The 72089-nt window shown below is 30.6% G+C and overlaps 3 protein-coding genes and 1 long non-coding RNA gene across 4 annotated transcripts; all 4 read right to left on the reverse strand.

Moving 5' to 3' along the window:
* Nucleotides 1-35227: 35227 nt before the first annotated feature.
* LOC126835638 (doublesex- and mab-3-related transcription factor A2-like) lies at nucleotides 35228-42362 on the reverse strand. The gene is made up of 5 exons (XM_050568346.1): nucleotides 42195-42362; nucleotides 40235-40430; nucleotides 37701-37885; nucleotides 37278-37589; nucleotides 35228-36234 (listed from the first exon to the last, which is right to left on the reverse strand). The coding sequence occupies exons 1-5, from the start codon at nucleotides 42360-42362 to the stop codon at nucleotides 35923-35925; spliced, it is 1173 nt and encodes a 390-aa protein (XP_050424303.1). The 3' UTR covers nucleotides 35228-35922.
* Nucleotides 42363-46618: 4256 nt separating this feature from the next.
* On the reverse strand, nucleotides 46619-55081 carry LOC126835921 (uncharacterized). The gene is made up of 8 exons (XM_050568801.1): nucleotides 54459-55081; nucleotides 53094-53192; nucleotides 49648-50019; nucleotides 49337-49578; nucleotides 49104-49203; nucleotides 48870-48974; nucleotides 48312-48451; nucleotides 46619-46634 (listed from the first exon to the last, which is right to left on the reverse strand). Exons 3-8 carry the CDS (start codon nucleotides 50017-50019, stop codon nucleotides 46619-46621), a joined length of 975 nt encoding a protein of 324 aa, XP_050424758.1. The 5' UTR covers nucleotides 53094-53192; nucleotides 54459-55081.
* Nucleotides 55082-57009: 1928 nt separating this feature from the next.
* Nucleotides 57010-57443, reverse strand: LOC126836141 (uncharacterized). The gene is made up of 3 exons (XR_007685291.1): nucleotides 57344-57443; nucleotides 57176-57281; nucleotides 57010-57110 (listed from the first exon to the last, which is right to left on the reverse strand). It is a non-coding gene; the product is annotated as an uncharacterized LOC126836141 (long non-coding RNA).
* A 2993-nt stretch (nucleotides 57444-60436) lies between these two features.
* Nucleotides 60437-61833, reverse strand: LOC126835922 (uncharacterized). Its single transcript, XM_050568802.1, has 5 exons — nucleotides 61717-61833; nucleotides 61406-61647; nucleotides 61182-61281; nucleotides 61035-61097; nucleotides 60437-60646 (listed from the first exon to the last, which is right to left on the reverse strand). The coding sequence occupies exons 1-5, from the start codon at nucleotides 61831-61833 to the stop codon at nucleotides 60437-60439; spliced, it is 732 nt and encodes a 243-aa protein (XP_050424759.1).
* Nucleotides 61834-72089: the final 10256 nt, after the last annotated feature.

The following is a 72089-nucleotide window of genomic DNA, read 5'->3' on the forward strand; positions in this document are numbered from 1 at the left end:
TGATTTATTATGGGACAGCAATACTGATGTGGCAAAAATAGAAGAGGCGCATGATGCTCTTGCAAAATCATTAAACGTTTCACCTATAGAGCTTACAGAATTACACGATAAAATTACACCAATATACGCAATTCATTTTGTTGAAGCTGTTGTAGATACAATGGATCCTCCGATTGCTTGTAAATTTAAATATTTTTTGATGTAAAGATGTATATACGGAACGTTTTGACATATTTTTAGGAGACAGATCCTCAAATCCTCAGAAGAGTACGTTGACCTTAATTTTTTAATATTAACTTTTCATTGGATCATTATCTGTACTTATATTATCGTGTAAAATTTATATTAGTTTAATCGTTAGCACAATTAACTTAAAACATGTTTTTCACAAATTATTGGTTAAATTCTTTCATTCAGGTTTAATGACAAAATATATTTCTTATATGCTTAGGCAAAAATTAACTACATGTAAAATTATAATAAAATTAAAGTTCTTATAAATATAATCATTACCTACATATTATATTGTTTATTTTTTTCTTTCTCGTTATTTTACCCAGGTGTTAATAACTAGAAATAACAGAAACACAGCAGAGACGGTTATAAAATACCTACTACATAATATACTAGAGACGGGGAAGCCATCGACTTTCAGGAATTATTGTAACTGAAAGTGATAAAATCACTTTTAAGTAAACTCTTCAATGCAATATAGACGCGATAAAAACATTAAATATAAGTATAAATTACTTTTAGTTATTATTATAATTATTTTTATTTAAATAAATTTTATACTTTACATAGTGTATGATAATTATTGAAGTGTATTTTTTTGGCTTGATATAATTAGTTTTGCTGTTGACTAACGATTCATTAATAATAACTACTATATATTATATCACAGTCTGTAGTTGAAATTACGATTAGTCGTTTGTAATGGTAATGAAAATATTTTTATGCCTATACAATATAATTGTTTAAAAGTCTTAATGTTAAAAAAAAATGCGAGAAATATTAGTATCGTTTCGTTGCCTTATTTTTTTTTTTTTTTTGAGCGCATGATATAATTTTCTAAAGTTTTAGTAATATATTATACTGACAAAGTTATTTTATAGTCGAAGTTGTTGTTGTTTCAACCGAATTTCTAACCGGAAAATTGATATTGTGCCAAGAAATAATCGTTGTAAAAGTTTTTTTTGTCGATCTTGAAACACGATTTGCCATGCAAGGAATAATATTTACCGTGGTATTTGATTCAATATCGCCAAGAGTGTTTTTTATTGCCCGCAGACCATTACCATTGCAGTGTTACTGTCTGGCGAACCCTTTAAATATTGCGGCACATCCCTCTGGTTTTTATAACCCACCATAGAAGAAGAAAAAAAAAATAGAAAAGAAATAACCTAACCGCGTTTGAAACATACTCTATAATATTTCGTGCAAATATATATGCAAATCTACACATTATCTTGAAATTCATTCTATTACTTTATGCAACTCGTTATTACTTCCACAGCAGATAGCGATAAAAGGCCATATTAATATTTTGTATTCACTCGCCGTTCATATTATTTTTCTGTCGCTGCTAAACCTTGAACTATAGTTATAAAACCAAAAAGAGTAAAATATATATATATATATATAAATATAGATAAATAGAGCTATTGTTAATAGTACCATATTTTTAAACTGTTAATATTATCATTGTGTTTTTATTTAAAACGTTATTAAGGCAGTCCGAAATACTTTGTGTTAATTCAGTAAAGTGTATCCTAATGTTTACTTGATAAAAATACTGTTCCTAGCTGGTCAATCAGTTATTAATATATTTTTATCATAAAATGTATACTATACATCCAAGGTAATTATTATTTAAGACTCCCTCATCTAACTATTCATGGCTAAAGACTTTTCCTAACTTACCAGTTATAAGTCATAAGTATTTTGTTAAATTTTTAAGAAGAGAATAATCCACTTCAAGTGTTGATTGTTTGATTATAAAAGAAACAAAATATACTTATATTTCCGAAAAATCATGCATCATACTCTAAGTATACACTACAACTCAAAATTCGTATTTTGCCGAAAATTGCCCGTGTCAATCTTTAAGATTAGACAGGTGCCATGCCGTCCTCTTATTGTACATATAATTGAATGGAAATTGACAAAAACAGTAATAATATTTCAACGGCTAGTATCTCGGATATCGGGTGTACGAGGTGTGTTACAAGATATGCTCACGTCGTTGGGCGAAAAAAATGTCAGAGTGTACCTATTGTTTTGGACTGTTCCTTTTTTTGGCGGTGTGCGGAAAAATAGTACAGAAAGAAATTAAGAAAGCGAGTGACGGAGGATGGAAACGGCGGACTTGACGGGGTTATAAGGGCGGGAAATAAGGACGTTTAAGGGTGAGCGGGTGGACGAGCGAAAGGAATAGAATTCGTTTTGTATGTTGGCGAGGGTGCGGCAAAGTTATTCGAGAGCCCGTCGGCGGGGGCACGGCTATTGTTATTTAAATGTCTCAATAGAGATCAGAATCGTCGCCGCGGCAGGGAAGAATTTTCAATTAATTTATATACACCCGTTTTATATAATATAAAGGAGACATTTGCCCTTGCCGGTACCGCCGCCGACTCCTCGGCCGCTACCACCACCTCTCTTTCTCCTTCTCGGAAGTCTTATTGTCGTTGTTTTCCGCCACCGACGTCGCCGAGAGAATTAATTTCGCAGCAGATATTATTATAAATTTTGTTAAAAGCTTTTATATAAAGTTTGCGCTGTGAAATAGAGCGGCACTGTATTATATTATATTACACGTAGGTATATTAAAGGTATAGGGATAACGCTATATTCTTATTGCTATATAGACCGGGCGGGGTGAGCTTTTGTCAAAAATGGTCAAAGTAGATGTGTGTGTGTGTAGTGTTCCTTTCATTGTCTCCACGCAGTCCTGCTGTGATGGCAGTGTCCGTTCAAACTATTATTTTTATTATTAATAATAACAATAATAGTGTACACCCTGAGAGATATTTACGCTTTATCACCCTCGACCAATAAAAGTCGGTTGGAGCCACTGCGTCTCCGTTGATCCTCTATTATAACTAATTTCGATTTAACGAACACGCGCTCACCTATATAATAATATCATATGATATACACACCAGAACGCGTTATTATCCAACCGTGACAATAATAATATATACCTACCCTCGTGACGACAAGAGGGTCGAAACTCGAGAAGAGAAATATAATTGTGTTTTATACTTTATTAGTTTGCCGTCGATCTGGAATTTTCAAAACGCATTGTTTTCTAGAATTGAGTAATTCATTTTTATTATTATACAACATCTATAATATAAAGCCTAGTCTATTCTGGACGTTTAATGAAATTGTGTGTGTGCGAAAATCAAATGTCTTTTGAACGATATTATCGTACACATAATATACAAACTGACATGCGGAAGGCAATTATTATCAAAATATGTTTATCTAATGTGCACTGTAAAAATAAAGAACAATATGGCAATTAAATGTATTGACGGAACGGCTCATCTATGTATTACTCTGTGCCATAAGGTATAGAATGTATGGCATTCATAAATAAGGTTTTTTTACTTAACTCCGCGACACTATCGTGTACAGTTTTTAATTTCAAATAGAGAACCTAAACAATTGTCCAACACAATGATTTATAATCAATGCCTAAACCAACATCGGTACTCCTTAATAAGAATTTTGGCGTTGTCTTAAATAAACATTGAAGTCCTAACAAATCACGGTGTGTGTGTTTTTTATAAGACATTTAATCTGTTTTGTAGCTAAGGGCGACGATGCAGTTCATTCATGTTAAAATATATTTGTGTAGTAACAACAAAATAAATCTGTTCATTTTCTCACCGGTATTAATGAAATAATGTAGGTCATTGTTGTTTGTTAATCTAATATATAAAATAATATCGAGTTTCGTTTTTAAACCGTTATAAAAAAAATATATATAATATGCTAAAAGCTATTGTATTTTTTTTTATATTTATATAACTGCGGTTTTTTGTAAAAAAAAAAAAATGTTTTCAATAAAGATTAAATCGTTTAAATCAAACCCTTATTGTTGCTATTCGATCATCTGTAAAAACGATCCATGTTCGTGTAATGAAAGAAAAAAAGGCGGCGAAAAGTTAATGTTCCGTGGCAGTAAATTGATTGACAGCGGTTAAGAAACCAGATTATATGATTTACGATTTTGTAAAAAATGTTGTTTAAACGTCTTATTTCCTTATAATTATCCTGTTTATTTTAATCAAAATTGACTTTATTTAATGTGCTTCAATATAGCTAAGCATTCAATGTATAATTTATTTGCACATTTTTTTTTGTAGACTAAAATATGTTGCGCATTAAATAAAACCCTACACGGTATTGTTGTCTGTTCTCGTCGGGATATTTGAGATACATTATGTTATTATATTTTGTTGGCTATTGAAAGGTGCGGAGTATAAATGAGATTATATTATGTAAATGAAGAGAGTATTATAATTTGTCACGATCTAGTTGATAAATTACAGATTATATTATTATTATTATCATCACGACATCGAGTTGTTATGACTGTTTAACACTTACCCGGCCGTCACCGCCGAAAGGGTGGCCGTGATTAATTTTCATCCCATTGATCGACCCCCAGGAAGACTTTTTCGCCCTACAACACATAAAAGTGTGTGGATGATGATAATGTACAGAATAAATGCTGGAGTTGAATACTATAAATACCTATATATATATATATATATGTGTGTTTACATTATTAAAGGTGGTCGGCAATTTATAATTGGTTCTTTTGTTAGCTCTCAATTGGATGAATCGTAACATAAATACTTTACACAGACTTTCCTCCCCCTCACTATTCTTTCTTTCCGCAGTTCTCCTCTTATACAAGTTGTCCGTTATTTGAAAACGGTTTCCAGTGGCAATTCTGCCAGTGACATATTTTGTTTACTCTTTCGAGTTCACCAGGGCGGTAATCAAATTCAATTTGCTAACTTTATTTGTTTTTGACCTTTTTTGCACAGTACTTAAAGACCTGTAAAACTGTGTGCGTACAAAACATCTGCAGTTTCTAATAATTTTTTTTTATTCATTTTAAGGTTGAGTTATTCGCACGACACGGAATAATAATAATAATATATATTAAGCTAAAGCTCTATCCAATCAGTTTGACATACCTACACAACGTTTAACATTTTATAAAATTCAAAATATAGAAAACAGAACGAAAAAGAGTCGTGTCTTAGTTCAAAATTGACACAATAAAATGCACCAAGCAAAAAAATATACTGTTTCTCAAAATGACAATATTTTTATTGAAATAGTATGATAAGCGTTTTAAAATCATGTTATTGCAGGAGATTAAATTTAAAAAAAAAAGGTTTACAGCATAGTATTGTTTAAATATTTTTTAATATAAGTAAATCATTGGATATATTTTCATAATACTTGAACAACACTTTTTAAAAATTATTTTTAAAACATTTTAATCTCCTACCAAAACATGATTTTAAACTATTTTTTAATAACTTACACATTTTTTAATGGATATTTTTTTTGCCATATTTATGTTTTCATTTTTCAATTTTTATATTGTATTGCCACAAAAGTATTTATAAAACCTTTAAAAAAATTAAAAGCTAATAAATAAAAGATTACGACTCAAAACAATTATCCGCATTCGGAAAATAATAAATAAGCTATCCAGGATCAAGCAGTGACGGACACAGCTCAACCTCAGGTGTCCACATTGAATAAATATTAATTTTTAAATGAATAATGAAAAACTAATACAATTGTGATAAATAACTGTAGCATATTATTTCGATTGAACAAGTTCATCGCTAATAATTGCTAATAATTTTGTTGCGAAGTTTTTTATTCAAATAGTTATCTCGTACATTTAACAATAATAATATAATGCTGCATTAATTATGAGCTACATTGTAGAATATGTTGGAATCGTATTATCTCGAGGACGGTAGTGATCCACGTACGTCACTATTGTTTGTTGAATGATAAAATCTATTTATTTCCCTAGAAATAAAATAATATACTGAATGGGATGAGAGTCAAAAAGGTTTCGACCTCGACGTGTATTATACTTTTCTGGGCACGACGGTGGAATCGATATGATTTTTTGAACGCCATGTACGCCCTCATCTCGTGTAACCCATCACGTCGATCAACTCGAAGGATTTGGGTAGGTATATAATATTGTCACCGAGGATATTTGTCATATTATATTGTCATCGGGAACACAATTGCAATCTGCCGGGCGAATATGGTTCGATGGTGGTGGAGACAAAAATACACCAAACCGCTAATCGTCGTAGAAAATCTGGGTTCAAATGTAAAAGAAAAAAAACCAAAAAAAAAACTACCCACCCCATTCATACCGGACGTATCGATTAAAACAGAACTGTTTCGCGAGGGTTTGTAAGACGATACACGTTCGTAAATCGGATATTTTATTTTACTGGAAAAAAAGAGCAAACAAACAATGAAGGTGTACTTTTTTTTGTTGTTCTATTTCGTAATCTCTATTCAGAAAAAAAAACTATACTCCGCGGTCTGTGACGGTACAATAATAATAATTTTTATTATTATTCGGTAGGCGTTTCCGGCAGCTCTTTTTTTTCTCTCTCAATTTAAACAATATAACTGCCAACTCGGTAAACCACGGTAGCAACAGCAGCAGCGGCAAACATATCAATTATCCCATTGTATCCGCGAGAGCGCACAACGAATCGGACACAAAGATACCCCATAGGGATTTCACATATTATACATATACATATTAATATAATATAATAATAATATACAACATAATACATTAAAATAGGTATGTGCTTAAGTATTATTATTATTTAAAACCCAGTAATGATTCAATAATAGTGGTCGACGAACCAGATTTTGTTATTTTAATTCGGGGACCAAAATAGGGCGGACCTCGTAAACACGCCCTTCTATTCGGTAATAAAAACGTCTAATCAAGATATTATCCGCATCCTGCGCACACTTATTATACTTACATAATTATACTTACCCACTATATCGAGATGAAAATGTTATCGATTTTTCTTTGTTATCTGCAATAAATGTAGATGGGTATTTGTGATTTTGCGGTACACGCAAATTGAGTATTATTTAAGTATACGAAAAACATAAATTCATAAAATATGAAGTAATATGAAGAATCAAAGGGACACAAGTGATCTTTCTAAACATGCACACGTGAGAAATATAAAAATAGTTATTCCAATGTGTGGAATGGATGAAGTTTTTTAGTATTTTTCAATATGTATATAAACAAAATATGTTAAACCTAAGGTAGAAAAGTGTGATATTAAAAAATTATATTTTCACAAACTTGTTTTTGAAACAATTTTCCCATGTACATTGTACCCTTTTAGGTAATTATCACTAAAAACATCTTAGATGAAATACATAAAATATAATATGTTTTGTGACGTCATATAGAACTTTTATAGGGGAAATACTTCAATTAATTTACATAATAATTATGTTTAAGCAGGTAGATACATTCATTCCATTTGGCATAACTATGACACTCGTGTAATTTTTATTATTGTAACATTGAAAAAAAAGATGATACAATTATGATTTTTTTTATTAATATTATTGCTATTATATTTGCTATTTCTTCTGTACTAGACGTCGTTATTTTATATAATAGTGATACCCACACTTGAAATACCACATATTCGTTTATTGAAATCAGCTGTTGCAAACCTCATGATTCTATTAACATTCTTGCGATTAACAGAGAAAATCTGTCGAAGCTAATATAGTTGTGTTTTTTGTGAATTACAATGGAAATTTATCAAAAATAATCATAATAATAAATCAATAAAAATATGCGCTCTCGTCTGTCGACCGTAAAATTTGCGGAATGTCAGTATATTATTGTACATTCCAAACTGACAGGGCTTTTTTTTAAAATAATTTTTTGGGAATCTTATATTATTTGTAGGTATATTATAATAGTAATAATTATGATTTAAAAATGTATGTACCTATGACATTATAAGTGGGCAGACATGTTCAATAATGATTGAGAGCGAGCTGAGTGAAAACCGCCCACTCCAAACAAACACGAGTTTTGTAATTATATTTAACTTGAGCACAGTATTGTATACAGCGTGATATACAGCTGTAGCCGTGGTGCACAATGACTCCGACACACACCATAACATTATTTTCCAACGTCACTTGTGGCATATAAGTGCATCTGTACAGTTAGATTGTCCGACAAGTTTTTATTGACTATTGCTTAATATGATTACTATACTACATGTATTCATATTGTTATAGCACGGCTATTAACAGCTATAACGCTTTATTCACTGTCGAAGGTGTTTCCAGACGATTGGTCACCCTTGATTGCTTATTACAATGTGTAAATTGGCTCATGGCTGACAAGCCACAAGGTCAACTAATTGATCAATTATTATTAGCCTCAAAATACATTTTAACGGTGAAATAGAAAATTGATTCTAATGGCAGGGTTGGACAAATATTGTAATCAGTAATCACGACTTTAGACCCGTAATATCACAGTGAAGTTGGGAAGGTTAAGCTCCCAATATTATCCCGACAATAAATAGGTAGAGAGTCATAGTCTGTCCCGCACAAACAATGTCATTAGTTGGGAAGTACCCGAGTATGGACATTCGGATGTGCGGGGGAGTCCTACTGACTTACCTGGTAGGTAGTCCTATTTAATGCTGAGAAGGTAACAGGAATTCCCTGTTAAGATAATGGTCTTCCCAACTTCTTGGTGCTATTAGAGGTTTCACCACAAGTACGTTATACTTCAGGAACTGTTTTTGTCATGAGGTGGCGATAAATCTTGATCCGTTTAAAAGTCAAGAAGTTTTCAAGTTGGAACTCATCATAAGTTAATTAGTTAGTTAAAAGTTAGTTTTGACTCTCCTGAACAATTTTCTCCGGGAAGATAAGGTCCCTTTTCCCATGGACGGTCACTTAGTATATGTCATTCTAGATTGTTCGTGTATGGGCATCTTAGCGCATATATTTTATAATATACGTTTAACGCTTTTACATCGTTCAACTTTTGTTAGTATTCCTATAGTACCCAAGTGTACTATAATAGTTATATGTATATAATAGTTTGTTGAAAAACTTCTACGAGAGTATACGAGGGACGGGCCCTATTGCACCCGCAGAACAATTATAAAAGGTACAGGTTAAGTTCTATGTAGGGTAGGTGAAGTGGCTCACGTGTTCGTCATGATCTGCTTTCGCTATTAGACTCGGATGCGGTTGTTGTTGGGGAAAAAAAATTGTTAAACTTCGTATAATATGTGTATTGTACTTATATATATAATATATAAAGAGAGAGAAAGAGAAATGAATCATTAAAACACACGTTTTAAGAGGTTTCCGCAAAAATAATGGTAATGGCGGTTTTCTTCTAATGACAACCGGGGAATGCGATCAAAAATGAGAATATATATAACGGTTGGAATGATTATTGCAATCTATTTCCAATTAATATAGTCGAGTCTCATTCCAGTCTTACGAAGCAGGTTAGCCAGTATTTAATGAACAAAAACCTGTCACTATCCCCCCAGGGGCGCTTTAATTAAAATTATTATAATTCAGTGTCGTATCCGCTAAGACGCCAGCCTTGCGTGCTTTAACATTATTATTTAAAAACGAAATTCTCATAAACATTATTGAATTAATATTAATAACGCGAAATCCTTCGACTTAAACCAGATACGTGCACGGTGCAATACACTAAAATATCTGGGCACTAACACCTACCTACAAACATAATTATTATGAATATTAATTTTACCAAAAAAATTTCATAAATTATAAGTAGAAAGTAATAAATTATACTGAATATTAGACGTTTACTATTTATTATTTTCTCAAATGTAAGTAATTTTATTTTTTGTATTATTATAAAAAAAAACAGTACGGTGAGGTTGGTGTAGCAAAGGGAAGATCACAGGCTAACCAAGAATTATTATAACTGAAAGTGATAAAATCACTTTCAAATAAACGATTCGAAACGAATCTGTGGATAGTAGGCATAAAGCAGTACAGTCCAAACTAGCACAGTAAAAAAGCATTATACGTGAGTTGTAGTAGTAGTAAGTAGTAGTAAATAAGGCAGGTCCAGTGTTCACAGATAAAAAGCCTTGTACCTAATTACAATTATGTGCTTTAAATTCAAACTTCAAACTATAAGGGTTTAATTTAATTATTAGTATTAGGGAGGATACGATTAGGGTTGATCGTCTGCCTATAAAAATGAATTGCCATAGTTATCCATACATCGTAATTAACAATATAATAATACAAAAAAATCATTTTTATTAACAACTGGAGCAATCTGCTTAAGCAACCTGGAAATTGATTTTACGGGCAAAGTGTAATTCCCCTTTTTTTGGGTTTGTTCTTAAAAAAAAAAAAAGATTGACTAATGATTTTTGAGAAAATTGTTTATGGTATAAAAATTATATGTGTTCCATTCTAGATCTATCTGCGGTCTAATTTTCAGACCAAAACCTTATTATTTATACAATATAATTATTGCACCACATAAAAATAATTTTTTTGATCAAAAGTAATATTATATTGTTTCGGTACCAGACTTAAGGGGACGTCGCCTCTCAAAATAATAGCACCAAAATAGTACTTTTGTATTCCCAATGGTATGAAGTCTACAATGCACGCAGGGATATAAATTATAAAATGTTTGAAAGATGAGAACTTTAACTATGCTTTGTTGGAATTAGACTTTAAAAATTAGATTTGAATTTTAAGATATATACTTTTGAATAATTAAAAATATGCCCTTTCTTTGTGCCATATTGTTCCATATCCAAACCAACTATTAAAAATTGGGTTTCCAACAAAACATAGAAAAATATCTCGCCTACAACATATTTTATAATTGGGTAAGCCGTGTTTTTGGAATTAGAAAACTAAGTTTAGATGAAAAAAATATTTAAAATCAATGACAAAGCTGCTGCGATAGTCCGAAAAATAAATTAACTGCCAAAAAATAATTCTTATTACTAATCTAATAATTAAAAATTACAATTTAAGATTTAAATTGAGATTTTGCAATAATTTGCCTATACCCAACTCCTTAATAAATAGCGGTACGACGTCCCATTAAATTATACTTATACTTATACTTGACGTTTTAAAAAATTGACTTTATACCAAAAATACTCTGATAATGTGAAACGAATGAAAGTTTAGCTCTAACAGTCTTGCATAGAAATCTTCTGTATAGTTTACAAAACAGCGTGAGATATTCCATAGACCGTCAAGTACAGAGACCTTGTATCTAAAAGAATATTATTTTAGAATTTTTCAAGCAATACGACAGCAATAGTGAATGTCCCGAAGTGTACACAAAATGTATTACTTAAAACCGGATAATGACAGTGCGTGTCATGTCCGAATAAAGGGTGTCAAAATTAGGCGTTACTTTTACAAACAACGTACTAGACTCCCTTTCACTTCATTCTTCATCACTATTATTTATACTGTAACACATTCGATACAATGTTTTTACATACACACCTATATGAATACATCCGTCATACGAGGAAATGTGGTAACAGAATAATATTTATCTCAATAAGATGGTAAAATTCTGTGCGTTTCATCATTTTTTTGCACAAAGACATTACCTATTACAATATAGGATGCCAAAAAAAACAAATGACAAAATCTAAACAATTGTGTAAAGCATATACTGTATAACACACCGTATTTTCAGAATAACAAATATCAATTGCCAGTACAGTAGAGTCTGTTATAAAATACTCACTATATAGTGAGGACAGAGCATTTTAGAGATGGGGAAGCAATATCATGAATTATTGTTACTAAAAATGATAAAATCACTTTCAAATAACAACACTTCGATGAACATCTTATGATTATAGGTTTATTTTATCATTGCATTTTAATTTAATGTATAATTGAATTAGATATTTATAAAATCATATGATAAAAATGCAGTTTAGTGTTCTAGCAATTTAATTGTTTTATCTGAAATACATGTATATAGATGTGTGTTATATTGTTTTGATTTAACAGTACTTTTCAGGTACGATTTCTAATTTATTCGTAAACTACATGAAAATATAGGTTCACCGGTTTAAGAGATAAAGCGGGTCAAATACAAAATAGAAAAAATATTAGAACACACCATTGTAAAACAATATTTTTTTAGATTTGCATCGAAGCTAAACCCGGTTAGGTTGCCAAAATAACAAAAACAAAATCTAAGCTACTGTGTAAAGAATATACTGCTTACACCATATTTTCAGCATAAAAAATGTGAATCATGTAGTGTTAGAAGATACAACGGGCCTAAACACAAAAGAAAAACACATCATTATAAAACAATATGTTCTCAGCTCCAAATAGTAGTTAGACTGGATTAAGTTGCTAAAATAACAAAGAACAAAATCTAAACAACTATGTAAAGAATATGGTATACACTGCATACGCCATACACCATATTTTCAGCATAGCAAATATGAATCGTGTTTTTCTACTAGTTTTCAATAAACTGTTAAAAAAGTACACACTTCAACAGTATTCTTTTTTGCGTTTAGTTAATGTTTGAAATACATTATTAAGTTCAAGTTGATCATTTTGCGAAACTATATTATTCAAAAATGGTTATAAAACAACGTTGTGTGGCATTTTTACTTTTGATACTCCAAGCACGGAGTATTTGTTCCGAAGAAGTTTATATTAAAATATTAAAAAATGAGTTATCTAAAGATCTACAAATGTACACTGGTGATGTTTATGCAGATAACGGAAAAACGATCGATATAAACAGTTTGTCTTATGGAGAGCTAAAGGAACTTCAAATTAAAAAATCCATTGAACTTAAATGCAGTTGTCTATTCTTTGCACATTTTCATTTTTCAATAGCCAAAGAATTATATCGAGTGTCAACGCCTGAGTCAATAGTAAGACCTACGGTCGATGCGGTAAGTTTCGTTGAAGCAGCCGACAAGATGGTTCGTATTTTTTACAGTATATTCGAAATTAGAAATATGTATGAGATATGGCTTGTCTACGATTTGGCTTGGCAAATGCAAAACACTTATCACCCAAACGTCGACATTTTTAAAGGTACTTTAGGAATGCACAAAAAATTGATTGTACAAATGCACAAATTTGTCATAGAAGAGCTAGACAAATTTTTCGAATTAAATTGCGACAGTAGGAATTCTTTTTACATCAAATCTGATAGTTGTAAGCTCAACAAAGAGTATAATACGTATATTGAAAACATTTCTGCTGACACTTTAAAAAAAATAACCGAATTATTACAAATTAATAAGTTCTTATTGGACAATTTTTATGACTATAATCTTAATAAATCGGAAAGTTTGAAAAAATTTAGCAAGGAAATTAATGAACCATTTAGTTCGAATGTATTCTATAAAAAATATGATAAAATAACTGCGGACGAAGTCGAAAAACTAAGCAACATATATATTGGAAATAATGCTTGGGAAAAAATTTATTCATCACTTCTGTCAAAAAAAAAAATACAATCTATTGACCATGGTAACGAATTAAATACTGCAAGATATTTTGGAACGTTTTATTACGCACTTGTTGATATATTTAAACTGGGAATGTTGCGAATTATGTGGACATTATTGGATTACAATGATCAAAGCGTCAAAACAACATATAAAAATATTTTAGCAAAATTCAGGTATGCATTATGTGTGTATGATTCACTATGGGAGGGCAATATTGATATGACAATAAGAGAAGATATGAGAACTATTATTAAAATGGAGTATGATGCTCTTGCAACATCATTAAACCTATCTCCTTTAGAGCTTACAAAATCTCACGATAATCTTCCAGACGCAGAAAATTTCGCAAATAAATTTCTTAAAACGAGTGTTGAACCTATAATGGATCCTCCTATTGCTTGTAAATTTAAATCGTTTTTGAAGTTTAAAGATATATACGCGGAACATTTTGATATGTTTTTGGGAAATAGATCCTCAAATCCCCAAAAGAGTACGTTGGCCATAATTTTTTGATATTAAATTTTCATTGTATTATTATCAGTACTTATAATATTGCGTTAAATTAAAGAATTTCATTCTTATTTTAATTGTCAACAATATAACTTATAATATGTTTTTCACAAATAATTGTCTAAATTATTTTATTCAGATTTAATGACTAAATATATTTTCTATATGATGTTTAAACAAAAATCAATTACATGTAAACTTATAATAAAATTACAATTCTTACAAATATAATCATTATCAACATATTTTACTGTTTATTTTTTTCTTTGTCGTTATCTCACGCCAGTGTTTATCATTATAATTAAATAACATCATGCAGTGTATATCATAGCACTGAACGTTGCTCGAGATACACTTGTGTATATTTCGTTATTGATCGTGTGTTATTTGTCATTTGTCTATTTTTTATTTAAAACGGGTTTCTTTTTGGTATCAATCGCTTCGAATATATTATTTAAATCTTTATTACAAACATATTTTTTATAACTATGCCTGACTCATCTGGACGTACGCGCTAAGAAGCCAGTGCCACCGTACAATAACAATGTACATACAACTGAATATACAGTTTCTGATGTTATGTCGTACTTAAAAAATATGTAAAATAGTCATGACTCTAAATTAGCTAACATACAATTTGTTTGAGGTATTGTTAACAATAATCGACTATTTATCTATGGAGATCTCGGCACTAAAGAATGAAAACCTAGTGTAATACAAACCAAGTGTAGTTTAAGGGGAATGGAATGCGCTATTTATTAAGGGGTAAAGGATATACAATATTTGACAAAATCATTTTAAGTTTGCCGACTAAAAATGTAAAAATATAAAAAGTTTTTCTACTTATACAATTTTAAAAACAGAAATAAAAAAATTAGTCTTTTAGCCTTCATAGAGAAGATGTAAACATTATAATAAAATTAATTTATTTGAAATCGGTTCAGTAGACGTTTCAGAAAGTGACTTTGTTTTTGTATAAGATTTGTCGCTTTCCGTTTCTCTTAACCTAGTACAGTTCAAACCAAGCACAGTGTAAATCAGTAAAGTCCAAATTAGTACATTTTATTAAACCAGTAGAGTATAAACCAAGCATCAAAGCTAATAATTTTAAATGGTAAAATACATTTTTTTGTTTTTGTATTTTCGCATTGAATTATTTTTTAAAAATATTTGTTTTTTTAATATACATTTATTGATCAATGCAAATAATATAATATATGTAAATGCATTGAATTATGTATAATCAATTTTTATGTTTATGAAATAAATTTACATTCGCCTTATATGATTACAGATACTCCTATATTACTAACATAAATACTATTTGAATTTCACATGTATAATTTGTATTAGGCATTTTATAAATGATGTGTGAAATATAATGATTAACTAAATTAAATGGGATATCAAAAATGAAGATGGTATAATTATTTTAAATAGACTTTGTCAGGATTTGAAAACAGCCAAGGGCCTCTTAAACATCTAAATATGTAGTAAATAAGTGGAAAAATAATGTGCGCGTGTATTGTTCAAATATTTAAAAAAATATGTTTTTATACTAAAAACGAAAAATATTAGAATTACTCATGTATAAATTTATCGGTTTGAAAAAAAAACAGATATCATTTTGCTTACACATTTTATAAAAGCCATACCATATTATCTGATTTGAGTATACGAGTACCTATAAAAATGCATAACATTCAAAGGTCAAAATAAAAAAAGCCAGTACAGTGGGGTCGGGGCATAGCGGGGACGGAGAGGTCACAGGTCTAACTTATACGATTTTATTATAACTGAAGTGATAAAATCACTTTTAAATAAAGTCTTCGATGAGAATCTGTGGATAGTATGTTCATACCACTTATACGATAAGGGTTGATCGTCTGTCTATAAAAATGTACTGTCATAGTTACCCATTTATCGTAATTAATAATATAATGAAAATATTTCCATTACCTGTTGACTGTTAATTCACTCACACATAGCAACCTAGAAACGGACTACGGCCAAAGTCTTAATTTACCATTTTTTTAGTGTTTTTCCTTAATAAAAAAAAATTTGACCGCAGATTTTTAAGAAAATTGTATATGTTATAGTTTCATTTTAACCCTTCACTGCATAATGTTCCATGTATGGAACAATTGTATTTATTGTTTATATCTGCTCATGATATATATCTTTGTATGCACAATGTTCCATAATGTTCCAAATTCTTTAATTAGCGTTTTCCATGAAACCAAAACTCAAAAAAAATTTATTTTAATTTTTTAAGTAGTATTAAGTACATTTATAGCATATGGTTAAAAAAGTTCCTGCAGTGAAGGGTTAAATCTATCTTCGGTCTAATTTTTAGATCTAAATCTCTAAAACTTTGCTTGAAAAAGTGAAAAAAAAAATTCTATCCCTTATAGGGGAAAGGATTTATGATATTTTTTTGGTTTGTTAATATTTATCGATATTACTATGTTTAAAGAACAATTCATATAAATTTGGAACTTTTTCGACTATTTTTAAAAAAAGTAATAGAGCATCGTAATTTTAAGTTGAAAAATTTGTAAAATTTGTTTGGTGTTTTTCTCAATTTTGATGGGGAAGGGGTGACTTTTTTATATTGTTTGGTCTTATAAAGTACCTTCCAGGTATGATTTCTGATCTATAGAGTCTACACGAAAAAAACGGTATAGCGGTTAAAAAGATATCCAGACACAAAAAAAAAAAAAATTAAAAATAAAAACAATACCTTCTCAGTTCCGCATCGAAGCTAAAAACTAAAAGTAGCTTTATTAAGCTAACTTCTAATAACAAGGCATTTTTTTGTAAACTATCTACTAAATCATAAAAATACTTTTAATTTTAATTTTAGCTACATGTGTAGTTTAACGATTTTTTTATAATTTTCTCGTCACGGTATAACATATTGAAATTTATTAAGCATAAAAAAGACAAACTTGCAGGGATACCTATCCGAAATCATTGTAATTACTTAATAACTAAAATTTTTGATATCTATTTGTTTATCCCGGTATAAACTATAGGTACAAAATTAACTACATTTAGCTCCAACAACACCACCTAGACTAGTATTATAATTATAGTAATAGTGTAATAAGTGCTTATTTTACTAAAAGTTGTAAATTTGTATTATCTACCAACAAATATATTGAATTTTAGACTTTGAGCAAATCGTACCTATTCCGTGGTATATCTTAGTTTAAAACAGTATTTTTCCATTTTACTACTAAACGTACTTTTCCTTAGCTTAAGTAATGTGTTAAAGATTGATTCAACGCAAAATTTTCCTTTCCCTTAATTATTAAGCATAGCGTTATATTTCCATCACTAAGAAAAACGTACTTTTTATCTTTACAGTTGTTATGTTGACGGTACTATATTTTTTACAATACGTGTAACATACATTTTTCGGGTATGGCCAAAAAATAGTTTAAAATATGCGACATAGTATTTAGCTTGTGGCCTTGTAACAGATATTGCTTACACATTTGAAGGGCTGCGGGGAAAAAAGATTAATATCAATTTTTTTTGAAAATGAGATTTTGGTATTAAATTATTTGTATTGATTTGTGTTGTATCTTTTATGCGCTCGAACTAGGGAAAAAAATAGATTAGTCGAGAGTAACGACCGCCGGAAGTTTAGGCAAACAGGCAAAATGTATTACGTTTTGAAATTAAAAACATTGTCATTAATCTTTTTTCCTAGCAGCCCTTCATTTTATAAAAGCCAAACCACATTATCTGATTTCAATATACGAGTACTCAGACTGTAAATAATTTACTATAATTATACATGTTTTGTCGGCTTCGGAAACTAGTTCTATAGTATTTCGTATCAGTAAATTTGGATCGAAACCTAGACCTATTTTGCTTGAACTGTCCAGTACCTTGGATGTACATTCTGTTTTGAAGTGCAAGTCTAAAATCATTAATTTCCGTCAATGGAAACATGTAGGAATTTCAACGGATATTACTCAATACCAACGGTCTATGTTACTAGAAATGAATTTGATTATCAACCTCAAAAAGTCTATTGGTAAAAAAGGATTGGGGAAGGTTCATAAAAACTTCAATGGCTATACCCTCAACTATAAAAAAAAAACTAATCAGATACCACAATGCTCCAACAGTAAATCAATTTAATTTTTGTTTAAACCATAATTCTATGTCTAATTATTTTGTGGGGTACTACCAAAACGTTAAAGGTATGAGAGCTTAACTTAATTTACTTAGACGTAACGTGTCTTGCTTTGATTATTGTTAAAACAAATAATATAAACACATCATTGTAAAACAATATTTTCTCAGCTCTGAATAGTAGCTAAGCTGTGTAAGGTTGCTAAAAAAAAAAAACAAAATCTAAACAACTGTGTAAAGAATATACTGCAGACACCATATTTTCAGCGTAACAAATGTGAACATAGGCGCAAATACGGGAGGCTAGGGTGGGCTTAGCCCCCCCAATGCTAGACATAGCCTCACCAAAAAATTTAGGTTATGCATACAATTTTAAAATACAAAAGTATATTTACTTATACATATAATTTTAAAAAAATTCCAGCCCCTCCCCCCAAGTAAAAAATGTAAATTGCGCCTATGAATGTGAATCATGTATTTTTAAGCGTTTTTAAAAAACCATTTTAAAATACACACTTCACCAATAATCATCTTTGCTTTAAATGACTGTATAACATACCTTATTAAGTTCAAGTTGATCATTTTGCGAAACTATATTATCAAAAATGGTTATACAACAATGTTGTGTGTCACTTTTACTTTTGATACTCCAAGTACGGAATATTTATTCCGAATATTCTTATGTTACACAACTAAGAGATGAGTTATCTAAAGATGTATTATTGTTCACTGGTGATGTTTATGCAGATAACGGAAAAACGATCGATATAAATAGTTTGTCTTATGGAGAGCTAAAGGAACTTCAAATTAAAAAATCCATTGAACTTAAATGCAGTTGTCTATTCTTTGCACATTTTCATTTTTCAATAGCCAAAGAATTATATCGAGTGTCAACGCCTGAGTCAATAGTAAGACCTACGGTCGATGCGGTAAGTTTCGTTGAAGCAGCCGACAAGATGGTTCGTATTTTTTACAGTATATTCGAAATTAGAAATATGTATGAGATATGGCTTGTCTACGATTTGGCTTGGCAAATGCAAAACACTTATCACCCAAACGTCGACATTTTTAAAGGTACTTTAGGAATGCACAAAAAATTGATTGTACAAATGCACAAATTTGTCATAGAAGAGCTAGACAAATTTTTCGAATTAAATTGCGACAGTAGGAATTATTTTTACATCAAATCTGATAGTTGTAAGCTCAACAAAGAGTATAATAAGTATATTGAACACATTTCTGCTGACACTTTAAAAAAAATAACCGAATTATTACAAATTAATAAGTTTTAATTAGACAATTTTTATGACTATAATCTTAATAAATCTGAAAGTTTGAAAAAATTTAGCAAGGAAATTAATGAACCATTTAGTTCGAATGTATTCTATAAAAAATATGATAAAATAACTGCGGACGAAGTCGAAAAACTAAGCAACATATATATTGGAAATAATGCTTGGGAAAAAATGTATACATCACTTATATCAAAAAATAAAAAACAATCCATTGCTCAAGGTAACGAATTAAATCCTGCAAAATATTTTGGAACTTTTTATGACGCACTTGTTGATATATTTAAACTGGTTATGTTGCGATTTATGTGGACATTATTGGATTACAAGCATTACACCGTCAAAACAATATATAGAGATATTTTAGAAAAATTTAGGTATGCATTATGTGTGTATGATTCACTATGGGAGGGCAATATTGATATGACAATAAGAGAAGATATGAGAACTATTATTAAAATGGAGTATGATGTTCTTGCAACATCATTAAACCTATCTCCTTTAGAGCTTACAAAATCTCACGATAATCTTCCAGACGCAGAATATTTTGCAAATAAATTTCTTGAAGCAAGTGTTGAACCTAGAATGGATCCTCCCATTGCTTGTAAATTTAAATCTTTTTTGAACTATAAAGATATATACGCGGAACATTTTGATATGTTTTTGGGAAATAGATCCTCAAATCCTCAAAAGAGTACGTTGACCATAATTTTTTAATTTTTTATTTTCATTGTATTATCAGCACTTTTATTATTGTGTTAAATTAAAGAATTTTATTCTTAGTTTAATTGTTAAACAATTAATTTATAATTAGATTTTCACAACTATTGTCTGTATTCTTTTATTAAGGTTATATGACAAAACATATTTTCTATAATATGAAGTTTAGACAAAAAATAATTACATGTAAGCAAAATTCTTAAAAATGTAATCATTGCCAATTTAATAAAAAAATGTATTATAAGTAAGTTAAAAGTTCAAATTGACTGTTACTTTTGTGTAAATTTACATAAAAAAATTGTTTATCCCTGTAAATGTGATAACCCGTGTGGCCTACCAAAATCCCGAGTGTCTAATTGCTATCGTCATTATTTATTCTGACAATATTATTTGTACTTATTGTTATAGTGTAATAAATTGTTTTAAATAAATCGGTAATTTTTGACACGCTAATTTTGATTCGAAATTTTGGGTTTTACCTTAGTTTTGGTTAGCTTAAATGGTCGCTGCCTATTTTTTTTTTTTCGTAGAATTTTGTGTATATTCATTTTCATAACTAAACCTAGTATATGTGAATATATCTTGTTAAATGGTAAAACGTCCTATACTTACTATAAACAGTTCGATACTTTTATTTATTATTAATATTATCTATATTTTACAACAATTATTATTTAGCATTACTAAATGTTAAAGTAGCTCAAAGTGTTTGTATAGTCCACATTTCGATACCTGAGTACCTACGTTTCACCTTGTGACTATTAGTGCAAAGAAAAAAAAATTTCCACAGTTGCATTGTCATTTCTATTGTACTTGTGTGTTTATTATTTTTAATAATTTGTGCGTCGTTTAGTCCAGATCGAGGAACCGATCGAACGTTATGCGAACCAAGATGGGTAAATTCACCTGTTAGTGGGGCGGCTTTGGTCTTGTTCCCGGAGGGACACGTACCTATATATCATATACGATGACAGGTATAATGTTTTTTTTTTATCGATAGAGTGATACAGTATTATGTATACAAAAAAAAATGCATAATATAAAAATAAAACCCCGAAGGGGTTATTTGTATGCCTGATGTGTATATTATATGTATCGTGGGAGTGTTCTGGCGAGCATTAGTGTGGTTATATAAACGTAGTAGGGCGGCAGCGCGGAGGATCATTGTGCCAAGAGCATATATATATAGCCAGTTTTAGGTCTGCCATTGTCTCGGATTGTTTTAGAATTAAACTATATAATACCCGACGGTGAACCAGGACTAGGGTATAAATTTTGTATACATGGAGAGTGTTTTAGTATAATAATAATATAGTAGTGATTCATAACAGTGGCTGCCAGAAGCATAGTGTGTTCGAATCTATTGAATAATGCTCTCGGCGGCCACTGTGCAGTCGTACATAACGGCGCTATATTATACCGCCACCGCATTGTGTTTTGTATTTAACTGTGTTCCTCACTATAAACGGTTTCCTATTGGCCTTTGTTCCTTTTCGTTGTGTATATATTATAATGTTTAATAATATAATATTAATAATATGTGCACAGTCGATCGACTTGCCCATTTCTCTTCCTATTCCGCTCGTCATCCTTTTTCTCCTCCTTAATACGATGCGAATAATAGAGGTATCATGACGTGCATATGTGTATATCACCACTCTAGTTTATAGTTAAGATAATATATAGTTAGATCTTCTAGGCAGACTAGTGGCCCAGTGGGTAAGGCGGTAGTATGTTAGCGTACACTCGACACTCGGCTACCTACGGGCGGTCTCTCTCTTTGGGCAAGGCAATGTCTAGAGAGAAAGAGAGAGACTAATGACTACCATCTTCATTCCTCTCCAAAGGTGACTGAACTAGGCCTTAAACCTACTCCCCGTCAACAAATAATAGGTCAATAATAATAAAATAGATAACCGTATGACTTTAAGCAAAATACAGTTAATTTATTTTAATGAATGAACTTATTTTAAATATAATTTTTTTCCAAATTTAGAACTGATTTCAGAATTAATGTAATAGTTTTAGTTTTTTTATTAAATACAAAGGAAATAGCAAAATCCTATCTTTACATTATTAGTTTTTCTCAACTTTTAAGGCCACCAAAGTCCTCTTAAAGGATTTGGGTGATTATTATTTCTTTTAATAGAATAAGAAATCTGGGTTTTTATAATCTAAGTCTATACATTATTTTTTAATTAATTAGTCTAATTACTGTTTGTATTTTTGTTTTATAATTTTTAAATTATTTTTTTAAAGAGTTTAACACAAAAAATGACACCACCATGAAATTATACAAACGAAAATCACTATTCATTACTCATTATTCATTTAATATCCAGTAAAACAAGCGAGTACCTATTTTGGTATATAGTTAGTTTATAGTTAAAGTATATTATAGTTGTATAAATAACTTTACTGTGCAAAAAAATACAATGGAACAAGTTGCCTATATACTATATTATGAAGTATAGTTATTTTGTATAGTCTTTAACGGTTTTTTTTCCATTTCGGTCTGTTACTCAATTACTTGTAAGTCGAACAATGTTTTGTAATAATTTATTTTTCTTACATTACATATTATTAAAAATATAGCATTTAAGCAAATGCTGGCATTCAGTACATAAAAAAACGTTATACATGGTATGATTTCCTTTACGCCTCACCGCAATTAAACTTCATAGCCTTTGAGTAAAATTAAGTATAAGTTCATAATAATACTATATATTGTATGAAAGTAAGTAGGTACAAATTGATACGGTTGAGTGATCTTTTAAATGCGCATTGCGGACTAATTTTCTGTCAACAGAAAAATTAGCATTTTTTAACGCAATCATAAAAGTTCTCCACGTAAAAAGCGAGAAATAGAAAAACGTTGACGTACCTACTCGAATGTGTTTTTAAACGTTGAACAGCCAATTTTATTAAAGAATTTTGTATTTGGTTTCTTTATACTATTTATAATAATTAACTCATAATTTTACAGCAAACAATATATATGTTTATTAGTTAAATTATTTTTTATATTTATTAATTTTTATACATTATTAATATTGAATATAATAGTAAAAGGTTTAACAAACAGATAATGGCAATCTATATTATACACTATTTTGTTATTCAACCGACCCACTCGTCTGCTGACGAGGAAAAAAAATATTTATAATTTCAAAATAGGTTTGAAATGAGTAAAACAACTTTTTGAGATGTTTGTTTAAATCTGTTTGTCTTTGTGTTTAAGTAAGAAGTTTCCCATAAAAGCAATTATGATCCTAATAGATTTTTTGTAATTTTTTTCTCCGTAAATGTATTTTTTAATGTTAAAAAACGATGGTAAAATCATATTTAATCTTTTAAAATCTTTACAAGTCTGTTTTTACTACGTTTAAAAAAATTTATTTTTATTTTATAATAATATTATATTTTTTAGATATTTCTTTTTAAGGAAACTCAGATTTCTGATCGCGCTACTTATTATTTTTATCACCTTATAATAATGTTGCGCAAAGTGAATACTAGTCGAGTTATAAGAGTTGACTGGAAACCCGGAAATCGTTCCTTTTTTTACGTGTGTTGTTGATTGCAATCATATTTTATTACGTCCCTACCTAATAGCTATATTTAATAGGCGAATCTCGAATTAAACCTGCACTTACTGTGCAGGACCTCATCGTATTATCGGTATACTAATATAAATACTACATGGTACCTAACAATAATGGTCATAAGCCCACTTAAACTGTAATACTGTAGTACTTGCGCGGTTTCTATGTTATGCTAAACGGCAATTTGCGCAAATACCCTCACCGTGTGGACGTTTACAACCGCAGACAGTCCGGGATCAGCACAACATTGTTACAGCGATTACTTCAAGAGGGTCGGACCAAACCACGACCATATTATACTGTGTGCAGTGTGCACGCATGATATAATAATATATACTCGACTAACGATTATCATTATTTTATTTTTATATACACGGGCCATTATGCGGCTCCAAAAGAGGAGGTTCATCGGTCGGTCGGGTGGTAAACGAGTCAGACAGAGACGGGGAGAGATTCGAGTGCGCTCGTTATAAAAGTTTCCACTATGTACAATACATAGTAAAGGTACTACGCGTTGTCCGAGCTGAGTATCAAAATACCATGTACGCAAAAATATATATATATATAAGTATGATATTTATATAGTAACGTGGGGAGGGGTACGCGTGATTGCTTTTTCGAGTGTCTCGTTGTAGCAATATGATCGTTGTGTACAAGGACTCGGCGGCGGTAAACGCATAACAAATAAAAAATAAAATGAATCAGACACACAAACAGTTTGAATATAATGTCACTGGGACGAGCAACGCACACGAAAAGGATAGATAAAGGGATAACAAGCAGCAGCAGCAGCAGCTGTCTGGGATCGCATGCAAATTAACGAAACATAATAATATGTAAGTAGTCCAAGTGTTCAATGCGGAGCACACCCTTTTGCACTATGCAGTCCACTAAAACGGCCGCTTATTATTCGGTTAATGATGGCCATCATAGCATCTTTGACCTTTGTGCAAATTATATAATTTGTATTATCCATCAACCGAATAGACTTGTTATTTACACTTGCTGATAGAGTCGGGCAAAAAGTGTCGATAGGTACGTTTCAATTTTATTAAAACTTATCGATTATTCATATTATTGATATATCCCACAAGTAGCAGTAAAATAATTTAAAAATGTATCTAAAACGTTACTTTGTTGCAATATTGTAACATATTGCAAACAACTTATTTTACAAACAAATCTTGGAATATTTGATTTGTTTAGGTACATATGTTTTTGAACAACGTTTCTACAATATGAGAAATATATTTTTCATCGACTTTTTTTGTACTACACCTTTTACAATTATTTTTTATAATTCCTAAAGTTTACTAGTATATTGAACACTTTTTTCTTAATACCTTATTCCCGTTATTTTTAAACATAATTTGTTTCTATCCCTTTGAACAAATTTTACACTTAATTCTGATTTTGATTAACGTTACAAAAACTTAAAATAGTAAATACAAATATTTATTTCGCAATCAAAAATTCGTTAAGGTAAAACGTTAATATAATTCATTGATACAACAATACGTTAAAAAAAAATATTTGTTAAATGTTTCTTTCCTACTTGGGGTTTCATATAGTAAATAAGAAAACGTACTTGAAACAAACTTCATTATATGATTAAAAGAGGTTTCTTAATTAAAATTATATAACAACTGTTCTGTTATAAACATGGTTCCTTATGTTTTCCTTTACATGTGTTTACTTTACTTAACATATTTTGTTATACATTCTAGCAGTTGCAATATAGACTACTCTAACTACTACAATTTTGTCAACAACAAAAAAACAGTACACTCATTTTGGCAAAAAATGTATATTTTACAACATATTTTTAACTAAACCGTCACTGTACAGTTTTGTTTTTATAAGCGTGCGATCGAAAACATACAAATAGCATGCAACGAACAATATCGGAGTGTTTTAAAAAATATTTATATAATATATATATATCACGTATACTGTACATATGTATTTGTATATAACAATTGATTGTAGATTTTGCGCACTACGCAAACGTGGCTTGGCCGATACACAGTGTCGTCATAGCTGTTATGACTTATGGATGTCAAGATCCAACCGAGAATAATAATAGGTATACATTATAGATAGAAGACACACAAGAACGTGTGATTATGCGTAAGCAAACAGTAATTATTATAATATTACCGTGCAGGCGTAAACCCAACACGGCAGCGGGCTACTTAGAATACACTCTCGAGAACATAATGTAGATGTTTGCTTTAGATGGTTGTGAACGGCTGGAAACGGGCTGCCCAAAGAGGGGGGGGGGAGTGGCACGCCTTTAAAATCTAACTTTCCTTAAAAAGACCACGGGAATAAATTAAAAAAACAAAAATTATTAACTATACATAACCGTGTTTTGTGTTTTAAAATACACTGTTTGCTCGCCACTTGGTTACACTTGGTTACTCTGCCGCGTTAATGGCTGTACAAACACACGTTCGTCACCGACGCCGCCGCTGCCCTGTCCGTTGTTTGCACAAAGAGAAAATATTGTGTTCGTTTTTGAAACTAATGCAGTGGTTTTTATATTTTTTTTTTGTTTACTGCCTAAACGAGTACCGTATGGAAGATGAAGCTCAGAGCGGTAGCGAGCGTTTTTTGCTGCGAAGTAAAACAAGTGTAAACAATTATTATACTCCTATGCATGTATACTGTACAGCTGATTAATACTCGGCAGTATACAAATGGAATTTTTACTACTTGCTAGGTTAAACTTTACAGTATGTATTTCATATTTTTTTTTTTTTTTTTTGGTCTACAACATGTATCTATAGATAGGTTTAAAAAACTCTTGCACTACAAGAGAAAACAGTTGCCACCCTCAGGGATAGTGGGTATTCACGTTATATGTTCTATGATTTATTAATATTGTAACCGCTGTGCAGTGGCGCATTTAGCTTCAAAATGTTAGACGGCCTAAGTCCAATGCTTTAGTTTAAATGAAAACTAATCACAGAGCACATGTAATTTTGCTATGTTCTTTTAAAACGAAATGCTGTAAACAATATTTGTAATACATTAAGGACTGTTATTACAGTATCACGCTAAATTTAATTTATCTGTAGTTAAGTCAGCGTATACTTTAGTTTAGCATGAACGGTTTTTATAGAGTTCACGCCAGCACCGACTACCAGCTAAATAACCTCAAGCAGTACTGCTAAGTGCTATTTTTGAAATTTGAGTTGGTTTGACATTGTTTATTAGCTTACATCTAATAAGAGTACGAATACGATTATTTATTTATTTACTGTTTAGGTACTTAAGAAATAATGTTTTAAATAATTATAATTGACCTTAAGGGTTAATATTTTTAAAATCGAATTAATGCATAAATAAATTAAAAATAACGTAACATATTATTTATGATTAAACAAACCGTGGAAACCGACCAGTTCGTTTTAATAAAATATGTTGTACTTCTCTCTATTTATAATACATTAGCTAATATTTGATAAATACTGTTTATAGTTATATTTCATTTCCTAAATGATAGGAATGATAATAAAAATTTTATTTTGTATCTTACAATACATATACCGATGCATTTATTTGTCTGTATCACTGACATTTTTACAAGTAACGCATACAATCGTACGGTTTTTATTGTGTGTTATTAGGTATTCTTATTTTATGTATATATATATAATATACTTATATATCTTATATCTAAAAAAAGGGGACAAAAGGATTTTCTCTGTGTGCTGTTTACGAGTACACCTCTCTCTGGTTAAACGTCTCAAACACGACCATGTACATATACTATATCATACCGTATTATAAATAGTGTATATTATAAAGAATTTGCCCAAAGAGGGTAAAAAAGAAGAAGTCTCGAGCACAATAACAAGAACACACTCGAAACGTTATGGATCGCTTGTATATATTATGTGTCATCGCTAACAACCCACCGAACCCACAAAGATGATCTTTTTTAGATCAATTCCTCCTCTTTTGCCGGCGTCCAAAATGTAATTGGAGAACGCACTGTGTAGCATTTACTCTAAACGTGTACAACAAACGTCTACAGTTAAATACTATAAAGCGATTTTGGCAACTTAAAAACGGCAAAGCGCAAAATTAAAATTTTCCTACGTATAACCTTATTATTAAAAATGTCAAGTACTGTCCTTTGGGCCCTGTCTGTCAAGTGCTGTTTTCGTCGTTACGGAAGTCTCCTAGTAAACACTTTTCCTAGAAAAAATAAAACACTATTTATCTGTAAATCATTTTTACATAAGACGCCCGCAGTAGTATTTCATGTTTAATACAGTTTAATACATACAATATGTACCTGCCATTAACGAATAAAAAAAAGTGACAGATGGACAATAAAGGCCAACGGGATACAGAAAAAAGTTCAACCCTTTATTTATAGAGCCGAGAAAAAAATGCTCGGTGTATCATAAAGAGGGTGCACGGTAAATATACATATTGTACGCCTATCGAATTATTATTGTGTACTTGGTTTCTAATGGTGGTCAGATATTCATCTGCTTTGTATACTACCGCCACCAGTGTTCGTATTTGAACGTTATATGGATAAATATTAAAAAAAAAAAGTATATATATGGTTATATTATGCCTATTGTAAGGTCTTTAAAAACCAGCCAACTAATCTAGTATGTCATATTAATTGTGTTACGCGCTAATTCATCCGGTGAGAAAATAATAATATAATGGTAAGACATTACAAAAAAATGGTTAAACATTACCTATTGCAGTATAATAAAACATTTTTTTTAATCGCTGACAATCGAGATAACATTTTGTCAACAAATGGCTTTGAATCAGATTGGAATTGGTCTCAACTTAAATTAAATACCCATTTTGAATTTGAATAGTTGGACTATAAAATATGTACATTTTTCCCCCAAACAAAAAATCCTTCTACCAGTACCGAACGTTAATGAATAGATATAATTATTTTAATTTATTTAGACTCGGTAAGGACAGCTATATTAATTAGTCACAACGATTAAATACCATGTACAGCTGTTATAAACTTACAATTGATTTGTATTGTTTATACATATTTTCTTACTTCAACTAGTTGTAAGTTAGGAAGGGTTACATTTTTTTCTTATATATTTTCGACCAACTTCCGTGAAGTTGACTAATTTCTTAAGGAATTTCACTATTTTAAGGAAGAAGTAGTTATTTTTCATTTTTCTACACTCTCACTGACATCCACAAATGTACGAATTTGTATTTAGTTACTTGTAGTTTAATATTTTTTGGTAAGTATTTGTTAAATTAAATACCTACATATATTCATATCTAGATAATATTTAAAAAATAGTTAATTTATATAGTTTTAATGGATATAAATGATCATAATCGGACAGGGTTGGTTCCAGCTTACTGTTCTAGGACAGATTGCTACATATGGTGTATTTTAAGTAAGTTGGGGAAAATACGAAATTTAGAATTTTAATAACCCCAGTCTAAAATATTTAAAATGTGATATTAAAAACTTAACTTATGTCTTATTCGCCGTTATAGAATTTGGGTGTGTTCATAAATTTTCCAGCTGTGGTCCACCGTATTAAAAAAAAAAAAAAAGATAACATTTTAGCTTCGATGCAAAGCTGACAATTTGTTTTAAGAATGATGAATTTTTATTTATTTTGGTTCTCATCGATATCTTTTAAGCTACCGATTTCTTCGTGTAGCAAATTTGATTATTTTTTGATGAGGAATATAGCCAAAAAACACTATTATAAAAACATATTTTGTTGTCTATGAAATTATTTATATTTGTATTTAACAGTTTCGAATTGAAGCGGTTATTTGAAAGTAATAATTTTATCACTTTCATTTCTAGTAATTCCTGAACACATGAGTTCATGCTAGTTCTTTAATTCATATTTTTACCGGTAATCGCATCCGGATACCTGTATAGTTAAAAAGAATCTGCGTAGTTTGATCGGCGTAGAATGATACAGGTTTGGCCGTGTCTGGTCAAACGTCGTAGCTGGCAACAACTTTTGTAATTTCCATATCAGTTCGCACAACTATAATATGTATAATATGTTGTCCGGTTTCGATTGTACCCTTGAGGTCGGAGTCGAACGGCGGTAGAATACGGCGACGGGTTTAAATTAGTTTTAATTAGAGGCGGCGCGCACCCTCCCCCCAAAAAGGGTTGGCGAATGTCCGTGACACGGTACACGCGCGGCGCGTGATTCGATTTTGAATAGGAATTTTTCAAGTATACCATATCTCGCACGTATACATAATATAATACAGTGTTATGTGTGTATGTAATTTGTGTGTGTGTGTGTGTGTTTGTGTATGTACACCAAAGCGGGATGACAAATTTTGAATACACGAGACTTAACGTCGGCCGCAGTAGTGTTGCTTGCAACCCGTTTACACTGTGGCCACGTGCACGACCCACACAATATTGCAGTTGCACGACACAATGATATTGCCGGACATAAAAACTAATCTAAGATTAATTGAATGTCGAATTATTATTATCTTGTTTTCCGTCAACATATAATATCGTTGTGGTAAAAGGCACACAGAACAATAATTTGTTAATACATTTAATGCGCACTTACATAATGTTGTAGTGCAGTACAAAGAACTTAAGTACACCGACCGGGTTCGCTTGTCAAAGCCTCGTTGGGTTTTTTGATATGTCTTTTTATATGTCCCCTCAAAAAAATCTGTTGCAGAAATATTGTATATTATTAATTATTATATTATAAAGGGACCGACGCGACGGCGGTTTATAATTGACTATACTGTTTGCGTTTCACAACTCATTTGCATGTTTTTTTGTCATAGTAAGGCGTATAACGATTAAGTTTGAAAGTTTTTATTTAATTATACCTACTTCAATTGTTGGTAGTCTGCAGTTCAGCTGTAGTCCCTATCCAGGTAATTGTTTTTTAATTAAGTTGGTTTAAAAAAGAAACCATCTATTTTTTAGGATAAATTTGTTTTCGACTTTTATTATAATTTATAACAATAATATACATAAACATACATAAAAGTCAACGATGGTTTTTAATTTCATTATTAAATTTAATAATGTTATATAATTGCTTATATATTACAAAAGTAAATTTTGTAGAATTAATAGCGTTAAAATAATATAAGGTCGTCATTTTCCCATTAATGTGAATCATACTCTAAAGTTGTTGTTTTAAAATTAAAAAGTACCAATAAGTGTTTAATGATAAATACTGTTTATCATTTTTTCAACTAGTTTTTATTTGACCCACATAATATGTTGAAAACCGTAGATTAAAATTTTTTAATAAACCACATTTAACATAAATTAGTTGGCATATACGTATGAAAAATGACAACTTCAACAAGCCATAAATGAATAGATTGAACATGTTTTCAAGTCAAACTCAAATTAATTTATTACAACTACATTAAATGTTGATTAAAACTATTAAAAGTATCATATTATTATAACTGATTTTTTAAAAGCAAGTAAATAAAGCATACTACATTAAAGTTAGGTTATGCCTTTTGACCGTTATAAAGGTTTCGTTACCGGTTCCACGAACAACAATATTTTAGATAGTTCCAAACAGCATAATTTAACTTTCAAATATTTTAAATTCACTTTTTTAAGTTTAAAATCGGTTAAGCTATTACGTCTTTAATAATTTTAATCAACATTTTATTATCCATTTACTTTATTAGAATATTATACTACCCAGACAATAAACAAATATGTTGGAAATTTTATCAAAAAGTGTTTTTGACATAAGAATGTCTAAAATCTTGTTTTGGCAAAGATCAAATGTATAAAAAAGATATTTCACGATGAAAATATTATCATATTACGTAATTTTATAACATTGGAAATATTTTCATAATATTTAACATTATGTAAATAATATTTTTGAAAAATTCAATCGCCTGCCAAAACATGGTTTTATAATAATTTTAAAATATCAACAAGTGTTTCGACCACAATTAGAACATATTGATATTATTTTGCTTTCCAGTACCCAACTAATCAGTTAAATCAAAATGCGTTGTACTTGTAATTTACATTATTCAATATAACAATATTGAATAATATAAATTTCGGTTTGGACACGTTTCTCTAATCTCCGGTTTAAGTTTCGGAATTAATTTGGTATCGCACATTTTGAATTTTATACAAGTCAAAATAATCCCACCCGTTTGTCGACTGAACCGTCTTGTTGGCTTTTTGACGCCCGTTTGTTTATCGTATATTAATTTACGCGGAGTCGGATAACCAACATAAAAATGATTTCGATTCTTCTACTTAACGCGGTTGAACGACAATCTCGCGGGTAATTTGTACGTCGGATCCAGTGAATGTAAAAATCAAATGTTTACAAACACGTATATAATATAATACATATATTATTATAAGATAAGGTGTCGATGGGAAATTGGAAAACGCCTGCGAACAATAAAAAAGCCGGCAGAAACGAGTTGCCGCCGATATTATAGCGTACCAATTGGGAAGTGTATTATCAAAATGTATTTTACAGATGACGGCAGGGCTGGTGGTGGTGGTGGTGGTGATGGTGAGAGAGGAATAATCAGATTTAAATTGAATCGCATGTACCCAGAAAATTGATATTCCACCGCTCTGCGGTTGACACGTCTATTTACACCGCCGCAGGCCACGAGGGGCTGGTAGATACTCTTTGACAAGTCTGCTGTACTGTAATTGGAACATCCGGTTTTATATCAGACCTGCACGACGCCGCGCCTTAAGGTAGAAACCTTATTAATTTGACGCGATAACACCTCAAAGATTTCCCCCCTTTTGGCGTGTCTCTCACGTATTTCCGAAATCACACGTTTCCCAACTGAACGGTGAAATAATTTTCGTCATTATGATGCAGCGTGCAAAACATTTATTAACCGTTAAAACCTCTAATAAGTAATTACTATTTAGATGTAACAAATGTATGTTGTTGTCCAACGAATAGATGTATTATTTTAATAATAGTAAAATACTCGAATACAAGCACGGGCTAAATTAACTCTGGCAAAACCTTTGGTAAAGGTAGGTGAAGAAGGATTTGCCTCCTGTTAGGAATGTTTATAGTTGAAGATTTTGTCGCCAGTATAACATGTACAATGTAGACGTAGGAAATATTTCATTAAACAACGTAATAGAAATTCTTTGAATATCTAGTAGGTTTTATGTTTTCTAATAGCCAACAAAAAAAAAATTGTTAAGATAAAATTAAAAAAAATATCATAATGACATAAAATGAGAGAATTTAAAGTAAACAGCGTTGCTTCTTATTAGGGCCTACCAAATTTACGCATGATAAGGTTTCGAATAGATTTCTCAAGCAAATAATAATATATACATATTTTTTTGGAAATTAATCTTTGTGTAAATTTGAAACACGTAGGATCTACAAATTGTATACATTTCACAAATTCAAAATTGATTTTGTTTTTTATAAAATAAAAAAAGAAGATTTAAAAACATTATTCACCTGCATGGACACAGTTAAGCGCCCTTACTAAATGTTATGTACATATTTTATCCAGTATATTAGTTTAAACGTCTCCCTTCGTTATGTTTAAAAGCACACGTCGGTTTTTGGGGATTGATTAACATTAATTTATTTTTTATTTAATACTTCTTTTTATTCATTTTTCATATTATTCGTTTTTCTGTATTATTTTATTATTTCTTGATGTACTCTGCATAAGTATGTCTGCACACATGAACAACATTGTGTTGTCGTTGTTTGGTTTGACAGCAAACGCAATATTATCATTACAAAACTACCAAAAAACATACATATTAATGAAATCAAGTGTTTTCGTGTTTCGGTTGATGTGGAAATATATTGTTTCGTTGTAGGTACATGAAAGACCATAGGTAACGGTTCCCGTCGAGTGACTTACGCGAAACGATGATGCGACTTACAAGACGACTTAAAAATATCGGATATCGTGGCAGTATAAAAGTAATGTGAAGTATAGTGTTGAAAATTCTTTGCAAAATAAAATTAGTCATAAATCAATCGAACAAAACCGTTTAGCAAATGCAAAAAGTTGTATTTTTCATCTCATATTTGCTGTCAATGAAATGGATTTCGTGTTGATCCAGATACTTATATATTAAATTATATCCATGAGATTAATAAGTAATGCTCAGATATTGGGTTTATGTAAACATTTTAATTTAATGTTTACCGTTTTCTTAGTATTACTTAAACGGTTAAATGTTAATACACGATGACGTGTTTGTATCTATTTAAAATAAATGCAAAATTAATTTTAGGTTCGATCCAACATCCAAAGTGGAGGTTAGGTCAGAGTAAAAAAAAAAAGTTTAACATAAAGCAATGAAATATACAAAGTTAACTCAAGAAAAGCACATCATTGTGTATAGGTTTAACAATAACGATCAACGACATCCAAAATTTTGTGAAATCGCATATAAACGTTAACCTTTGTTGTTGGTTTTTTTATATAGTGCGAAAATGTAGTGTAAAAGTCGCGTTTTAAATAGATTTTCCAAACTTTATGAAAAAAACTAACATATTATAACGTATTTTGTTTCAGTCAGTTTCATATAAGACATTGGAACGTTCAGTTTTTTATTATTTCTCTAGAGTAGCTGTGCTGGTGTTCCGTTACTATACTTACTAGATCCTTGAAAATATTACACATTATTACAATTTTGTCGTGACAGTTGAACATATTATATTATGTATACATTATACAAGTACAAAGCGAGTCTGAAGTATACATATTGGTTCAATGTAGGTACACTTCAAGGGATCGGATTTCAAATACATTGCGCGAAGCAATAAAACTCAGACTTCAATTTTCTTTTAATGGAATATACTCTGTGTTTTTCTCAATTCATGACATCAATCGTCATGTTTAATGTGTGTATTCAAAAATATTACCTAAAGATTCACTAGTAATAATTGTAAGTCATTAGTCATAACCAATAAGCATCACTCTTAAAAAAAATACTGCATTATATTTAGTTTTATTTAAATTTGGATTTATTCAATTAATAAGCATATTGTATAACATATAAGTGTACATTCAAAGTATTATAAAATTATATTGACAATTCAAATAACGTTAGAACATAAAAAATTGTGCTAAAAACAATTTTGTCCTATGATTATAATATTAAATTACATGACGTTTTTAATCACGATAAAAATATATATTCTTCGTGGACAAATGAAGTTATAAGCAATGTAGATTACATTTTAGATGTTCCTTAATTTAATATAATATAATATTCATACTCTACCTATACTTACTATACCTATTATATTTTACTTTTAAGGTTACGATTTATACAATTCATAGTAATAAACACAATAACTTATAATAAATATAAAAAGTTAGCTTTACCTTATGTACCTAATAATAGTAATATAATATTTTATAATATTGGTTTTTAAAAATAATTAAATTAGATAGCAAAATGGAAGTGAAATAAAACGTAATATTATTATTCTATAATTACAAACTACGCGTTTGGAGTTATGCTAATTGCGTTTTATCGCGAACCCGTCCTATTGGAGATACAGTTAGAATATTTTAAAAACCCTTCAAATCTGACATTTAACATTAAATTGAAAACTTATTAGTAAAAAAACAATGTTGGGCGTAATCGATTGTTTTATGATTCAATTAAAAAATCGATCACAAAAAATGAATCATTAATATCAGATTACTATTTGCTCAATAAGTACATGCTGGACTAGAAAGTTGAAGGTTATGGCAAAACGTTAGTTCGTTTCAGAAGGTATTACACCGTTAGCATACTGTTTACCGTTAGCTTTATCCGCTATGTCAGCTCTGGGCCAAAATATGAACTTGATGGGTTGTATTATATTGTTCTGTGAGTTACACTAAATTTTTACATAATATATTATGTAAAATAAATGCGGTTGAATTATAAGAAGTATTTACATATTATTATTTTTACAACTGAACTTGTTTGATATTGGTGTCCTCTGTTACTGTACTTCAGTCAGAGTACGAAGCCTTGTCAGAACCTGGAGATTGCGACCGCGGCGAGGTCGCACCCGCGGTGTTCATGTGGTGCGATTGGTGGTAGGCCATGGCGTGCGGATGAACCGTACTCAGATGGTGTAGTTGGGGTTGCAGGTAATGGTGAATAGGAGCAGTCAAGAACCGCGGGGCCTGTTGATGGTGGAATGACGTCATGGCGGCGGCGGCCGTGCAAACGGTGGCCGCGGCCGCTGACATGGGCGAGAAAGCCGAGTGCGAGTCCATGAGCGACGGGTGTGGCATGGACAGCTGGTCGGTGGCGCACATCTGAAAACACACCAACACCGTTGTCGTTGCTATTACATTATGTTATACACTTACAAGTTTATAACGTAAGATCTATGTACTACAACAATTACTAAGTACAATGGTAGAACAAAACCTTGGGGTCGAGATCCCAAGAGGCAGGAAAAGGCAAAGTTTTAACAAGACGATTAATATTGAAACACTTACTGTAGGTACAGTGAGTGATTTATAATTCCTTTAGTTAAAATAGTATTTAAAAAAAATGTATAGGTTAAAGCTTAATGAAATTAGGATTTATGAAAATACGGCACTTTTTAAAATTGCATTATTCAACGACAAGTATAATTTACCAATTTTAAATTAAATTATTTTAAGTATTACAACATTTTTTTTTAACTGCATTTAAATTTTAAACCTATATCCTACATCATACTGTAGAGAAATACACCTTACAATTTTCTGAAAATGCTAAAAGTAGTAAATACTTTTAATTATATTTTACAAAATAGCATAAAGCATTTTAACGTGCTTAAAATACTATTTTATTTTATACAACGGTTTTTTTTTACAACAATAATAGTATTTATTTGTTGTCTAACGTTTTTTTTTTTCAAAATATTTCTATCAAACGGTGTTATGAGATTTGGCGGTTTTGAATGAATTACAGCTGGCTGCGAACCTTATGCCAAGCCAAACGAGTTTGGAACACAAAAAGGAGTGGTGGCTATTTCTTTTTTTTTTTTAGACAGTCGCCTGTCCACAAAAAAGAAACTGCCAGCGATAAAGGTGGAACCAACGACCAAGTGTTGCAGACACAGCTCCGCCTTATCCCACTCTACCCTTTCCCCCCTCTTGTATAATTTTCTGTGGAACGAGCACTGCCTTTATCGTTGTGCCGTGTAACTCTGAAGTGCATTAACCGTAGCTAATAACCCGTGTAAAATATCTCTTCATTTATTGAGAACGCAAAATTTATCCTACTTGAATTTTCGACAGTTTTCTTTTTACTTCCACTACTATCACACTAACTAGAATTAATATTATTGTAAAATTCGTTTGCTCACCATGAGTTCGATAGCGTGCAGGACGTCCCCGTTGCATCGTTGCAACACGGTCTCTATATCCGCCCGTCTTTTGTACGGGAACACCCGCCTAAGTACGTCGACAGCCGATCGTCCTGCAGCCGCCGCCGCCGCCGCCGCAGCTGAAGTGTTTGCCGAATTAAGGGAAGAACCGTTATCCAGAAAACTGGAAAAACCGGCAAAGTTGGTGGCCAACCGGGACTTCTGGGGCTCTGTGGGCGAGGCTGAATCCCTTCGTTTGGGTAACGACAAGTTTTCCGGTGTCGCTTCGTTACTGCTGTCGTTGCTTTCCGCCTAACCGCAAAATGTTAACAATTTATTTCTTGCGAGCACAGTTTATGTCCTTAAAATATGTCCGTAATGACGATTGTACGCGTGTTAAGTATAATATTATCAGCGACTTACCTCTGATCTGGACGGACTGTTGTACTTGGCCGCGAATTGTGTAGAAGTGACTTGTATGGGAGCATTAGGAGACACGCTCGACGAACGGCTTCTGGCGTTTTGCACGTCCTGTTGGCCAACACCGGAGTTCTGCTCGTGTTTAACCGTAACAGAGTCGTCCAAGTTCAGTCGGGCTCTTTTCTCGTCTGAAACATAAAACAGAACCATTCGTTAAAATTGTATAAAAAAATGTTGAAAAAACCGGTCAACTTTTTTTGGGGTTTCCCGGTTTCGGGGGTTCGGAAGAAGTTGACTTTTTCTACTTTTGACCCACTAAAGAACCAATCGCATACGATTTCGGGTATACAAAGGTGCTATTAGAGTAAATCGATCCTGAGGAAAAAAGCTATCGTGTTTACAAACACAAAATAAAAAGGTTAAGAAAAAACAATACAAATGGTCCTGGCTTCCTAAATGAGCTTTGTTTAACCGACACAATGTCAATCTTGCATTTTAATCCGCCACCATTTCATTGCAAAAAATTATGTAAAAGAGTTGTATTTTTTTTTATGAGTTTTCGATAACTTTTTTTTCGAACTTAAATTGTACAACCCGTAGTAGAATATTTTGTGTATATATACATTAAAGTTTTCATAAAACATTTCAAACAATATCGCGTGAGAGTTTTCCGTGTAATGTGTTGTATAGACCAATTGATTGCGGTAGATTACTGTTTTAAATAGGGGAAACGAGTACCTTGTGGGTATATAACATTTATTCATAAATCGAATGGTTAACGTTAAAATATTATAACGATTCGATGAAATGAATGTCGGTTATCGTTGTACAAGTGCAAACAATTTTAATCCATAAAAACGAGATACGTTATTGAAGTATGAAATCGAGTCGGTTAAAAAATGCGGCAATTATTTTTACGGCTGAAAAAATAATATATTGACAACAAGAGGTGAAACGAGCGCTTGTATAGGGGAATTTGTGGGGTGGCGAAAACTTGAGTATGGATAAAAAAAACACTGTTAAGAGGGAGTTCGTTGCAATTGCATTCAAGTCCGAGGGAGAAACTTTTTCAATGTATTGCGCCTGTAAGACACATTGGCAGAACCCTATTTGGCCAAAATAGACCTACACCTTATATGCTAGCAAGCTTTTGGCGTGATGAGTTTAGAAGAAGACCGTCCGAGTAATTTAAAAATTAAATTTCCAAACACTGCGACAACAGGTATAATAATCGAAGTGCGATTATTATCGTCATACTTAATTATTTCCGTTAAATTTGTAGGATAGTATCTCATGAGTCATGACTTTTGGGTTGGGGACAATGGCGTATTGAAACATAATCTTTTAAAGTCTTAAAATCTTGAACGATAATGTTATATTTAGATGATGTATGCGATATCATCAATGTTTTGACAAACGTAAAAGGAGACTGTAGAAAAAAAAATAATAACAAAGGAAGACCCGCGTAAATGTTATTTTTTTGTATAATATAAAAAAAAATCTATCCTTTTCCACAATCGGCCTCTGTCGAGTTTTGCGCAAAGAGCTTGTGAACACAAGATAACATTGTGTGTACACAAAACGGCGTCTTTTGCGGAAAATCACTTGAAACGCGCGTCTCACGACAATGTTATCTGTTAAACAAAAAGTTTTAAACGAGTGAACCGACCGGAAAGAGGGCACATAAACCGCAAATAGATGTTAATTGATTGTCGAGAGTTTAAGTTGCGCGCCCGTGTTGTTTTATACATGTCGTATATTATAATAACCTCTTAGCCGGGAACTTATTGTCGTCGAGTATACCGGCGGCACTTAGCAAATAAGAAACACAACCCCACGTACAATTATATTATCATTATAAATAGTTAATACACAGCCACGCGCGTACGATTCTTGTACAGCAGAGGTACCTGTGTACGTACAGCTTACATTTTGTACTTACTGCTATTATGATTATTATTATAAGTGCGAGTACACTTATTGTATTATTATTATTATATATATATATATATTATGCCAGGCTGTGTACGTCGAGGGAGAAGTTCGAAATTGTATTTTATATGTACTTAAAGCGAGCGGCAATTGAGGTCAGGCGACGAAGAATTTGGCGGCGGCAATAAAAGAGGAATTCGTATAATGTTACTAGTGTGTGGTTATATTATTATGTGTGCTTATGTCCTTAATATATCCATATATATATCCGTCCGTAATAAACAGGGGTTGATTGTTCCTGCGCACCACCCTCCGTTTATATATACTCTTTTGGTAATAATATAATAATATATCATGGCACTTCGATAAAGCGTGACTTACGGTTACCGCACCGTCGCTGTTGCAGTATTACACATACACGATACACACCCTATCGTCGGTTTTATTTAATTTTAAGACCCTTTACAAGAACCGGCATTGTAGAGTTTGCCTCGGCCAAGGCGGTAAAGTCCAAAAACGCCTACGTGACGCGCGTCTGATTGAACATTTTTTTGAAACCAAAAAAAAAAAACCGGACAAATAATAATTTCAATCGTTTTTTATACCTGGACTCGATCTGCCGGCAGTGGTCGAAGAAGACGATGGCGGAGGGTAAATAAGACCCAGTTCTCTGGCTTCGTTTTCTTCTTGTGCCTGTTGTCGCCGTAAAGCCACTTGTGCCGCCATCACCCTTTGCCTCTCCGCAATCAACGTACATTTAGCGCACGCACAGTCTCTCCATCGACAGTACCGTTTGTGTCCCTAGAACATTTTTCATATGACATGAACACAATATAACAATGTTTGGGCTGTGAACTGTGTAATGTCTAAACAAATTCAACTCGACCGTATGTGTACTATATTGTTGTATTATTGCAATTATAACAGTTTTTCCTGGGCGTCTTTAAAGCTCAAGGTATCATAATATTTTATGACTTAGTGTATACGTATAAAAAAATAAATGTGTCATCGTTTACAAAAACAGTTTTAGCTATTTACATGCCATTTTGTCACAGACAACAATACTGTCGTATGGATCAAAAGTGTATTTGGCAATTTTATTCCCAAAACAATATTATTCAGGTTGAACACTAAATCATATTATATTAGTGCAATTGTAAAATTAATTTGTTTTTTAGGCATACAGGTAAAATGAAAAAAGAGCTAAGAAAAATTGAAAAACCGAGTGCAGTGAATGACTAATGAAATATGTTTAATACTTTACATCAAGCTAGATTAATGTTTAAGTAACTTTATTAAAATGCACAGATCCACTTAAAAAACATGTAACAATATTTACATTTCCACGATTATTATTGATTTTTTTTAAAAATAAATAAAAATATGTAATTTAAAACGAATTATTAGTATATTTTAAATGATGATTCAATAACTCCTAGAATCCTTAAAATGTTTACAAAAGAAACTTATAACAGAACACAACTGTTTAATTGATAGCGTGGCCGAGTTTAATCTAACCTAAGTAGCAATTTTGTCAAACTATACATATCTGGGTTATTTTAATGCTGACTTAAAGATAAAAAGTGTTACAAAAAAAAAATATATATATATATAATATACCAGTATCTATATCTACTAAACTTTAACTATTAGAGTTTCAAACTAGTAATAAATATACTAAAATATTGACCATGCGCAATAACGTATATAAATTACTTATTTTTATGAAATAAATGATTTAAATATGTTTTTGCACTTGGTCATTTTTAACACATAGTAACATAAAGCATGAGACCGGAGATTTGTTTGTTTTTATCATTTACTTGCCGCAAAGGTGCAACACTACATTTATATTAAAAAGAAACTAAAATATTAATTCCCAGTAACGGACAAAACACAATCAATTTTATTTAACTAAGAAATTTTGTTTTGTTTTCAAAAGTGTTACAACGGTATAAAAAAACGTAAACTGATTATAGTAATATTTAAAAATATACTCACAATCATCTTAGGCACAAATATGTAGTAAATTGTATTACATAAAGAAGACATTTTGAACATTTTGTGAGAGTACCTTGGTTTTATATATCTTTTGATGTTTATAACGAATGTTTAAATCGTACACGGAAGCACATATTTACATAGTTTTGCTGCTTTAACCCGCCAGTTAATTCCCGATACTTGCATCCATCGCTCACGGTCGATGTTAGTCGTTAGAAATATCTACATATTTTAGTTTGTCAGATTATTGCATTATAAGTCGTTTTGAAAATGTTCTCAACACTGCAGTCTCGGTTATAACAATTTTTTCCAAAAACCCGTGACCCGCCGTTTATTGACCGTGATCAGGGGGGGGGGAGGTTCGAGATACTGAAAACCTTAAGACTTAAAATTAGCGCTTTTCAAAATACCTACATTTATTTTTCAGAGACAGATTTATCGAAATACAAATAAACGTAGCACTAATTTTGAGTTTTAAGGTTTTTAGAATCGCACCCCTCCCCCTTTCCTGATCTACGGCAATGGCCAATTTAGTACGGCCAAAAGCAAAGTGACGAGACTCACCTTTAGAGCAGACACCACTCCGTGGTTGCGGCATCTGGCGCATTTGGGCGTTCGCTGGTACCGTTCGGACGCTCGTTGCAAGAAGAACGCGGGCGAAAGGCCTCCGAGTACGGCGGGATGCTGGGACATGAGCGCAGCGGTCATATCCACACCACTGGGCAAACTCATCGTTACTGTCGGTTTGTTCGGTGCCGCCGTCGATGCTGGGCCACCGCCGCCGCGTACGATCCCGAGGTCGTCCAAAGGGCGCGGCGCATTCGGACACGCCCATTGTCCACAAACTCCACCCGGTTCCTGTTCTTCATCCCGAACAGTCGTCCCGCCCCTCGCCCCGTCCTGCCGTCCGTCTACACCCGGTATAAAGTCCCTTTATGTACGCGCGAATTCAAACAGTTATATGTATAGGTGTTATATAGTCACAAAGGTAGGTAATATATAGCTGTGTTTTCATTGTTGTGTTGATATAATTGTTATTTGTTCATTACAGGTAGACTATACACTGGTAGAATATACCTCAACTGTATATTATAATATATATGTAGGGCACCGGGCAAGAAGGGTAGGTAATAGTCCATCTATGACAATTTTTCAGGATAACAAAAAAGAAGTTTGTTTGCACATGCAAATCTATGACGTGTCGACCGGTTTTAAGGCGCCAAGTTGCCCCCTCAATAACTCATTTTTTCACCGAATGGAATGGCTCTACCTTCGATACCAATTGCCAATGCACCATTGAATAGTACCATTAACTCAAAAATGAAAAATATGGAAAATGCCCTTCTTCCCCCGTGACCTTCATGTGTTTATTATAGATGTTAGTAGAGCATATCTTCAAAAAAAAAAAACATTTACTGGTATTGCAATTATCATAATTTAAAATATTAATAGTTGTTGAAACTAGAAATCATACATCGATTTTCTTTTCTTGACTGAAATCGATGACAAACGTTCGGTAAATTTGACCGTATAAGTATTTAATAGTTAAAATGTAATTGTTGTTTCCCAACCAAAAGCAGGTCTCGAATCAAATTTGTTTTTATTGCTTAACGTTGAAATTGATTTGTATACTTATATAATTGTATTATAATGTTTAGCGTTAGCCAACGAATAGATAGTTATAGTTTTCATTTCGTTGAAAGTTTTAGGAATTAAATTATTGTTAAATTTTTTATTTTATGTTGATATGGTTTTAAAATTAAAACATTATTAACTGTCCAGCTTAAGCTTAACGTTATTATTTGTATTTTTATTTTAAAATCTATATAGAAATTTATTATTTGGGAACCGCCACCGGCGTAATATGTTTGTAAGTATCTAATACGACTACTTTTTAAAATAATTTTATTTTCAAATACTTATTAAGGGGATTTAAATACAATGCGTTATTATTAAATATAAACATTTAACATTATGAAATAGGTACTTTAAGTATTAGTTTTTTTTATAAAACCCTTAAAAAAGGCTTGTAAGCTTGTACGTAAAGAACTACAATTTTATCACTAAACTAACTGTAATACTAGTTTATTACTGTCGACTCTAAGTACAGGGTATAATAAAACATAATCTAGGACGATTAAAAACATACTCAATTCTCAACATTTAAAGCCTCGTGTATATTTAACCTGATGTTTAGGAAAAGAAAAATGTATTAAAGTTTTAATCTTGTTCAGTTAATTTAATAGTCGGGCGTTGAATGTACAATTTGTTATTATTTAATAAAATAAAGACTGTATTATTTAGCAAAGGACTTAAGAGTTTATCGTCATATGCGGTATCTATTGTAATCGTTTTTTTGAAAAGTTTTATATTATAAAATCGTTTTTGTGGCCTATCTTGAGATATAAATATTTCAAGGTATACATCTCTCGAGTAACAAGCAAATGACTATGGCGTATAATCACTTGTAAACAGAAGATGTGTACATCCTTAAGTTTACCTCAAGTCGATGCCCGAATGTCTGAAATTTTTTATACTGCGCCAGGTACCAATAAAATCAATGTTTATTGTCTCCGTTTAACAGAATGCTCATTACGATTAATTTAGTTCAAGATGTTTATGATTACTACCAGCTTGAAAACTATTAATAACGGTCCTGAAATAATTCATTGTTTAGCTGTTTACAATTACATGGTCAAACCATTTTTTGGATTGGAATGTAATATTTCCCGTCTCTGTCCTTAGACAGCTTTTATTTAGCCTACTTTTGTTCCGATCGATCTACTAATATGCGCGACAAGGAAACTGGAAACAGATTTCAAAGGCTATAGGAATTTCCTTTAAATACTATCCCGCTTTTTCCAGTTGTTTAAATGCAGTTAATTAGTGATAGCTCGTATGTCGAGTTTTGAGATCTCCAGAAGAATTTAAATTTGATTTCTGGCTTCTTATCACATTATATTGTAGACCGAAATAAGTATCGATTTTCTGGCACAAAAAAAAAACAACTATATCCCCTTGGAATAACAATAATATTTTTATATTATTGCGGTGAATGTAAAAGCACAGGCCGAGTGCGGCGGAGCTAATACAAATTGTAAAGGGGTCGCTCGGACGTGGTCGGGACGTTTGGAGTGTACGACGTTTGTATGGTCTAAGGAAATCGTGTGAAAATCTTCGACGGGACGTCCCCGATATCTTGACGGCAAATAATATTCTATATTATAATATTTTATAGTTGTGATATTTATCGTTTTTGGCTGCCCCGCGTTTGCCAAACGATAAATAGCGTTAAAACTGTTGATGACAAGCGATTTATAGTTGACGTGTGCGGTTTATATATATGTATATATATATATATATATAACATTAGGCAAAGCTCGTGGCAAAGGGTTTGTGTGTTTGTATAATATGCAAACGGGTGACAAAAAAAAAAAAGGGTCATTTTCCGGACAACCCCTTTGCTGCCGGCCACTGCGAGCCCTCTACGTCATCCGCACATACAATCTAAATACTATATACTCTACCCGCAGCAGCACACATAACAATAATATATTATTATACAGGGTGATTCACTTTAACGTAATACACTCATTTTCTCGGAAAAATTAGGAAATCTAGGAAATACCTTAAAAAGTAATTATTCAAAATAATTATTTTTTAGCAGTTGTCGACAAGTCAAAATTCCGAGCAAATAGTTCTTCTTTTAAAAATGTAATGCATATACATTCCCGTTTAAGGTTCAAAGGGCTTATAGCACAAATACTAAAAGAGTAAATGTTTGATAATTTTATAGTATTGTACAGAATAACATAAACAAAAATGTTCTCCTAAAAGAAAATTGCAATATTGTAATTCATTTCCGAAAAAAAAAGTGTTATACGTTAAATGGATCACCCGGTATAGTGTTTTCGGACCCGACAAATGGTAAAAAAAATCCAGTTTTATTATGATTTTATTTTTCGTCGTCGAAGCAATAATGTTATGTAAAAAATATGTCGACCATTTTGGCGGACAAACCAATACCTAATAATAATAATATCGTTATCATTAGAATATAATAATAGTATAATAAATATGTACCACCGGCACATGTCGCTGACAGGTCGGTCGGTGCTATGGAATAATTTTAACCGATCATTTTCGTCGGTGGTCGTTTAAAAAACATGTAGTATTGTTGACTTAAGGCTTTTTATTGTCCCCCAATTCAAAAACAAAACAAAAATAATGATGTGCACATACGTAGAAATAAATTACCTAAAAATTATATTATACTCAATCGTCAAACAATATAATTATTATAATAGTTATACACTCATAGCGTTTGACAGAGGGCACCTTTAGTATTTAAAACAATTAAATTAACGACCAGAAAATTTCAGCCAAGTAAGCTCAAAGTTGGAAGTTAAAAAAATTTGACCTGATCGAGTACCAAAGGCATACTATTTGTGATAATAAATTAATGATGCTACAAACAAATGTACATCGGTCAACTCAACAATGTAACATTTTTTTTTTCAAAATTAAATATCTTCTTAGATATCTCTAAACCAAGTTTTTACGTATAAATTCCTTTATCGAACACTAAAAAATAACATGTGAGACGTCTTAACAAATTAAAATTGAAATATTAGTATTATTTAATTTTTGTAAGCAAATAATATTATGTTATATAAATTTATTATATTATATAAATACCACGTGTTGGATTGAAATGATTTAAATTTAACATATAAAATGTTTAATATCAATATGAGTACACATATAAGTAAAAACGACGTGAACACCAACTACAAAATATGCTTACTAAGAGCTAAATCGACCTACAAACTACATAATATAACACGGTGTTTATAATTCTAACATTTCCCCTTAAACAACATATTCTTATATTTAAAATTGTACAATATCTACAACACCTAATATCTGTCTAAGTTATTATGTTTACTATTGTTATTTAACATTACTAACCGTGCTATTTGAAATTACTACTGCCGTTCGTAACTAGAAAAACAAATATTTATTTATATTATAACACTAACCAAAAACCAACTAAAACTCCAAGCGTAAGCTCCATGATGTACGTAAGTATTATATTTATGATCAGTGTTTATAGAAAAAGCCGCCGAAAAAAGCAAATTATAAGCAGGTATTTGGAGTCGCTTCATATTAATATCAGAGTTCGTTGTTGTTAAAGTGATCCGAGTGTTCATCGTTGTAGAAGTGATACTAGAGTGGTTATAGTGACTTACGTTTCTTTTTTTATTATTAAAAATTATACGCCTATTAGATTTTAATTAAGCGATCCTAGCAGAAATAGAAAATTACCCTAATATATGATTTATTTGATTTTTTATCAAAGATATAATTTTAATCGTCCGAATAGGTAGGATTCATTATTAAACGCCACCTATAATTATATAGTATGTAATCATATAAAAATGGGACAATTAGCAGTCCTTAATAATTAAATGTTAAGCTATAATTAAAATAAAATAATATAGACTACTGTATTAATATATCACCGTTATATTGAAGTGGGCGTGCATCGTTTTCACCAAATGTAATAACGTTTGAATTTCCGCTAAATAGGTATTTATATCCTAGTATATGATTATAATAGACTGTACTTATTAACTAAATACATAATTTTAATTAAAAACATAATTTAATGTCTGCTGATAAAATGTAATATTGTTACACGTGTTGGGTTTTTTAATAAATTATACAAACTTAAAGTTCCAACATTCTTTGTCATAATATATTAATTTAAATTTAATTTAATTAATAAAAGTACAAGTTTCTTTTGAAAAACTGATTTAACAGTGTAAAGCAAATTAATATCAATTTCAATTATAATTTTATTCTCATTTTTAATATTAGACAATGTGTCGTCAATTTCATTTTTAATACTATTTTAGCATTCATTGAAAACTAAATTTTTTTCCGTTCATTTATTTATGTATTTGTTTTTAAATAACATTTACAATCTGTACAATAAATATACCATAGGCAAATAGGCTAACAAAGTAAATAAATGACTGGGAGACTATGAGTAGGGAAGCTATCCAGACAGTCCAGTGATACGACCCTTATGACAGGTTTCGGCTAGATATCAAACAGTAGCATTGCAATTTAAAAGATCACGACACCAACGTCTGTTAAGACGGCAAGGGGGTTGTCCGGAATAGTGGCTGTGCGCTGTTGAAAAGTTGATACAAACGAAAATGCAATATATTGCCGGATACGATGAACTTCCATAGAATTTTGGACATGTAACCGAAATATTATTATTTTTTACATTTCTGAAAGGGTACAGAATATAAACATCATTAATATATCTCATAAATTCGTTTAAAATACACTGTTATTCAGTTTTTTAGATCATTGCCTAATTTATTTAAATAAATTTATATTTTTTAATGTATTTTAATATATCAATCATTATTATAATTTATAACTAAGACTAGGTTCTAATTTGTATTCATATATTTAACAAATTTATTCTTTTATAATAGTGCTAACAGTTTATTTAACAATATAGTCATGAGTTATAACAGTTTTATCGTTAAATAATAATAATAAAATTTCATCTAGTTTCTAAATTTAAATTAAATTTGCAATAATACATTTAAAAATGTGTAGACTTCTTTAATTATTATTAAAAAAGTTATCCTTGACGCTATTCTATTTTGAAAAATAGCAGAATTTAAGTATAAATCTCGCTGTGTACGTTGAAACATGACAATTATATTTTTCTTGTAATGGTTAGGCATATTGTACCAAGTCATGCAATACAACTCCGTAGACAGACTTTTATGCTGTAAAACCAAAATATATAATTACACATCAGTTTATCTTCGTTTAAAAATAAATAATTCAAGTATTTAATTTTTCAAGATCTTTATTAATATTAAATTATTTGAGTCGTCCAGCTCCTAAATATATTTTTCAAAATTATACTGTTCCAAAACTAATTAACCACTCAATTCCTAGCCCTCCATTTACTTAAAACCTAAACTCATCTCAATTTCTACAAACATTTGACTTATTGTGAGTGGTTTTTTGACCTGGTCGACTAATTTATTATTTATGTTTTTATATGTATACTAATGATCAATATAAACTATTAAATAATAGTTAGAGTAATAATAGTTAAAGTTTAATACGTTTTGATGTGTATACAAAAAAGAGACGCTTAAAAAAGTATTATGAAAGCTATGTAGTGTTTATTAATACCAAATATATTATATCATCCCCTAAGGTACATTGAGACCACAACATCGCAATCCAAAATACTAAGATTCCAATGAATTTCAATTTATATCCAAAAGAAGCATCTACCTATAAAAAAAACAATTGTTAAAATATTAATTATTATCTATAAAAATATTTAATTATTCTATAAATTAATGCCAATTGACATTTATAGAAGAATATGTTATAAATAATATAGCTAACATTACTAATTACTTTTATAAGGCAATATGTAGCCAGTAAAAATACCATTTCCACCGTAGCTATTTCACCAAAAAGTATCCATTTGTTATACTTCTTAAATTCGTTTAATGTGCTTTTTTCAAACAAATAAAAATGTAATATCTTTCAACATTAATTTTTTTCATTTACAATTACATAATAACATTTTAATAATACAAACACAGTAGAACAAATTATAACAAATATAATATTAAATTAACTTTTACTTCATAAGTGTCTGATGGTGGCGAACAGAATCGACGAAGTAAACCTGAAAATGTTGATCCATTCTATAATGAAACGCTTCTCTTATTCCATTTGTTAGTAATTTAAATTGTTCTTTTAATTCCGTTAAAAAAGCAATCGTATACATACTATACAACGCAACAGACAGAAGTAAGTAAGTAGTAGCGGTCATCTGCAGTGTAATAATAAGCCCATACCTCCAAAACGTATCGATATTTATTACCTGAAAGTGTAGTATTTCGATTTTAATAAGATCTATTGTCGACACGCTATTTTTTGGGTTACTACTTACGGTCGGCCAGTGAAGGATCCAATGAGATCTATGATCCAGTGGAACGTTACCGATATCGTATATTGCTGATAACACAGGTCCAAGCATAATGCATATTATACAAATTGTAGTGCCTATCATTGTGTAAAATAAAAATGTTTCGCTTTTGTCATAACAGTTATCAGGGTGAACTCTTCTTTTTAAGGACCAGTCAACAAATGTGGTTTGCATTGAACGAAACGTTAATGCAATAGCCCTTTTGTTAAAAAAAAATGACGTTATTATCAGAGTTTGAATAAATCCAACAACTGCGTAAAGGATCAGTTCCAAGCCCATATCTAATGATAATATGGTTTTTTCAGCCGTCAACTTGAAGAGTGCACCAAAAAACATCTAATCAAAACACATTATAATCTTTTTATTCATACATGGTTAAAACTGGTTATGGGTCAGTCAATATAATATTTTTTATAAAAATCTTAAACCAATTTTCTGTAGTAGTTTAATCTTTTCATTAATTTTGGATAAATCGTTCTAGAGTTATTAGCGTTTAAACCATTGACGACCAGTCAATCTATCGCCTTTACTTAAAATTGTTTCAATAATTTAAATACTTATAGTGCTTATTCAAAACTGGTTAACGGTACATACTGTTTAATCATCTTTTAGCTACAACAATTATTTTTTTATAGAAGTATACCGGGTGGCAAACTTAACGCAAGACACTCATATACTTTGAAGACAATTGAAATTTTGTAATTTGTCGTTCGAAAAACATTTTTGTTTATGTTTTTATACTACAACTAGAGCGGGCGCACACGGGAAACTTTGTCAAATTTAGGTTATTTGATGAAACTAAAACTGTCAAAGTCATAATGCTCGTATGTAATACCTAAAAATATTTACGGGTAATGAAATATAGTTCAAAACATTTATATTATATTTATGCTTAACTAGTTTAATTTATTTTTGCTAAACAAAAATAAAATCGAATAATAATTTAATTACCAATAATTATTTTAAAGAAGTATTCCAAAAATGTTTAATTTTAAATGTTTTTTTATTATGTATATTATTAAAATTTAATCAAATATTGCTTATTTTTAAGTATATTACAATCACAAAAAAAACTACTATTAACATTACTAGACTTGCTATTTGAAAACAAATTTACTAGAATCATTTTTAACAAAAAAACAAATGTATATTATTATACTAACCAGAAACCAGCTAAAAATTCCAGCGTAGGCTATATGATGTACGTAAGTATTATATTTATGATCAGTGTTTATAGCAAAAGCCGCCGAAAAAAGCAATTTATAAGCCGGTCTTTGAAATCCCTTAGTCTTAGTTTCAGAGTTCATTGTTGTTGAAGTGACCCGAGTGTTCATCGTTGCAGAATTGATACTAGAGTGGTTATAGTAATGTACGTTTCTTAATAACTATTCTAGTATTCGTCTTTTGCGATCCTAGCAGAAACAGTAAGTTACCCTATTATTTGATTTATTTCATTTTATTCAAAAGCAAATTGTTAATATCCCTGTACGATTTATTAATAAATGCCCACTATAATTATATGAGTCAGGGTATAATTAAAATGGAAGAATATAGAACGTGCTCTATATATATATATATATATATATATATATATATATTTATACTTCCTTTATTACTACTTATATATCACTTGTATAGAATTTCGGTCACGTCACTAGAATATAATTACAAAGGTATTTTACGTTTTGACATTAGTATTTCTAGTTTAAATGGTTTCTGAATCAATATAGAATATAAAAATCATAATATACACTATAATGTCTCTAAATTATTTATTCAATATTAATAGATTCGTGAAGACAACGACGTAATGCCCCAGATTGAACTCGGTATATGGAACGCGTATTGCCTATAGTTGGCTGCTTATGAAAATGTCCCCTGGTTAGAGGCTGCCATTTTGTGTACAGTTATTATTTTTTCTATGATTTATACCCTTAAGTAATTGGCATATGTATACCTTATATACGTCATTTTTTTAAACAATCGGCGCTTCAAACTCATTCTGTTAAGTAAAGATGCTCTTGAATTAAACTGAATAATCTCATTTACCGTTGGATAGCTATGGATATTTGTTGAATTGATTTGTGTAGGTTTAATTCATTAAAATATTACTAATGTAATATAAATATTATTTAATTTATTTAAATATATTTATGGTTTTTATGTATTTTAACATTGGTATCAATTATTATTATAAATAATTTTACATTTAATAATTTTTCAGTGCATGACAATATATTTGACCTAGACATTCTTTTAGAATTGTGCATTGAATAGTAAACCGTTAGCTTTACAATATAGTAATAAGCTAGAACAGTTTACTCGGTAAATAATAATTTAAGAATATAATTTGTCATTAATTTGTTATTAATTGTTTTATTCATTTGTTTTGGTTTAATTTATTAATTTATTTTTAATGTTAATATTTAGTATTATTTAATTTATTTAAATGTGTGTATGGTTTTTATTGCAATAATTTAACATAACAATTATTATTTTAACTAATACTATATTGTAACTTACATTTAAATAATTTTCATTATGTGGCTTCTTCGACGATTTCTACCAAAATATTTAGGTATACACCCGATTAGGTTTACTTCGATTGAACAATAATTAAACAGTTCTTTGCGTTTTATTGATTTTACAATTTTGACTAGTCGATAAACAATTTTGAGGAGTTACATTTAATATTAAAAAAGGTTTAAAAGTAAGGACGGAACGGGAAGTGCGGCTGATTAATGCTCGAAGATGAAAATATTACTTCACTACACCCTTCCTTTCGTTCTTAACTTTAGGCTTTTTTTATTATAAAAGCGATAATTCAAAACGTCTTATCGATTAATCACGATTTTCAGGCAATTTTTCTTTATTTTAAATGTTAGTTAATTCCTATTTAAGTTTCAAAAATAGAAAGCTGTGGAAAATACTAAACTAGATAAATATTTGGTAAATTTATATTTGTATACACGTAGTGTACATAAATACTATTTTGTTTTTAAATAAAAATATCTACACTATTGTAATGGTTTTTAAGAAATTGAGTGTCTAATGTAAAATGGATCAACCGGTATAAAGTCATTGATAAAATCTGTTTCAGTCAATTTTGGATGGTAACTTTTACAAGTCAAATGGCAAAGTATAAATTAGATTTGCCCATGTAAAGAAACACGATTTAATGAAAATTATAATGGGTCGTTAACCAATTTTGGATAAATACTTCCGGGGATTGGTATAAGCATTTTAAAGGACGTATTCATTTAGGTAAATATCATTTTCTGTCTGTGAAAAGTTAAGCGCCATCTAGTTAGTAACAAGGTACATACACATTACTGCAGTAGCAGCCGGTAGAGCTCACTACGTTCAAGTAAAGATAACTTTTTCGTTTGATAGTTAACTAAAGTGCTCACCTAATTTGTTTATTGTTGATTATATACTTACATATTAAGTAGTGTATAGTTGGGTAAGGATGATCCTCTCTTATCAGTGATCCTCGAGGATGATCCTCCCTTATCAAAAACATTGTTATCAATTTTTGTTATCAGTGTTAAGAAAAATTTAGGCGTCAAAAAAATGGACGATTGTGAGTATCCATGTGGTATTACAGATTGTTATCAGTGATAAGAAAATTTTAGGCGTCAAAAAAATGGACGATTGTGAGTATCCATGTGGTATTACAGATTGTTATCAGTGATAAAAAAAAAATGTTGGTATCCATGTGGTATTACAGATTGCTATCAGTGATAAGAAAAAAATGTTGGTATCCATGTGGTATTACAGATTGTTATCAGTGATAAGAAAAGAATTGGACTGTGAAGGTATTCACGGTGGTATGATAACGAATAAAAAAAGCGCGCCATTTTAGTGTAGCTGAATAATGATAATTATCAGCAGCAGCAGCAGCAGCAGCTGACAACAAAATATTTATGAGAAATGCATTTGCGCGGGACACAGACTGTAAAAATATCATTGGCTGTTGGATGCAAACGCTTAGATACATAAAAGGGGTCTTTTAAATGGGGCCACCAGTAGTACGTCGTGAAGAGTTCTTGTAGAACGGTTATCTAGTTGTGAAGTGATATCGCGTGCGTGTGTGTACTATGAGTGGCTACGGGAAAAAAGAAATAAGAATTTTGCCGAGAAGACATATCAACACGGTTGATACTCAGCTGATATCGGCTGCGGTGTTTACGGTTAACCTGAACGAGAGAAAATTTATTCACATCGGATGCGAATGGTCAAAAATGAACAGTGCATACAAACAAGCAATACTTATAGTATGTGCTACAGCGTGTTTGTCTATGGAGCACGATAAGTTTATCGGATTGTTGGGTGCTTTGGACAATCTTATTAAAATAATGTCTGACGATAATGGCAACGACGGTAAGAGAGCGGTAATCCCCATACCGGGGCTGACTATTAAAAAAACGCGTTGTTTTTCAAATTCGTATTTGGTAATCGAATACGCTGGCCACCGAATATCATTGACTAAGGATAACTTGACGTCGATTAAACGGCAACGTGAAATAATGCGTCGGGCAGTAACGGAAAAATCGGTAATTAGTGAAATGTTAACTGACCAATGTAAAGCGTTAATAAACGTTAAAAAACCGAGGTTATTATAAGATATCTAACCTCGCCCATACAGGGTATATACAATATAATAATAAATTGGCCGATTAACCTAATGCCGAGAAAGAAACATCCGTTTTACAAGGAGCTTTTGATTTACGATCACCAACGAATAGTAGCATTTATATGGGACGAGTACTTACGGTCTCTATCCGTGGAAGAATCGACACCGCAAAGCTTAGAAGCAAAAGCAATGGACACGCCAATCCATAGCTGGGACTTTCAACGACTGTTTGACGACGTAGTCGACGACGATTATGCCAGGTAATGTCTCTCTCTTTTAGCTGCTGCTGCTGATGTTTCGATGAAATTATTTAAAATAATTAATTGTATTACAGGATGTGGAAAAGTGTTGACGACAACGACGGCGACGACGACGCCGCCGACCAAAGCAAAGGGGAAAACAAAGAGAAAAAGGAAATAAGGGATCATTTGACTGATGTGAGCAAACTTATTGAACAAATTGATAAGTATGTAAAATTAAGAATGTTGAAAATATATATTAAACTAAAAATAACGTGTTTACAGGGCAGCTGCAACAACTCAACTGGTCGCGGTGGCCGACGCAGTGGGCGATGTAGAAATGGAACACGGTATTTGAAAAAAAAATTTAAAACAATATGCCAGACCATTGGACGGATGTGTATTGGTGTGTTTGTTTTTTTATTCGATTGATGAAATATTTTTTTTTTAGAATATCTGTTATATGACTCGCCTGTTAATTATCTAAAACCATTTGCAATAGTTTACTGTAAAAAAAAAATTGTTTACCTGTATCACAATAAATGGAGTATATACCTTTTACAAAAAAAAAAGTGTTGGTTACCTTTATCCTTTTGACCGTTTGATTGATATAATAGCATTATGAAACATACTCAAATGCGTACACTTGTATACACGCAACCCGTAAAAAGTAGTATATACCTTTTACAAAAAAGTGTTGTTTACCTTTATCCGTTTGATTGATGTATAATATCATTATAAAACATACTCAAATGCGTACACTTGTATACACACAACCCATAAGAAAATATAAAAAAATGATTACAGCAATTAAGTTTTTGTTTTGCAGCGTGTACACGTTAACGCTTATGTTGTTTTGTTGTTCGAATTTCGGTATGCTTTTTAATTGCACGGGAGTCGAAATACCGGTTGTGTCCAGCACGTCGCTATAATGTGGGTATGATGTAGTTAATTCGGCTTGTATAGTTTTCGAATTTACCGGATGTAGTTTAGCCACAATAGACCAGAAAAAACACGCTTGGTCCATATTGGCTATTGACAGAACAGCGTTTTTTTTGTCTAATGTCCTTAGGAAGCTTTATCCAACACGAACCTTTGAGTGGGTCGTACTAACAAATTGACACTTCCATGTGGACGACTTCTCGCAAGGCCCATCCAGTATCTCGTTCGGTGAATTCCTCAGCGTCGCGCTTTATACTCTCGGTGAAGTCCTTGTAGATGTTGTGAATATCAGATCCTTAGGTTATCGACACCGGTGGCACGTTAAAGCTGAAAACGCTGCTGTCCGTTTCAGTTGTTTCGGCTGTGTTGTCGTCCGGAGCTCTCGTTTTTTCAAACAGTGCGTACAGTTCAACGCTCGCCTTAATCGCAACGTGCTGTTTGGTCGTTCTGTCCAATAACCCGATCACCTGGTTGCCACAATTGTCCATAAACTCGGCCACGCCAAACTGTGAATTTGTATTTGTCACTTTGTACAATTCTATTTTATCGCCAAACGCCGAGTCGACTAATTCAATACCTATAATTCGATTTTTTCTGTTTGGCATTTTTTTTTTTTTTTATTATTTGCACAATTATTTTGCAACTCACTTGTATGGTTTACCGCTGCCCCGCCGCCGCCGTCGCCGCTTGGGCCTGCATCACCCGCTCTCTCAGTCTGCATATCGTCCTGACCTAGCCACTCGTACGATATTTGCTCGTCTTGGTTGGGCCAAAATTCAGGTACAACTTCAACTATTTCATACGTCTGTTCGCGTTGCGTCTCGTACTCTGTATGATTATTATTATTACTATTTTTGAGTATTAAAGTTATTAACATTTTTTTTTTTACTTACGGTTGTCACGAAGTAGACCGTAACCGTATCGTTCGACGTTTTCTATCGCGTCTAAAAGTATAAAAGTACTGTTGTTGTATTATTATTATTTCACCGCGCGCGCGTTTATTTGATTAATTTTAACTCACCCTGAGGATGTACGACTTCTGCGAGATGTCTCGATAGGTTGTCGGGTCTGTTGAATATTTGGTGGCATTTGTGACATCTGAATACCGTCTTTTCCGGGTCATGAGCCGTTCGCATGTGTCGTTGGCGATTGCTATTGATCGTATAAGTTTTATCACATAAGCCGCAAGGAAACATCGTTCTTACTGGCTTGATCCTCGCTCTAGCTCCTAGTCGAACGTATTACTAGTAATCGCCCCGTTGTATTCCCCTTTTAACCACACACTCGTTTCCGGTAACCGATCCTCATTCTCTTGTTTAAACTATAACCGTTTTTTTTTTGTTACCACTTTCGCAATTGCAGGTGCCTGACGGTCACCGGGCGTTGTTTTATCTTTTAGTAATTTTTTTTTTTTAATTATTCTACGCTTAGGATAAGTTAACAAATAACTCGGATATTTTATTTTATAATTTATTGAACAACCAATAATACATTTTTCAATTTTACATCGGTAGCCGTATTGCATGGCCTTGCTGCTACTGCTGCCACCGCAGCTGCTATCATTATCCATCGATCCTTCATTGTTCGATTGGCGGCGGCGCTTTCGCATTCTTAAATTATTGTTTCAGAAAATTAAAATCGCTTTTTTTTTTTTAATATTAATTTCGGACGTTACCTAAATAGTATAATAACTGGCTGAGCTCCAGTACCTTGAATATGATATATATGTCCATCGGGGCTAACGGTTTCGATTTGAACCCCGTTTTCTAAATTGTTGTATACTATCACATCATTGTTAGATAAAAACAAAAAAAATTACGGACGACTTTTATTCATACTTTACCTTGTAATAACCAGTTAATATTTTCCATATTTTATTCAACGATACACTGTGTCTTCGACGCGGTCAGTGGATTATGCAATATTATAGTTGACTAATATCAGACTAAGACGTCGAGTTATTATACTTTTTTTTTACCATTCAGCGTGCGTTTGTGTGTGTCTACAGGCCACCTGCACCGGTTTTTTTTTTTTATTTACTATTACAACCATCAGACGTCTGTGTTCGCGTCGTCGTCGTACAATGTTTCCCCTGCAGGCACCTGGTTTTTTTGCATTCACATCAACCGACGACTGTACACATGTCGTACGATGATGACCCCTACAGTTATACACGCTCACCGGTCCGTATAGGACGTTCTATCGCATCGTTAAATTATTATTATTATTATAATTTTTTACCTAGTACTCGGTGGTTTAAAAAAAAATAAAATGTTTGAGTTTGTTAAGACACACACACAATTTTATTCAACGATTGTAAATTACATTTTTTTTTTTTTATTCAAATATAATATCATGTACGTTAGTCCCTGGCATTTTCCCACGGTATCGTAGTTTCAAATTCGGATCGACGCCTCTTCTTATCTCGTCTTCGCTCATTTCATACCTCGGTGGCAAATACACTTCCAACGGGTTTTCAAAGCCCAATTGCACTACAATCACCGGTGTGAAACTGCTAAATTTCGTTTTCACCGATTTGAAGCCCAACACTTTGTACGGTACGTTAATCTGCAATTCTGATATATGCTGCCGATGCGTCTTGACATCGCTTTTTTGATTGAGTAGGTTGCTTGTAATTACATTCATCTGTCGAAAAAGTTTTAATTATAATAATGCAGCCGACAATCGAGTTATTATTTTATCACTCACCTCTGCGTTGTCGTAGTTTGCTTTATTCATCACAACCACCACCACTGGAAGTTTTCTTATGTGCGCTAAACTGGTCGTCACTGTTTGTACCGTATTCTTTTACAGTATTTATACGCATTTACACACAGACATCATCCGTTTACCGTTGACCAATCATATCGTTTTAAAAAAAAAACGCGCGCGCGCTGTTGCAACCATCTGTTGTGCACACCCACAGACTATGCATTATAATCATTGGACGCATCATGATTTGTCTAAACTTAGTTGTCCAAAGTTTAGCTGTAATATTTGACTCAGCTCACTTTGGTCAACTGGGCCTAGTACACCATCAAAACGACCGTTGTATTATTATCACCACCATAGACATTATAGCTAAATCTGTCATACCACATGGATACACACATTTTTTTCTTATCACTGATAACAATCTGTAATAACACGTGGATACACACATTTTTTTCTTATCACTGATAACAATCTGTAATACCACATGGATACCAACATTTTTTCTTATCACTGATAACAATCTGTAATACCACATGGATACTCACATTTTTTTTCCGCCAAAATTTTCTTATCACTGATAACAATCTGTAATACCACATGGATACTCACAATCGTCCATTTTTTTGCCACCAAAATTTTTCTTATCACTGATAACAAAAATTGATAACAATTTTTTTGATAAGGGAGGATCATCCTCGAGGATCACTGATAAGAGAGGATCATCTTTACCCAACTATACACTACTATATTATAATACAACAAAATTTCAATAAATTATTTATTTAAATATTTCTTTTTTCGAGCCTCTATAAAATGAACAACAAAAAATAACAATACATTCACCATCTAGTAGTCGCGAAGGTTTTATAGTTCACGAAAGCTTACTACACTTTATTAATAATAAAGTGTAAACGGGCCAAGTGTTAAGCAATACAAATAAAACAGCAGTGTTGCTCATGAAAGTAGGAGTGAAGTTTGGTTATGAACTAAAGAAATAGCAGACTTGGCCACAATGTAGATACCACTACTTTGATAGGCTGATATTTTTAAGAAGGGGGTCTAGAACTTGGCCTTTATTCACTGTTAGGTTTTTGTTGGGATATCATTCCTTTTTGTGAGCTTCAGTATCGAGGGCGACGTTTTTTTTTTTACGAGGCATTGTCTGTAACACATTGAATGTGTTATTATATTAACTACGTAGATATGTACGATATATATATATATATAATGTATGTATGTACATAAAACTACCCTTTGTAGTGAAGCTAGCATTTATACAAGTAGCCACTATAAATCTAGTTTAGTATTATAAACGTATAAACGAAACCTAAACGTTTAGGTGTACAATTACACTTCATAATAAACCACGTGACAAACGTAACAAGAACAAAGAACACTGCTACACTGCTATACATGTGGACACGAATTAACAAAGACACAAACTACGGCCAAATGATGGTTGACTAGAGACGTGGGCATCAACAGCGCCCTTTACCGGCTGTAGCGCGGCGAAGGTCATTAATCCCCACCTAGCGCATTAATTTTAAGGAAATTGCAATTTTAGGATTTTTCCCTTAACTTACACTATAAGACCCATTTTTGTGCCAAATTTCATGTTTCTACCTATACGGGAAGTGTATTATAATTTTGATGAAGAGTAAATCAGTAAGTCAGTAACAAAAATGCAAATTTTGAAATCCTCCCATTTTAAAACGGCTAAATATTAAGGCCTCAATTTTGGACAATGTCCTAAACTATTTAAGCTTACTTTAGGTTTCAAATTTTAAAGGCCCATCTTAAGAAGTAGCAGAGATATAAGAGTTAGAAATATCGAGTAAATTGGTTCACGTAAAGATACACCGTGCGCTCAGATAAGTATGTAATTTATAATTGAAATTTAATATAATAATAGCGTAGATTAAAAAATACATTATGGTGTAAAGTATATTTTATCCATGGTATATAAGTAATAAAATTATAATATTCTTTCTACTATTTCTTTCTATTATATTGTTTCAAAACAATATAATACGTTTACATCTTAAGAGCACCTGTAGGTACATACATATTTATGGTTTAAAAAAAATATATATTTGATGTAGATATTCTTTTAGATTAGTAACAGCAGATAAGTTAACAATATTAATAACTTAAAACAGTTTACTAGTTAAACAATAATAATTAATAATACATATAATTTTAACTAGTTTCTAAATTTGAATCATATATTCAATAATACATTTAAAAACGTGTAAAACTGTTTAATAATTACTAAAAACATAATTCTTGATGCTACTTTATTTTGAAATATAGCTAAATTTATAGTTAAATCTCTTTGTGTACGTTGAAACATAATAATTATCATTTTTTTGTATTGGTTAGGCATATGGTACCACGTCATGGCATATAACTCAGTAGATAGGCGCTTATGCTGTAAAACAAGAAAATAGAATTACACACCAATTCATCTTCGTTTATGAATGTTTGATTAATAGTAAAAAAACAGCCGAGGCGAGAACTTAGATAAAGTTCTCATTATCATATGTAAAAACAGCCTAAGTATGTATAGAATTTTTTTTTTAAATCACTGCCAGGGATGCTTTGATAATTCGGCAATAAATTAAGTACCAAAAAAAAAAAAAATCCTAATGACTGAACTAATAAATACATGTCACAGTTTAACCTTTAAAAAGTTGCCTAAATAACTCTTTAAAAAATAGGGTATGATGTCGTCTTAAACGTTTTAAAAAACAATTATTGAAAGTGTTTTTATATACCAAATGTGTTATATCATCCCCTAAAGTACATTGAAACCAAACCATAACAAGCCTAATCACTAATACTCCAATGAATTTCAATTTATATCCAAAAGAAGCGTCCACCTAAATAAAATCAAACGGTTGTTAAAACAAAAAAACAATACTAACTATCAACTTATAAATATTATAACTAACAGAAATATTTACTTTTAAAAGGCAATATACCACTATTGAAAATATGAATTGTACTGCAACTATTTCACCTAAGAGTATCCATTTGTAAAATTTCTTAAATTCGTCTAATGCCCTAGATTTAATAAAATCGTAAACATTTTGTTAAATTTTATGATACAATAAAACTAAATGATAATTTAGTACTAATATCACAATAAAAAAAAAAATGATCATACAAATATAAAATTTGTTTTTACTTTATAAGTGTCTGATGGTGACGAACACAATCGACGAAGTAGTCTTGAAAATGTTGATCCATTCTGTAATTAAACGCTTCCCTTATTCCACTTGTAAGTAAATTAAATTGTTCTTTTAATTCCGTTAGAAATACAATCATGTAAATATTGTACAACGTAATAGACACAAGTGTATAAGTAGAAGAGATTACTTGTAGTGTAAAAATAAACCCATAACTCCAAAAACTCTCCATATGTATTACCTAAAAGTAATACAGTATGCCTGTTTTAATAAGACTTTATAACACACAATTTTTAAAATTAGCACTTACGCTCGGCCAGTGAATGATCCAATGAGACCTATGATCCAATGGTACTTTACCAATATCATGTATTGCTGATAACACAGGGCCAATCGTAATACATATTAGGCAAGCTATTGTGCCCATAATTGAATATGATAAATATTTTTTGTTTTTGTCATAGCAATTATTAGGGTAAATTCTTCTTTTTAAGGACCAGTCAACAAATGTGGTTTGCATTGACCAAAAAGTAAATGCAATAGCGCTTTTATTAAAAAATAATGGCATTATAATCAAAGATTGAATTAATCCAACAACCGCGTAAAGGATCAGTTCCAAGCCCATATCTAATGATAATACGTTTTTTTCAGTCATCAACTTGAGGAGTGCACCAAAAAACATCTAATTAATATAAATTATAATTTTTTTATTCATATATGGTTAAAAACTAATTATGGGTCAGTCAATATAATATTTTTTATAAAAATCTTAAACCAATTTTTTGTTGTACATTTTTTTTCCATTAATTTGGATAAATTAGCTTAGAGTTATTGCGTTTAAACACGTCTATCTATCCTTTACTTAAAATATTTCCAATAATTTAAATGCTTATAACTTTTATAGTGTTTGTTAAAAACTGGTTAACGGTGTATATTAGTTCCAAGCCCATATCTAATAATACGTTTTTTCATCAATAGTCTTCAAAAGTGCCCCTAAACTTACCAAAACAATTTTTTTTCAATTATTTGTTTTATTTATATTTTATTAAAACTGTATGTCAAACAGTCGAAAAAAAAACTGATTTTTTACATTACTAACTTATTGAAATTAAAAAAACTAATAATATATATTATTATACTTATCAAAAACCAATTAAAACTTCCAGCGCACTCTACATGCTGAACATAACTATTGTATGGATGATCAGTATTTATAGCAAACGCGATCGATAAAAGCAATTTATAAGCCAGTCGTGGAAATCCCTTAGTCTCAACATGAGAATTCGTTGTTGTTGAAATGACCTGCGTGTTCATTGTTGTAGAAGTGTTGTAATAATGGTAAGTTTTGTAGAATAATATTTTTACCTACACTAGTTATTATTTTTATACCCGTTTTTATTTATAATATGCTCTTATATCTGAAGGTAGCAATTTTCCATTCTGTAGATATCATTTAAAGTCTTAACAATACTATATTTATATATCAATATATATATAATATTATGTATAAAGTTATTATATAGATAATTAAATATAACAGCTGTATAGCCTACCTGTCACGTAACTATTTTCACACATCTGAGTATTTATTTAAAATAGGTTGATTTAATTATCGGTACAAGAATACTGAGAATGTAAAAAATGCAAAGAATATAAAAAAGTTATAATATTATCACAGATTATATGAAAACAGATTGTTCACTCGGGCCTTTAACAATAGGATTGCAAATAAGGCTCTATGATTGGCCCGCCAAAATCAGTATGACCGTCTGAAGGGAATTTGTTTTTAAACGTGTTCGCGGGCTTTCGCTTTTGTTAAATAATTGAGTTAAACAGAATGTTTCTTTTGTATTTAACAAACATTTTATAAATATTAATAACCATAATGATAATAATAATAATTTAATAATAGTATTCTTACAATTACAGTTGTTTTATATTATCTTACGCACTATATAGTATGACTTATCCAAGGGCAATAATTTTAATTTCAATAATAAATTACAATTAATAAATAATAATACATTTAATAATAAGACATTTTAAAATTCCCAATAAGTAAAAATATAATGCATTATAAACAATAAACATAACATATCCATACTTATTAATATACAATTTTAATTATTTCTAACATAGAGAAATAGTAAGCTGTCCACCATAGGGCATGACAACTGACAGAGCATTAATCAACTATGAATAGTATTGACACGCAGTATTTAATTACATTGTTATTGTAAAAATAATATCAATTCAAAAATAATAAACAAAAAATAATTATAAATAAAATAATACAAATTATTATAAAAAAGTATTAAACAACTAAAAGTATTGCATATTTATATATCTAGTTATACGTGTTTTAATATAACCAATTTTTTATTTACTGTAATTCTATAGGCTACTCAGATAAAAGTCGTGCCTTTAAAAGTATATTTGGCGTACAAAATGCGCATACGCGCCTGCTAATAGGTTAAAATAAATAAAAAATAATGAACATGAAATAATTAGTAAAAATTAATAAATCACAAACTTCACATAAATAAAATAGTATAATTGTTAGTAAAATAGTATAAAAAACTGAAGTGCCGAATTGTTTTCCGTTTAACATGTTACGGATACATATGAGTTCTAACAACTGACAAATTTTCAACTTAAAGGTCCCAAAATTATAGCTTAAAAACAAAAAAAAACTTGTAACCATCCTAGGGGGTGGGAAATGGGAGTAATATAAATCCGACACCAGTCCATTTTTGGTCGTTTAAAAAAAATGTTTTGCCAGAACCATTTCCATTATTCTGAAAATGCAAACTGTATAAAAGACTTAGATGCTATTTTAAGTATTATGAATGAAAACAAATTTAAATATAAAAATATGTTTTAATAATTTTAATTTTTTTTGGTCAGAATAATATTGTCAACCAAAAGATCACCTTGTATAAACTACAGGTGATTCATCTGATGTAGGACATTCGTTTTTTCAGAAAATTAATTCCTTTAAAACTGTTTAAAAAATGTTAGTAATTGATTATTTATTGTTCATCAATCTGTTCATTTGCTATGAAAAAATGTATAAAATATATCATAAATTAAATATAAATTAGTAAATTACAGTCAATTAAAAATTACTAAATAGCCATGAAGTGTTTCTTTTTTTAGAATTCATTCACATTCCGACATAAAATTAATTAATTCCCATTCCTCATTCCTTAAAACTAAATGTAATACATTCATGATTGCATTCCTCTAAAAAGGAATGAAATCTAATAAATGCATTCTTTCCAACACTGATATATATATCAGTGTTAGTAATGAAATGTCTTTGAGATAATGATAGAGTGTTATCGACGGGATCAATATTATTACCGATATAACATTTATTATTTTTTTAACATTTAATATGATAAATACACAGATTATATGAAATAATCATATAATTTGTGATTATATGAAATTATATGAGATTATATGAAATAATCATATAATTTGTTGTAAATACAAGTTCGATAATTTCGTTCCGGCTGACATGGTCACACTGGTTTCGGCGGAGTGCTTATCAGCTCATTTTTTGTTTACATCGAGAGTGAACAATCTGTTTTCATATAATCTGTGATATTATTTTGACCATATTGGATACATTAAGGTATAGTACTACAGGTAAACTATTTCAGTAAAACATCAACAAAATATTAATAATTTTTTTTCCAAAAGAAATGATAACTTTTATTTATTGTGGGTTGTTGGTGGCATTTTACTTATATCCGAATACCAGTGTTCACAATTAAACAATTTTTAACAAGCTGATTAAAACTTTTAGCTTAAATGAAAAACACCACATTATTATTGAATTACTACATTTTTTTTTTCTTTATTCGTGTGGTTACACGTTAGAGCAAAAAGTAGCTGTTGAAAACAAAAAATAAACGGTAAATAATTAGTACAAACTAGGTTATTATATAAAAAAATTAGCCAAGTAAATTAGACAACGACCATTGAAAATCATGAGCAGTGTATGTATAATGTATATACCAGGGGTTCGGAACTAATTCCGGAACATGTTCCTTCATAAAAATTATAAGAGTTTTAAGTTAGGATGGGAGGGGAAGTGCGGTTTGGAAATGCGCGCAGATAAAAATAATCTTACATTCCTCCTTTCCTCCTGTCCTAAACTTAAAGCTCCATCACAAGTTGAGAGGGGGGTAAAAACAAAAAAAATTGTGAAAAATTGAGATCACATTGTATAACAACAATATGAAAAAAAAAATTTTTAATTTCCTATTAAACCCTATGAGATATTGAGTGGTTCATGATAAAAGAATCACCCTGTATATGCTGTGTAAAAAAAATACACTGAAAATTAATCATAAATAATTAGCCAAAAAAATATTAAATTAATATAAATTAAGTGTTTTTTAACTTTGCAAGTTTAATTTATGATTAAAGGACTGATGGTTTTGATGGATTAGTTGCATACATTTTTCTCAGTATGTAAAAATATATTATAATAGCTCTGTTAACTTTCACCATGTATATACTATATACATTTATGTACACTGAAAATAACATTGATTGTTATATTAAATGCATTAACTATAATCTTTTGGTAAATTAATTAACATTTAACTTAAATTAATTAATATTTAACTTACATTAATGTGTCTATTGTTTCTAAAATACCACACACAAAGAATAAAGTAACAAAAAAAATGTGCACCTTCAATAAACTCGAACGAAACAACATAATACGTAGAACAAATACATTTTGCTCCATTAATAAATTATTAATAATGACAAGGAACAATTACATTTTATTTGTTCCGGAACAAATATCAAAGGAACGAGTTCCGAGTATTTGCTCCGGAACGAATATCTCGAGGAACGAGTTCCGAGTATTTGCTCCGGAACGAATATCTTGAGGAACGAGTTCCAGGTATTTGTTCCGGAACATAAAAGAGAAATGAGTCAAATAGGAACAAATTCCGAACCCCTGGTATATACTATACACTGTCACAGTTAATACCAGCACTGAATAAAATCAATAGATGCAGAAAGAAAGTTGAAAAAGTCGATAAAAGAAATATAATTTAAGCCGGTCCTGAAAATAATTACATATAAGCCAAAAGTTCGTTGTTGTGGGAGTGACCTGAATATTCATCACTGTAGTTAGAGCGATTTATAGTTCTTTTCTTATTAAGCTATTGCAATTTTGAGCCAAAAGAATTATTAGTTTCGTATAATATATAGCTTACATTTAATCATCTACTTTAAGTCTATAGCGTATATATTATGTTTACGACGTTGACGGTTATGGCATAACCTATAATTATAATAAAATAATATAGAACATGAGTATACACGATAGTTTATACATATTTACTATCTGCCACATGATTATCATATTAATATTTTACTCGACAAGAAATATATGTTTCATATTTGAATCGATACAGAATAATAAAAAAACAACAAAATTTCATAGTCTTTAAACTTGCTTTGTATATTTTAACTATGTTGGATAGTATTTAAATGTTAACGTTAGGTCTTAATAACTACAGGTATACAGTGAAAAAAAGAACTCTAAAGGCTAAAATATCTTTATTTCTACCTAGAATGGATGAGAATTTTATTCTTCCTGATTTCTCGTAAATACCTAGCTGTAACCATAATTTGCGATATGCTAAGCTGGCAATAATAATATTGCATTTCGTACACTTAAATTAATTGTAGTTTTATTTTGCTTTTTATAAAATACAATGTGCAACTGCGCGGCTGCCTTCCGTAACTATAAGTGACAAAATTTGTCGTAAAATAGTATTAAAATGCAATAAAAAATGTTGTTTTACTATATTTCGTTCTCCGATAATGTGATGGTATCTTATAGCTATCGACAAAGGGACTCATCTAGTAGAGACCATTTTAACTATCATAAGATTTGTGGTACTTGGAGCTGGTGCCAATGGAGATGAAGAATAACATAATACTGGATTGGCGGCTCTACCGATGGCACATATGGTGCAAAAGCGTAGGGAGCAATGTGCAACGTATGATATGGTATAAGAAACAAAAGTGGATACACAATTAACTGAATACTTGTTAACAATTTACAATCGTTTTATACAAGCACGCACAATTTTCCTTTGCTGCCACAAGACACAAGCATGTTCAATAAGCTACAGTCAATGCTTAGAAAATGTCGCATTCGGACGATTACGACGAATTTATAGTACCTATTTGAAAAAATAAACAAAGCGTACAGCTCCATTCCTACACCAAACAACACTAATTTTAAAACGCTTTAATCGACTAAGGTTTATTATATAAAACATGAATATTATTGTTTTGTGTAAATAAAATGCTTTATATCTAGAAGACAGCTGCTCAGTCTAGAAATAAGAGGTATATTGTAGTATCACCGAATGTTACAGTTATGAAAACATTTTTTTAATGGAATGAAATTCTGTATATTATACGTGTATTATTTTATTTAAGAAGTTAATTAGAATCTCTTAAAAGGTACAAAAATATAAAAACAAGTTTTTTTTTAAATTCGACTGCATTTTTTATATGAATAATGTTGTCTTATAATCTGAGTTATTATATACTGTAGGCTAGTTTATTTTACACCAAAATAAAATAAAAAAAATAATGGATTATATAAAAAAAAATGAACAAAACAACCGAGTTATGAATAATAATATATTTTTTAAATATTTTTAATTTATAATAATGTATACAAAATTATCAAACAATAAATCAATTTTAAGTACTTTTAAGATAAAAATAAGAGAGTTACATTTATGATTGTAATTTGTAATATATTTAACCAACATCAGTATATACTATACTTTAAACACAATTATCTTTGGTGTAGGTTTCCTTTGATTAGAAGCAACAGATAACTTTACAGTACTAATAAGTTTAAAAAGTTTACTTGTTAAATATTACTAGTAGATATAGTTTTAGAATTTGAACTGGTTTTTGTATTTGATCATAATATATTCAACAATACATTTAAAAACGTGTAAAACTGTTTAATTATTACTAAAAACATAATTCTTGATGCTACTTTATTTTGAAATAGACCTAAAGGCATAGTTAAATCTCTTTGTGTACGTTGAAACATAATAATTATCATTTTCTTGTATTGGTTAGGCATATGGTACCACGTCATGTCATATAACTCAGTAGCCATGCTTTTATGCTGAAAATAAAAAAACATAGAATTAAGTCTTATAAATCATATTCGTTAATTTTTTTAATCTCGTTTTATAGTGTTTGAAGTCTAAAATATTTAATTTAAAAATATTTCACTACAAATATTGGGTTTGTATGAATTGTTCACTATCTGGCCCTACTGACTTACAAATATAAGCTTACTGCCAATTTAAGAGATGATTAGATAGCAGTATTATTATTTTTCAACGTGCAATCGCTATCATACATTGAAGTGATTAAACTTTTGCGTTCAATTAAGTGTAATATAAGTACAATGAGTTATGTTGTTTTCTTATTAGTTATTATTATAATTTATAATAAATAGACCCAGTGCCCAAATTCATAATGTTTCGGAATTTAGAAGAGACAAAAAACAATAATACTGTAATAAAAAAAATGTGCAATTATTGCAACTGGAAATACAGTAAAAGTACCACTGGTCAAAAAAATGATTTATTAAATTGACAAATGTGTCTAGTTAACTTCAAGACTGTAAACAAACAATTAAGTATTTTCAATGTTGCTAAATAAAAGTTTTTAATAATACAAAATATTATAAATTGTGTGGTAGTATTGTATTTGATAAAGTAATGTTGTATGTATATATATTATATTGTTCTACCCTCCCGATACGCCGACCGGTGCCGTCTTTGATAAACAATAATGGAATTTACCCGATCATCAGTCGCGTCAACGTCGTTCTCGGATTACTGCGAGGCATTTTTAATTGTAATATTGGTCATTTATTTACAATAAAGTTGAACGTGTTTTCTTGAACAACTGTATTTAAACATTAACCTAATTTTCCTCTGCCACATTAACCGCTGTTGTCTACAGTGGCGTAGACAGGAATTTTTTATGGGGGGGGGTTCATGGTTGGAAAAAAGAACTCATTTAATTTATTTCACTTATAACAACATTTGTATTTTTCTTGGCTTACTTGCCAATTCATGCAATACTTTTTCAGGCATTGCAAAAAAAAAAAAAACACTAAGTTGATTTAACTTTTTAACACTTATAAGTTACAAAAAAATATCTATTTTTCTTGGCTTTTTGGCAAATTCATCTCGATAATAGCTTAGAAGAGCTAAGCCATTTAGACGATCCTGTTTAAAATAAGTTAGATGATTTAAATACAGTTAAAAATTGTATATGATTACAATTTACCTCTTTCATAGTATTTCTAATGTATGTTTTTACTCTTTTTGAACAATTGTAATTTTTATATTGATAACTGATATGTGATAACAATTAAAACAACTAACTGTATTATAAAATTTAAGTATTAAGCTAAATAAAGTGTAAGGGGGGGAGGTTCAACCTCCTAAATCCCCCCCCGTGTCTACGCCACTGGTTGCCTACCGCTCAGACTTACAACAATTGAAAATGAGAAAAAAAATGTATGGCAGTGAAGTGTTTAATTTGTTTAATTTAATTATTTTACAAAACGAAAAAACGAATAAAAATTAATAGTAAAAATCAAAATATTTCCTGAATTTTTCAAACATTATTGTTATATATACCAACAGAATAGTGTAAACAACACGTTAAACATTAAACAAAAACTATTATTGAAAATTTGCATATACCAAATGTATCATATCTTCTCCTAAAGTACATTGAATCCAAACCACGGAAATCCTAAATACAAATACTCCAATGAATTTCAGTTTATATCCAAAAGAAGCATCTACCTATATAAATAAAAGAGTTTTTAAAATTTCAATTATCTAGAAATAAAAAAATGTTATAAACTATAACTAACTTTACTGCTTACTTTTAAAAGGCAATATACCACCATTGCAAATACTATTCGCATCGTAACTATTTCACCAAAGAGTATCCATTTGTAAAATTTCTTAAATTCGTTTAAAGCCCTAGATTTAATAAAATCGTAAACAGTTTTTTAAATTTGTTCTTTTTATATTTCATGATACATAAAACTAAATGATAATTTATTACTTATATTTCAATAAAAAATGGAATTATCTTACAAATATAAAATTTGCTTTTACTTTATAAGTGTCTGGTGGTGACGAACACAATCGACGAAGTAATCTTGAAAATGTTGATCCATTCTGTAATTAAACGCTTCCCTTATTCCACATGTAAGTAAATTAAATTGTTCTTTTAATTCCGTTAGAAATACAATCATGTAAATATTGTACAATGTAATAGATAGCATCATGTAAATAGAAGAGATTATTTGGAGTGTAAGAATAAGCCCGTAACTCCTAAAATGTCTTATATTTATTACCTAAAAAGTAGTTTAGTATATTAGTTTCAATTAGACTTATTTTTGTCAAACCATTTTTGGAATTTGTACTTACGCTCGGCCAGTGAATGATCCAATGAGACCTATGATCTAATGGTACATTACCAATATCATGTATTGCTGATAACACAGGACCAATCGTAATACATATTAGGCAAGCTAGCATGCCTAAGATTATGCATATCAAAATATTTTTGTTTTTGCCATAAGATTTATCAGGGTTAACTCTTCTTTTCAACGACCAGTCGATAAATGTTGTTTGCATTGAACGAAAAGTAAATGCAATAGCGCTTTTATTAAAAAATAATGACACTATTATCAGAGATTGAGATAATCCAACAACTGCGTAAATAGTCAATTCTAAACCCATGTCTAATGATAACAGGTTTTTTTCATCCGTCAACTTTAAGAGTGCACCTATAAACATCTAATTAAAACATTAGTCTAACTATGTAACTATTAAAATATAATATTGTATAGTTAATGTAAACTATTTAAAACCGGATAATTTCTTACATGACAATATTTTTAATTGTTGTTTACATTGTTCAAAATATTTGCTTGTTTCATAGCTTATTAAGTAGTTGTTCAGAAATAAAAATGATGAAGTATAAGTTTAAAATATATATGTTTGAACTTTTTGTTGTTTTTTATTAGTATCAAAAAACTTAAATAATAGAATTCATATAAACGAAGTTAATGTCGTCGTGTTCTTTCCAATTAAGATAACAAATAATAGTTATTATAAAAAATAACGACTCTTTATTGACAGCTGGATTCAAAGTGGTTGAAGAAGACGATTATAATGAATTATACTTGAAATGCTGTGATTCAATTTCATTATTGTTACTGACATATTATCAAGTATAGTATGTATATTATGTGAAATAAAAAATGGCATTTTCCCAGCCATTTGTAGTAATTGAGACAAAATTTTTCTTTAATTATACTAAAACATTTTAAATTAGTAATTTGAATAGTTTATCTGGTTGCTGTTTCGAGCCTTTTGATAACAACTTTTTCATGACTTAATAAATAATTAATTTTAATTTGAGTACAAATTGGGTATAAAATAATAATAAATTTGATTCTATAGTTGAGTAATAATTTTACACTGCTAATCGTGCTTGTTGAAGTTATAATAACTAATCAAATATAGTGATATACTAACCAAAAACAAATTAAAACTTCCA

This window comes from Adelges cooleyi, unplaced genomic scaffold (genome assembly GCF_023614345.1).
Source record: "Adelges cooleyi isolate 19-005CV unplaced genomic scaffold, UGA_ACOO_1.1 ACOO_flye_CR_arks_rails_tigmint_CR_PRNA_23, whole genome shotgun sequence".
NCBI lineage: Eukaryota > Metazoa > Arthropoda > Insecta > Hemiptera > Adelgidae > Adelges > Adelges cooleyi.

Coding starts and splice junctions, on each gene's coding strand:
- LOC126835638 (XM_050568346.1), bottom strand. CDS start 42,362: ATGAGTTTGCCCAGTGGTGTGGATATGACCGCTGCGCTCATGTCCCAG. Junction 37,886..40,234: donor TGCCGGCAGATCGAGTCCAG/GTATAAAAAACG, acceptor TTTATGTTTCAG/ACGAGAAAAGAGCCCGACTG. Junction 37,590..37,700: donor ACAGTCCGTCCAGATCAGAG/GTAAGTCGCTGA, acceptor TTTTGCGGTTAG/GCGGAAAGCAACGACAGCAG.
- LOC126835921 (XM_050568801.1), bottom strand. CDS start 50,019: ATGTTTTTTGGTGCACTCTTCAAGTTGACGGCTGAAAAAACCATATTA. Junction 49,204..49,336: donor CACCATCAGACACTTATGAA/GTAAAAGTTAAT, acceptor GTTTGAAAAAAG/CACATTAAACGAATTTAAGA. Junction 48,975..49,103: donor CTACATATTGCCTTATAAAA/GTAATTAGTAAT, acceptor TTTTTTTTATAG/GTAGATGCTTCTTTTGGATA.
- LOC126835922 (XM_050568802.1), bottom strand. CDS start 61,833: ATGGGCACAATAGCTTGCCTAATATGTATTACGATTGGCCCTGTGTTA. Junction 61,648..61,716: donor GGATCATTCACTGGCCGAGC/GTAAGTGCTAAT, acceptor TATTACTTTTAG/GTAATACATATGGAGAGTTT. Junction 60,647..61,034: donor TAGTGATTAGGCTTGTTATG/GTTTGGTTTCAA, acceptor CTTGTTTTACAG/CATAAGCGCCTATCTACTGA.